The sequence below is a fragment of the Microcaecilia unicolor genome, chromosome 2 (genome assembly GCF_901765095.1).
Source record: "Microcaecilia unicolor chromosome 2, aMicUni1.1, whole genome shotgun sequence".
Classification (NCBI taxonomy): Eukaryota; Metazoa; Chordata; class Amphibia; order Gymnophiona; family Siphonopidae; genus Microcaecilia; species Microcaecilia unicolor.
In genome coordinates, this window is record NC_044032.1 from 529,746,105 (window position 1) to 529,818,193 (window position 72,089).

The following is a 72,089-nucleotide window of genomic DNA, read 5'->3' on the forward strand; positions in this document are numbered from 1 at the left end:
AGTATCACGTACCATGTAAAATGAGTTTATCTTGTTGGGCAGATCACATGGACCGTTCAGGTCTTTATCTGCCATCATTTACTATGTTACTATGCTTTCCTTGTGCCATCACCATCCAGCTGGATAGGCAGTGTCTTAAAAGGTGGAGGATAATGGATTTTTAAACATATTTATATTCCACATTATCCCATGCAAATTCGGGTTCAATGTTGCTTACATTTGAAAATACAGCGAGACAGAATAATATAATTCAGTTATATCATAGGAGCAAATAGATGAATATGTCTGAAACATTTAACAAACTTGAGATTAGCATATATACCCAACTAGGCATTTAAAAGTCTGTTCTTTAATGAAGCTGCATGTTCAAGAATCATAGCCATATGTATAAACATGCAAAAGTATACAACTTCTACATAGTACATCCAAAGCTTGATTTTTATTTTCTCATTTCCATCTTCTAAAATTCTACACAGCAGATGTACAGATCAGCAGGACCTAACACAGTGTACAACAAGTAGTCAGAAACAACACAGTTTATACCTAATTATTCAACCACCCTTAGGATTTACCTTTGGGTTTTAAAAGCAAAACCACATGCACATAAGGATTGGATAAATGAATTAAATCAAAGTTTAAAGCAAATGCTCTTAATATGTAATACTTGGTAGCATTAATGAAACAGTGATGAAATATTCACATAGCAAGCAACCTGAGCCAACTGATTTATTTTCTACTGAACATAATTAGCTTTGTATGAACTTGGTGGCTAGCAGTGTGCTGGACAATGTTGCCACATTCAGACCGACACTGGACAGAACTTCTGCGTGAAGGAAGTCCTTCCCTCATTATTCAATACCTCTCTATGAAATAGTAGTAATAAAAAAGACAACTGCATTTTTACAATATACCACTGCAACCCACAAAATAAAAGGAGCAACTTCCCACATGCCATCTTTTTCTTTTCATGTAGGCACAGGAAAAAAAAGATGTAAAATGCTCCCAGGTCTCAACCTAATTAATGTTTTGTTTTGTTTTTTTTTTAATTGTACTTATAACTAGTAAGTCTATTAAGCACCTGATTCTCATAACATGATGTTTTTTTGGTGGCCCTTTACTAGGTGAAAGCATCTGTGCATAAATATAAGTGGTCCCTATAACAGCCCCTCCAAATGACACAATGATTTACAATTTATAACTAATTTCTCAATACTTCCCCTGTGTACATCTGCATGCTTTGAAAATATAAGCAAGATCAAATAAAAATGTTACCAACGTTAAAGGAAGACAATGTGGATATAACAGCTCATAGGTTGCTTGCTTTGTTTTAGGTGAACGGGGATGACTGACAGCTGTGCGGAGAAGAGGGAAAGGGAAACCAACCTAATTGGTTTCAGCTTATTGATAGCTCCCTGCATCACTTTCCTTCAGCACTCCCTGCACCGCTACTCTTCTTCAATTTTCTGGGCCACCGGCAGTGTCAGTGAGGTAAACACACTGTCTTTGGCTGCCCCGGAAGCTCTCCCTCTGTTGCAGCGTCCTGCCTAGGCAGGACAGGAAATTTTAGCTGAAGGAAAGCGTCTGGGCCACTGAAGGCAGTGGGTTTACTTGACTGATGCTGCTGGTGGCCAGGAAACATGAAGGACAGTGGTACAGGGAGCACTGAAGGACAGCAGTGCAGGGAGCGGGAGGGCAGCCAGTAGTGCCTAAAACACAGGCACTTGACTAGCCATCAGGGTTGGAGTGGTCTGAAGCTGGAATAGGAGGTCCTGTGCCCCCAGGACCCTCTGAAGCTACACCACTGCTTGCCTTCTTTCAGGCTGCCTTCAATGATTTTGCTTGGGAATCTCCTCCATGCTAAATGCCTTGCTATCTGACATCATAGAGGCTTTCTCCCAGACAAATGGCTGTCTTCTTGTTTCTCTGCTCCCTCCCAGCTGACATAATAGGTGCAGACAGCCAATCAGTTTGGGAAAGCCCCTATGATGTTAGCTGGTGAGGGCAGAGAACCAATCAGACAGCCAATCGACTGGGGGAAAGCATCTATGATGTCAGCTGGGGGGGGGGGGGGGGCTTTCAGCCAGAATTGCCAGGTCCATGGTTTTCCTGCAGAATTAGGTATGTTTCCATGGCTCCCCAAAGGAATTTTTTTAAAAGTCACGGGCTACAACTTTTGGGGTGTTTTTCACTGGTGTTGCCCATGAGTTGGTCCATTTTCCTGTGCTCTGTCTGCTTGCCCTCAAATCTGACCAATAGGAAGGTGAGGGAGGAAGGATCCAGCCAACTTTAAATGCGTTGTCCCCCCCCCCCCTTGCCCAGAATGAGAGAGCGGGCTGATGGCTGAATGGCATTGGCGGCTCAGTGTGAAGGGAAGCAAGGAGTGGAGGACAGAGAGGCCTGAGCTGCTGAGAATGCACAGAGACTGCCCCCTGGATCGTTGAGTGCACTGTGAACTCCCTGCTCATTCTCCGATTCTGCTTTTCTTTTTTTTTGTGTGTGTATATTTGTAAAAAAGCTGCTTCTGCACCATATGCAGCCAAATACATGTGCATTCTTGCATGTCATTATACACAGTTTACAAAACAGTACATGTTCAGCAAATCCTTTGTAAAATACAATCGGGATTGAGTATATTCCAATCTGGATCTCCCCATTTTGATCCTGACATTCTATGTAAAATAGGCCTTCATGAGTCTTTATAAAATAGGTGCTTTTCTGCCCACTCAACCTGGACAATCTTTTACAAAATTATTCATGGTTTACCTACTTTGAAAGGCCACTGCTCTAACCACATTTGTAACGCCAATTCTTTTTCAGATCTTGACCTCATACTCATGGGTGCAGCATCCTTCCCAACTCCACCAAGGCACATCATAATGATGCACCGATGTGCTTCCACACTGAGCCGTGTGGGGTTGCAACCCTAAAAGTCACATGCATGACCATGTTTGAGGTCACAACACATAGTTGGGAAGCCCTGCAGTAGAATGTGTGTGTGTGTGCATGCATTTGTGTTGTATGTATATGGGGTGTGTATAGCAGGTGAATGACAGCATATGAGGAGTTATTGGGTGTGGGAGTACCTGTGAATGGGTAAGTGTGTGTGTGTATACTGTATATGAGTTGAGATGTGGTTATTAGATGTGTAAGCTGTAAGTAGTATGTATGGTGACTTTAGGTGGGGAAAGAATCAGATTTTATAGATTTAATTTTCAAAACTACATACATTGATTCACTCAGGTCCTGATGCTCAAAGGTAAACATGGGTGTCAGAGGCCATTAGATCTGGACTAGCGCCTGCAAATACTTGTGCTGAATGTTCAGAAGCCTGGAGTGCGGGAACGGACAAGCACACAGAAAAACAGTGCAAGTAGCATGCTAATGCATTTAAAAGCATTCAAATAGGGGTCACTGAGCATTCCCTTAGATGCCTGTAGAATAGCACACTCCATGAGGGCACCCGTATTGCTGCAAACTCCAATCCAGCTCAGAGCTGGCATAAGGATACAGGAGAAGGCCCCCCTGTCCTCCTCCCAGCTCTGGAATAGTGGTAAGAGTGCTCACCAGCAGGACAAGGAGACAGGCGATAGCAGTATGGCAGGACACTAGCATCCTGCTGGGGAGCTGCGAGTTCCCTCTGTGTCAGCGCCAGCCCTGGAAGCTCTCATCATTCCTCTCAAAGGCGCTTCTTAGCCAGAGAGAGGAAGTGGGAGGGAGCCAGTGAAAGACAAGTGGAAAAACTGACATCTGAAACCAACGTGCAGGAAAATCCAAAGGGTAGTCTCCTGTGAAAGACTCCCTTTTGTGGGGGGAAGAGGAAAGCAAACTTTCGGCATGGAGCCCCCAAAACACAGGTGGTTAGGCAACCGACAGCTCTTCCTCCTCCTTTCCTCCCCCCCCCCCCCCGGTGTTCTGGGTATGACCATAAGACCTGTGCTTCACACACATATCTTGAGCACATGCGCCAGACACTATCTTCTTGCCAAACTCTCTAATGCTCAGTGCTATAAGCGTGCCTACATTTGCATCTCATTAGTGTCGAGCATTAGGGAATTGTTCTTCTGTGCTGATCCAGCAGTATTTCTCCAGCACTGTTCAGCACAACACCAGAGTTTTGAGCATCTGCCTGTCAGGTTCTTCTGCTTATAAAAATAGAAGGTACAGTACATGGATCCTGTACATGTCATATACTTTGTAGACAGTTTTCAAAGGGAAAATGTTCCCTTTGTAAATTAGCTAAAAGGGCAGGGGTATTGAAGTATTCACATACTTTACAGCTAGGTGAACTACTGAAAACAACCCCTATGTTATTGCCTTGCCAGCCTATGGTACAAAAAACCTGTCTCTCAGATTATATGCCGATTTCAACTCTCTCAGACATAGAATCAAATACATAATAATCTTTTGACAGCAACTATCAGTGTCTTTTTAAAGACTGAATGCATGTATAAACATGTCCACGAATGCCTTTACACTTATGAAGGATTAAATTATAATGCTTGTCCTACTGCCACCAGACTGATTGATATGTGTGGGTGAGGCAAAGTTCTTGTTACGGCATGTACAAAAGTAAAAATCATTGTTGACGTTAAAATCAGCGGACTATTCCTAGCTTTTGGATTTACAGATCAGATACATACATGCAAGAGGAAGTTTAAAAAAGAAGAAAAGAAGTGACATTACCTAACTTCAACCATCTCTTAAAAACCCCAAAATATTTATTTATTTATTAGGATTTATTTACCACCTTTTTTAAGGAATTCGCTCAAGGCGGTGTACAGTAAGAATAGATCAAACATGAGCAATAGACAATTACAGCAGTAAAAAATATTCAAAAACAATACAAAGAATGACATGGTATACTATTTACAATGTCAACACAATACGTAATAGACCATTACAGGTGATAGCGAAGGGTAAAGCAAAGATGTAATATATAGAAAGGTAAGAAAGTAAGAAAAATTAGAAAGTAAGGTGATTGATTTAAAGAAAGTTGCACATGAGGCCAGAGAAATGGTTAAATGTTATATCAGCTAGGGTAGGAGTGGATAAACATGTCCTGCTGCAGGACATGTTGATACATGTAGGACATGTATCAATACTACTACTACTACTACTACTTAACATTTCTAGAGCGCTACTAGGGTTACGCAGCGCTGTACAATTTAACAAAGAGAGACAGTCCCTGCTCAAAGAGCTTACAATCTAATAGACAAGTGAACGGTCGGTCCGATAGGGGCAGTCTGGATTCACTGAACGGTAAGGGTTAGGTGCCGAACGCAGCATTGAAGAGGTGGGCTTTAAGCAAAGACTTGAAGACGGGCAGGGAGGGGGCTTGGCGTAAGGGTTCAGGAAGGTTGTTCCAAGCATAGGGTGAGGCGAGGCAGAATGAGCGGAGCCTGGAGTTGGCGGTGGTGGAGAAGGGTACTGAGAGGAGGGATTTATCCTGTGAACGGAGGTTACGGGCGGGAACGTAAGGGGAGATGAGGGTAGAGAGGTAGTGAGGGGCAGCAGACTGAGTGCATTTGTAGGTAAGAAGGAGAAGCTTGAATTGAATGTGGTATCTGATCGGAAGCCAGTGAAGTGACCTGAGGAGAGGGGTGATATGAGTATATCGGTTCTGGCGGAATATGAGACGTGCAGCAGAGTTCTGAACAGACTGAAGGGGGAATAGATGGCTAAGTGGGAGGCCGGTGAGGAGTAAGTTGCAGTAGTCCAGGCGAGAGGTAATGAGAGCGTGGACGAGAGTTCGGGTGGTGTGTTCAGAGAGGAAAGGGCGAATTTTGCTGATGTTAAAGAGGAAGAAGCGACAGGTCTTGGCTATCTGCTGGATATGCGCAGAGAAGGAGAGAGAGGAGTCAAAGATGACTCCGAGGTTGCGGGCAGATGAGACGGGGAGGATGAGGGTGTTATCAACTGAGATAGAAAGTGGAGGAAGAGGAGAAGTGGGTTTTGGTGGAAAGACGATAAGCTCGGTCTTGGGTGGCTGGTGGACGTGAGGATCGCCTGGTGACTTGCCTGCCTGGTGCGAAGGTGGCGGACCTCACGCGTCACCTAGATAGGATTTTATATAGTGCTGGGGAGGAGACGGCTGTCTTGGTACATGTGGGTACTAATGACATAGGAAAATGTGGGAGAGAGGTTCTGGAAGCAAAATTTAGGCTCTTAGGTAGAAAGCTGAAATCCAGATCCTCCAGGGTAGCATTTTCTGAAATGCTACCTGTGCCACGCGCAGGGCCCAAGAGACAGGCAGAGCTCCAGAGTCTCAATGCGTGGATGAGACGATGGTGCAGGGAGGAGGGCTTTAGATTTGTTAGGAACTGGGCAACATTCTGGGGAAGGGGGAGCCTATTCCGAAAGGATGGGCTCCATCTTAACCAGAGTGGGACCAGGCTGCTGGCATCGGCGTTTAAGAAGGAGATAGAGCAGCTTTTAAACTAGAAATGGGGGGAAGGCCGACAGTCGCTCAAAAGAGCATGGTTCGGGATAAGGTATCTTTCAAAGATATCACCATAACAGGGAAGATAGAGTATCCTGATAGTGAGGTTGCAAAAGAGATTGTAGTAGATCGGGTATCCTTAAATAACAATAAAAATCAGACAAAAGATTGCCAATTAATACTGTCAAGTACTAAGCATGATGTACTTAGGAACAACAAACATAGTTTGAAATGTCTATATGCGAATGCCAGGAGCCTAAGAAATAAGATGGGGGAGTTAGAATATATTGCACTAAATGAAAAATTAGATATAATAGGCATCTCTGAGACCTGGTGGAAGGAGGATAACCAGTGGGACACTGTCATACCGGGGTACAAATTATATCGTAGTGATAGGGTGAATCGGATTGGTGGAGGGGTAGCATTGTATATTAACGAGAGCCTTGAATCAAATAGATTGAAAATTCTGCAGGAAACAAAACACTCCTTGGAATCACTGTGGATTGAAATTCCATGTGCAAAGGGGAAAAGGATAGTGATAGGAGTGTACTACCGTCCGCCTGGCCAGGACGAACAGACGGATGCGGAAATGTTAAAGGAAATCAGGGACGCAAACAAACTGGGCAACACAATAATAATGGGGGATTTCAATTACCCGCATATAGACTGGGTTAATGTAACATCTGTACACGCAAGGGACATAAGATTTCTTGATGAAATCAAGGACAGCTTCATGGAACAGCTAGTTCAGGAGCCGACAAGAGAAGGAAAAATACTAGACTTAGTCCTTAGTGGTGCTCAGGATCTAGTGCAGGGGGTAACGGTACGAGGGCCGCTTGACAACAGTGATCATAATATGATCGGTTTTGATATTGGCATTGAAGGAAGTGAAACTAGGAAATCAAGTACGCTAGCGTTTAACTATAGAAAAGGTGATTACGACAAAATGAGAAAAATGGTGAAAAAAAGACTGAAAGGAGCAGCTCGCAGAGTAAAAAACTTGCGTCAGGCGTGGATGCTGTTTAAAAACACCATCCTGGAGGTTCAGGACAAATATATTCCACGTATTAGAAAAAAGGGAAAAAAGACTAAACGTCAGCCGGCGTGGCTAAACAGTAAGATAAAGGAAGTCATTAGAGCCAAAAAACAATCCTTCAGAAAGTGGAGAAGAGAACCAACTGAAAGTAACAGGATAGATCATAAGGAATGCCAAGCCAAATGCAAAGCGGAGATAAGGAGGGCAAAAAAGGACTTTGAGAAGAAATTAGCGTTGGAAGCAAAAATACATAGTAAAAATTTTTTTAGATACATTAAAAGCAGGAAACCGGCCAAAGAGTCGGTTGGGCCACTGGACGAAAATGGTGTTAAAGGGGCGATCAGGGAGGACAAAGCCGTAGCGGAGAAATTAAATGAATTCTTTGCTTCGGTCTTCACCGAGGAGGATTTGGGGGGGACACCGGTGCCGGAAAGAATATTTGAAGCGGGGGAGTCGGAGAAACTAAACGAATTCTCTGTAACCTTGGAGGATGTAATGGGTCAGTTCAGCAAGCTGAAGAGTACTAATCACCGGGACCTGATGGTATTCATCCCAGAGTATTAATAGAACTAAAAAATGAACTTGCGGAGCTACTGTTAGAAATATGCAATCTGTCCCTAAAATCGAGTGTAGTACCGGAAGACTGGAGGGTAGCCAATGTTACTCCGATTTTTAAGAAGGGTTCCAGAGGAGATCCGGGAAATTATAGACCGGTGAGTCTGACGTCGGTGCCGGGCAAGATGGTGGAGGCTATTATTAAGAATAAAATTGCAGAGCATATACAAAAACATGGACTGATGAGACAAAGTCAGCACGGATTTAGTGAAGGGAAGTCTTGCCTCACCAATCTAATGCATTTTTTTGAGGGGGTAAGCAAACATGTGGACAATGGGGAGCCGGTTGATATTGTATATCTGGATTTTCAGAAGGCGTTTGACAAAGTGCCGCACGAAAGACTCCTGAAGAAATTGCAGAGTCATGGAATCGGAGGTAGGGTATTATTATGGATTAAGAACTGGTTGAAAGATAGGAAGCAGAGAGTAGGATTGCGTGGACAGTATTCTCAGTGGAGGAGGGTAGTTAGTGGGGTCCCGCAGGGGTCTGTGCTGGGTCCGTTGCTTTTTAATGTATTTATAAATGACCTAGAGATGGGAATAACTAGTGAGGTAATTAAATTCGCCGATGACACAAAATTATTCAGGGTCGTCAAGTCGCAGGAGGAATGTGAACGATTACAGGAGGACCTTGCGAGACTGGGAGATTGGGCGTGCAAGTGGCAGATGAAGTTCAATGTTGACAAGTGCAAAGTGATGCATGTGGGTAAGAGGAACCCGAATTATAGCTACGTCTTGCAAGGTTCCGCATTAGGAGTTACGGATCAAGAAAGGGATCTGGGTGTCGTCGTCGATGATACGCTGAAACCTTCTGCTCAGTGTGCTGCTGCGGCTAGGAAAGCGAATAGAATGTTGGGTGTTATTAGGAAGGGTATGGAGTCCAGGTGTGCGGATGTTATAATGCCGTTGTATCGCTCCATGGTGCGACCGCACCTGGAGTATTGTGTTCAGTACTGGTCTCCGTATCTCAAAAAAGATATAGTAGAATTGGAAAAGGTACAGCGAAGGGCGACGAAAATGATAGTGGGGATGGGACGACTTTCCTATGAAGAGAGGCTGAGAAGGCTAGGGCTTTTAGCTTGGAGAAGAGACGGCTGAGGGGAGATATGATAGAAGTGTATAAAATAATGAGTGGAATGGATCGGGTGGATGTGAAGCGACTGTTCACGCTATCCAAAATACTAGGACTAGAGGGCATGAGTTGAAGCTACAGTGTGGTAAATTTAAAACGAATCGGAGAAAATTTTTCTTCACCCAACGTGTAATTAGACTCTGGAATTCGTTGCCGGAGAACGTGGTACGGGCGGTTAGCTTGACGGAGTTTAAAAAGGGGTTAGATAGATTCCTAAAGGACAAGTCCATAGACCGCTATTAAATGGACTTGGAAAAATTCCGCATTTTTAGGTATAACTTGTCTGGAATGTTTTTACGTTTGGGGAGCGTGCCAGGTGCCCTTGACCTGGATTGGCCACTGTCGGTGACAGGATGCTGGGCTAGATGGACCTTTGGTCTTTCCCAGTATGGCACTACTTATGTACTTATGTACTTATATACAAATATTGATACTTGAAAATGGAGGCAGTGAGTTCTCCCTGACAGGAACAATTTATCAAAGGTTATTTATGGCAAAACCTTTTCAGAAATGAGTTTCACATCTGAGCCCCTCCGTCCCTCTAAAAAAGATAAAGAAAAGATAGGGGACATAATTTCAATCAGAAGTAGTATTAGGAGCAAAGTTTGATCAGATGTCACTTCTATCAACACTGCAAAGATTTATACAGAGCAGAAGGAGAGGAAGTAGACAAGGTATAGAAAACAAACCAAAGAATGCTGGGTTTTCAGTAGCAAAATGTGAATGACACTAGCCCAACAACAGCAGCACTAGAAGCTCACAGGAGCACTGGATGAATCTGAGTAAGCTTTTCACAATAAATTAATCCAAAGTATTACCCAGAGACAGTGGTGTTCTTAAGTAGTACTTTTTTTTCTTTTTCTTTTTTTTGGCTGACTAAATCCTCCACAGAGAATGCATGTTTTTCAAGTTCTGCAGTGAGATGTCATTAAACATTCTTGCTGTTTTAAACCACTGCAACAAATCCTAACAGACAAGTCTCCTAATGTTTGAAGGGAGCACCTGAGGCAGAGAGAGAAAATTGATAGCAATCAGACAAATGTCTTCTTTTTCAGTTATTTTCTTTTAGCCCAATATTTAAAGAAGTTGTGTTGTGTGTTTGATGCTGGATGGTAAAAGCACAGCAAAGGATAGAAACAGAGACTAAACATAACTAGTTATGCATAGATTTTTCAAAACTATCCATATAAAATCATTAAATGGCCAGATTTTATATTCATAATAAGGAGCCACATTAGGGGAGGAGAGATGGCAATACCTGAAATTAGAATCCTCAACTCACTATGGAGAATGAAGGGAAGAAATAAATCTACACAAAAGCAAAACCCATATAATTCCCTTAGGGGTCCTTTTACTAAGCCGCATAAGCATCTACACGTGCCCAACACGCGCCAAAATGGAGTTACCGCCCGGCTACTTCGTGGCTCTTGCGGTACTTTCATTTTTGGTGTGCGTCCGATATGCGCATTCAAAAAATATTTTTTATTTTCAGCCGTGTGTATCAGCCATGCGCCAAGTGGCATTTGATACGTGTAGGTCATTACCACCCAGGTACTGCGTGAGACTAGGTCAATGGCTAGCGGTAAGGTCTCAGACCCAAAATGAACACGTGGCCATTTTGATGCACATCTATTTTTGGCAAAAAATTTTAAAAAGGCCTTTTTTACAGGTGCGCTGAAAAATGGATCGGCACGTGCCCAAAACCGACGCGTACACTACCACAAGCCATTTTTCAAATTGTCTTTGTAAAAGGACCCCTTAACATTTTTAAAATTATCTATTCATTAGATGGCCAAAAAATGAAAGGAAAAAGCCTCAAATGAGCTCCAGGCAATACAATCCCTTCAGAGCTGAAACTTTCATCACTGGCATAAAAAAACCTTCCATAACCTTCATCTTTAATGTTCATTCAATAATCAGTAAACATTTTACTTAGTAATACAGTATACTTATCTTTTTTTAAGTTTTGTGCTTAATCCATTGAAGAGCCAACACTTTTAAAGGGCCGTCAAAACGCTGGCCATCGTTGATTGTCGTCGTGGGATCAGAGACTACAAAGTGCAATGAAGACTGCTCTTTAAAAATGTTTTAAAGTGTTATCATTTGAGGCTTTTTCCTTCCATTTTTTGGTCATCTAATGAATAGACTGATACTTCAAAAAACATTTTTAAGGGAATTATATGGGTTTTGCTTCTGGATACCTGAAATTATCCATGTAGTTTATACTTGCTGAATAGAGCCGATGTTGTGAACCCTGAATATGTCTATTTAATTCTGGTATTTATACAAATATTGCACTGAATATAAGTCTTAAGTTGAGCACCAGCTCAGTATTGGCCCCTTTATTTCTTACCTTAGCATACTGTACTTTGTTGGCTTTTTATCTAGCCCTATGTTCTCTACTATGTTCTTGAGCCTTGTATCCCATTGCCTATTAGTTGGATCAGCTATGTTGTCATCATCATCAGCCACAGCATTAGAACCAACTGATTTACCCCATTCGTATTTGTCAAATTTATAACCCGCCTATCCACCATATCTAAGTGGGTTACAACGTACACTCATAAAAATAATATATAGACAAAACTAAAACAAACTATACAATAAAACAAACATCATCCCCAAAAATGACAACAGAACACAGCACCAACAAAATGCCTCAGCAATAAAAAAAAAAAAAAGACTTCAACTTCCCTTTATTCTCCTAAATAGAATGGATTTTTCTTAGTTACAGTAGAACTGTGAAAAGCAACCCAGTCTGTAGACTAGAAGCACTTAGGTGCATGATTGGCACTGATAATTGACAGTTTCATATGTAAGTACTAGGTGCTGTTCTATAAACAGTGCACCTAAATTGCTTAGAGTGCAACTGCCAGGGGGTGGGTACATGTGGGAAGAGCATGGGCAGGCCATGGGCTTCTCAACAAATGATGAGTGCACTTATAGAATACTATCAGTTGTGTCTGTTGCATGGTGCACTTGGGCACACCCACTTATGCCAGTGATAGCATTGTCATATGAAGGTGTGCCTACTTTTTTCACACTGATACAACTTTGCGCTAGTATTTTATAATGGCTTAGGCATGCCTAAGTACCATTATAGATATGATGCTAAGTGTGACCCTTTATAGTGCCTAAATTGAGGCATTAATTTATAGAATTGCTGCCTTAGTGTGTGCTGGTTTCAGCAGTTTGAACGGGACTATCATATTTATAATAAAAGCCACACTTGTGGAGTGGAGGATTGGCCTAATGGTTAGTTCAGTGGGTTTCAGACCTGGGAAATTAGGTTTAATTCCCACTGCAGCTCCTTGTGACCCTGGGCAAGTCACTTAACCACCCATTGCCCTGGACTGGAGGAATAGCCTAATGGTTAGTACAGTGGGTTGAGACCCTGGGGGAATTGGGTTTAATTTTCACTGCAGCTCCTTGTGACCCTGCACAAGTCACTTAACCATCCATTGCCCTAGGTACAAATAACTTTAGATTGTGAATCCATCAGGGACAGAAACGTACCTGCAAGAAATAGTATATGTACATTGCTTTGACTGTATCTACAGAAAGGCAGTTTATCAATTGTGGAATAAAACACATTTCTAGAACTCTTGGGCTTAAAGGTTTACTGAGGATCCTGTGAATTTCTGCTTCATTCAGTCTCTATGGGGGACAGTAAGAACATGAGCCTTTGTTCAGAATTATATCGTGGAGACAGTGGATCAGGCTGTGGGAACAGAATCCTTGTCGTTTTTGAGGGGAAAGCAGATGGGAGGGACAAGAAGAATAAGTGACAGGCATATAGCAAGATATACCTTTGCCAGTGTCTATCTCTGGAAGGAGAGGTGACTAACATAAGGATTAGATTGGGATGAGCTGTGAGTGCAGGTTCCCAACCCTGCTTAGGGTGGTGAATACTGTCTTCACAGCATTCTCAGTCCAAGCTAGTAAGAGCAGCAGAAGTCAAGCAAGAAAATCAAATCCAGACATTGTACATGGCAGACTCTCTGACTGACCTCTGAGAATGACTACAAGACAAATAAGATTATCTGTGTCTTGAGGAAGATGGCAGAAGTCAATTTGCTAAAGAATTGAGGGTCAAAGGAGCAACTGTGAGGGTCAAAAATGTACATCAGGTATGGAAGTTGTTCAAAAACACCATCCTAGAAGCCCAGGCCAAATATATTCCGCGTATTAAAAAAGGAGGACAGAAGACCAAACGACAGCTGGTGTGGTTAAAAGGAAGCTATTAGAGCTAAAAGAAAATCCTTCAGAAAATGGAAGAAGGAACAGACTGAAAATAATAATAAACAGCATAAGGAATGTCAAGTCAAATGCAAAGCGCTGATAAGGAAGGCTATGAGGGACTTCGAAAAAAAGAATTGCGATGGAGGTAAAAACACATAGAGGGGCATAATCGAACAAAAACGTCTATCTCCATGGGCGTTTATCTCCGAGAACGGGTCCGTGAAGGGGCGGACCGAACCGTATTTTTGAAAAAAATAGACGTCCATGTTTTATTAGACAATTTGTGAGCTGGGCGTTTTTGCTTTTCAGCGATAATGGAAAATGAAAGCGCCCAGTTCAAAAATGAATAAATCCAAGGCATTTGTTCGTGGGAGGGGCCAGGATTCGTAGTGCATTGGTCCCCCTCACATGCCAGGACACCAACCGGGCACCCTAGGGGGCACTTTTACAAAAACAAAAAAAAAGGTAAAAGAGCTCCCAGGTGCATAGCACCCTTCCCTTGTGTGTTGAGCCCCCCCAAATCACCCTCAAAACCCACTGCCCACAAGTCTACACCATTACTATAGCCCTAAGGGGTGAAGGGGGGCACCTACATGTGGGTACAGTGGGTTTGGGGGGGGGGGTTGGACAACTAAGCATTAAGCAGCACAATTCTAACAGGTAGGGGGGATGGGCCTGGGTCCACCTGCCTGAAGTCCAGTGCACCCCCTAACAACTGCTCCAGGGACCTGCATACTGCTGCCAGGGAGGTGGGTATGACATTTGAGGGTGAAAATAAAAAGTTGTGAAACATTTTTTTTGTGGTGGGAGGGGGTTAGTGACCACTGGGGGAGCCAGGGGAGGTCATCCCCAATTCCCTCTGGTGGTAATCTGGTCATTTAGGGCAGTTTTTGGGGCCTTATTCGTGAAAAAACAGGGTCCAGGAAAAGTGCCCTAAATTCTAGCTACAAATGCATACTTTTTTTCCATTATCGGCGAAAGGCGCCCATCTCTATTCGGGTGATAACCATGCCCCAGTCCCGCCTTCACCACGCCTCCGACACGCCCCCATCAACTTTGTACGCTTCCGCGATGAAGTGCAGTTGAAAACGTCCAAGTTCGGCTTTCGATTATACTGTGTTATTCGTTTTTGTGAGATAAACGTCCATCTCCCGATTTAGGTTGGAACTTGGGTGTTTTTCTCGTTCAATTTTAAGCAGGATAGTAAACTTTTTTTAGGTATATTAAAAGCAGGAAGCCAGCAAAAGAATTGGTTGGACCGCTAGATGACCAAGGAATAAAAGGGGTGATCAGGGAAGACAAAGCTGTAGGGGAGAGATTAAATGAATTCTTTGCTTTGGTCTTCACCGAGGAAGATTTGGGTGGGATACCGGTGCCAGAAATGGTATTCAAAGCTGCTGAGTCGGAGAAACTGAATGAATTCTCTGTAAACCTGGAGGATGTAATGGGGTAGTTCTATAAACTGAAGAGTAGCAAATCTCCTGGACCGGATGGTATTCATCCCAGAGTACTGATAGAACTGAAAAATGTGCTTGCGGAGTTATTGTTAGTAATATGAGATTTATCTTTAAAATCGAGCGATATACCGGAAGATTGGAGGGTGGCCAATGTAACACAGATTTTTAAAAAAGGTTCCAGAGGAGATCCGGGAAATTATAGACCGGTGAGTCTGACGTCGGTGCCAGGCAAAATGGAAGAGACTATTATTAAGAACAAAATTACAGAGCATATTCAAAAGCATGGATTAATGATACAAAGTCAACATGGATTTAGTGAAGGGAAATCTTGCCTCACCAATCTACTACATTTCTTTGAAGGATTGAACAAATATGTGGATAAAGGGGAGCTGGTTGATATTGTGTATCTGGATTTTCAGAAGGTGTTTGACAAAGTACCTCATGAAAGACTCCAGAGGAAATTGGAGAGTCATGGGATAGGAGGTAGTGTTCTATTGTGGATTAAAAATTGGTTAAAAGATAGAAAACAGAGAGTAGGGTTAAATGGTCAGTATTCTCAATGGAGAAAGGTAGTTGGTGGGGTTCCCCAGGGGTCTGTGCTGGGACCGCTGCTTTGTATCGCTCCATGATGCAACCGCACCTCAAATATTGTGTTCAAGTCTGGTCGCCGCATCTCAAAAAAGATATAGTGGAATTAGAAAAGGTGCAGATAAGGGCGATGAAAATGATAAAGGGATGGGGCGACTTCCCTATGAGGAAAGGCTAAAGTGGCTAGGGCTCTTTAGCTTGGAGAAAAGGCGGCTGAGGGGAGATATGATAGAAGTCTATAAAATAATGAGTGGAGTTGAATGGGTAGATATGAAGTGTCTGTTTATGCTTTCCAAAAATACTAGGGCTAGGGGGCATGTGATGAAGCTACAACGTAGTCAATTTAAAACGAATTGGAGAAACTTTTTCTTCACTCAACGTGTAATTAAACTCTTGAATTCATTGCCAGAGAATGTGGTAAAGGCAGTTAGCTTAGCGGAGTTTTAAAAAGTTTTGGACGGCTTCCTAATGGAAAAGTCCATAGACCATTATTAAAAGGACTTGGGAAAATCCACAATTTCTGGGATAAGCAGTATAAAATGTTTTGTACTTTTTTGGGATCTTGCTAGACAGACCTGGATTGGCCACTGTTGGAAACAGGATGCTGGGCTTGATGGACCTTTGGTCTTTCCCAGTATGGCAATACTTATGTACTTCCCCCCTAGAGGTCCAATAATTAAGACTATGATTGTGTTTTCTTTCTTTCTTTCTTTCTTTCTTTCTTTCTTTCTTTCTTTCTTTCTTTCTTTCTTTCTTTCTTTCTTTCTTTCTTTCTTTCTTTCTTTTCTAATGAGTGCTGCCAATGTGTAGGACTAGCTTAACCATACTAGGCAGTTGACTAAGGGGCCAGCTTCTGGTGGACAGCAAAGAGCAGATGCAGTCAAAGGAAAACAATAGATTCTGACAGCCACATGAAATCAAAGGACTATTAGTGCAAACTTTTAAGTTTCCAGGTTAAATCTTATTGGGTATTTGTTATACCATCCATCGAGGGATCATCTGAGCAGCTTGCAATGGTTAAAATAAGGAGTAAAAAAGATAGTAGGGAAACCAAAAGAGGAAAGATAGTTAGAGAGAAGAGGGGAGAAGGGAGAAAAAGAGAGAGGGTTGTGTCCTGCAGGCTTGTACTGGAGACACTCCTACAAAAGCACCTGTAAAGGATGGTAAAGATGTTATCAGCTAAAAGCATCACTAATCAAAAAGGTTTTCAATGCAAACTTGAATCTCTCTAAAGAGATTTCAAACAGAACATAAAGAGGCAATGCGATTCATAAACTAGGGCCAGCAACAGAAAAAAATGTGATGACCTAAAATGAAGGCTGGGCAGTTTTCAAACAGCCCAGTTACATTAGTAAATGTATTTTGGAAATTGCCCTCATTATGTACACATATTAGACAAAATTTAATATTTTAAATTATGATGTCCAACCATGCATTTTTACAGGTTTGCTCTGAAAGAGTTTTATGTTGATGTGATCATGATTGATGAGTTTAACTATTGAAATCTCTAGTTGAGGGGGAGGTGGTAAGGGGCCTGAGAATGTATGGAGGGAACACAAGGCTGAAGGTTTGCCTAGGGTGCTTAATAAACTTGTGATGGCCCTGCTAATGTGCCTACTTCTCTTCCTCTAAATCATGGGGATTTAGATGTTGGAAGAAGCAAAAAGTTTGCTGCCTTCATTAAAATGAGATTCTTGCTGTCATAATGGTCTTTGGAATTGGATGGCATATGTGAATGGAATCATCTTCTACCTCCTAGATTCAATTTTAATTTTTTTTGTTCCCGGAGCTTTAATATATTATACTATTTTTGCAGGTATTTTGTCATAGCCTGGTTGCTAATATACTACATTTGCTGTTATAGCCATTTTTAGTTTTATGGTATGCTATGCGTTGCTTTTATTCTGCAAATACTATAATTGGGTTATTGCTGATTACAAAGGTAAGGTCAAATAAATCAAAGAAAGTGATACATAACCAAAATTACAGAATTAGCAATCACATCAAATTGATTTTGTAAATAGAAATGTCTTGAGACCCTTTCTGTAGATAAAATAATTTGTCTAAACCGGAGCTGTAGAGGTAGTATGTTCCAGACGGAATTTGCTTGATAATAGAGAGATGAGTCAAACACCCTTTGTTTGATAATCCCTTTAACCGAAGGAAAACACAATAACTACTACTACTACTTATCATTTCTATAGCGCTACTAGACGTACGCAGCGTTGTACACTTGAACATGAAGAGACAGTCCCTGCTCGACAGAGCTTACAATCTAATTAGGACAGACAAACAGGACAAACAAGATATAAGGGAATGTTAAAGTGAGGATGATAAAATAAGGGTTCTGAACAAGTGAACAAGGGTTAGGAGGTAAAAGCAGCATAAAAAAGGTGGGCTTTTAGCTTAGATTTGAAGACGGTCAGAGATGGAGCTTGACGTACCTGCTCAGGAAGTCTATTTCAGGCATATGGTGCAGCAAGATAAAAGGAACAGAGTCTGGAGTTAGCAGTGGAGGAGAAGGGTGCAGATAAGAGAGATTTACCCAGTGAACAGAGTTCCCGGGGAGGAATGTAGGGAGAGATGAGAGTGGAGAGGTACTGAGGAGCTGCAGAGTGAATGCACTTATAGGTCAATAAGAGGAGTTTGAACTGTTTGCAGAAACGGATAGGAAGCCAGTGAAGTGACTTGATTTCGGGTTCTAGCTCTAGCTTGCATATGAAGAAAAGTAACCCAATCGGTTAGATAATGTGGAGTATCACCGTATATTATTTTAAACATCAGAGTGCAAAGCTTAAATTTTGATCTGGCAGATATGGGGAGCCAATGAAGATTCTGCAGCAACAATGAAGCAGAATCATATTTTCCAGATGAAAATATCAGTTGAGCAGCTGTATTCTGGACTAATTGTAAATGTTTAACTGCAGTTTTAGTGTTATAAATAGCAGAAATATTCCCATATAATGTTTATTGAAAAATAAATTGTTACTAGACTCTCAGAAGAGAATTTTCAAAGCCATTTGCCATTTACCTGGGTAAGTGGAATTAAACCAGATAAAATATCTAAGATGAAAACTGACCACATTTAGGCAGCTAAACATACCTGCTGTCATTCACAGCTTTCATACTTTCAGCTGGATTGTGAGAAGACATTCCCAGAGGAGTATTTAGGTCAGGAGAAGAGCAAAGTGCATATACATGCCATTGTCATAAAGTGTATGATATTTTCTCTCCTCTCATCCACCTTGCACAGAAGAACAGGTGTTAGGCACACAGCTCCTTTTAGTGCACAAATTTTATATTAATTTTCAAAGAGAGACTTTTAGTGCAGGAATTTTTTCACAAATCTTTAAAGAGAAACTTTATTCCAAACAGAAGACCTCTTTCCTTGTGGTCATTTTAAGAGACATGAGCATTAAAAATGAAAGCTCAGAGCATATCAAAATCTTTTAGGGGTCCTTTTACTAAGGTGTGCTGAAAAATGGCCTGCGGTAGTGTAGACTCGGGTTTTGGGTGTGTGCAGATCCACTTTTCAGCGCGCCTGTAAAAAAGGCCTTTTTTTTTTTTTTTGCAGAAAATGGATGTGGGGCAAAATCAAAATTGGCACGTGACCATTTTGGGTCTGAGACCTGACTGCCAGCCATTGACTTAGCAATAAGGTCTCACGAAGTAACCGGGTGGTAATGACTTATGCACGTCAAATGCCACTTGATGTGCGTAGCTGACGCGCCCCAGAAAATAAAAAATATGTTTTGGATGCGCATAGCGGACATGTGCCAAAAATGAAATTACAGCAAGGCTCATACAGAAATGATGCACATTTGGCTCATTTAGGTGCTTACATGGCTTAGTAAAAGGTCCCCTTAGAGAAGCATGTTAAAGAGTAAAGGGTCATGCATCTGATATACCGCCTTTTGATGGTAGAACCAAAATGGAAGAAATCCAAAAAGGAGAACCAGGAGGAAGGTATGGCTAAAGCAACTGGAAGTGGATACAGGTAAGGCACCAGTGAAGGAATAGAGTGTGGAACAGGAGGGCGAGAGTAATGTAAGATAGTCTAAGCAGCAATGTGAAAAGCAGAATGACCAAGAGATGGAAGGGTTGGTGGTTGAGTACCTAGCCTATAAATATTTTGATTCTGTTTTAAAAATATGTATAAATTAATGAACAAAAAACATCCCATTATTTTACAAATATAAGATTTGTTTGAAATTTACCCCTCAAGGGTGTGCAAGGAAAGAATTTTCCTTTCTTTTTTGGTTCATTTTTATTTTGGGGCCTTTTGAACTTTTTTGGTTTGTTTCAGAAATCATATGCAAAATGTATAATACATACATGCTTTTATAATGAAAAACATGTATGAATCAGCCTTGTGCACATTCATTCAGAGGTTTTATTTGTGCCAATTTAGTATGTCTTCCTTATATACATAGAACTTTGCAGTCCAAAGCAGGAAACCAAATGCAAATCGCTACTGAACTTGGACAATTGTTACCAAAGTAATGTTAGCAGAACCTTTTAATTAGCATTAATTAAGATGATTCCCAAAAGAGAAAGCAAATATAATTGAAAATCATAGCAAGAACGTTGGAGAAGAATCAGCAACACCTCTTAACAGCCAAATTACTAAGAATAACAACATATTTTGGTTGTGTTTTTTTTTTTTTAATTTCATGGACAAAAATTTGAAAGACATAAATGTATTGCTAGGGTGAACATTATAGTGTTTCTCATGGTCTTCCTTTTGCTGCAAGGGGTATTATTGTAGATATCATTAGAGGGGTTGATATCAAAAAGCAATGCAACTGGCCAGAAACAGCTCCTGGTTAGTTAAATAGCTTATGTAGGGCAATCCACAGCTATTCTCAACCAGTGAGTACTGCTGAATATCACCACAGCTGCTAAAGTGAAAACCAGTTATTTTGTGAATGGTGTGAGGTCAGAGTAAACTCGTGCAGTTAAGTGCTGATAATCAGCACTGAGGGGCCCTTTTACTAAGCTGCGGTAAAAGGGGGCCTGCTCTGGCATCAGCATGTGTTCTTTGACATGTGCTGAGGACCCCCTTATACTGCAGCAGGTAAAAGGATGTCTTTTTTCTGAGGACAAGAAATAGCTGTATGGCCATTTAAGGAGGGAGCACTTATTGCCACCCATTGAGGTGTTGGTAGGGACTCCCACGCTAACCTGGGGGTAACCGGGTAGCACACGGTGCTGCCCGATTACCGCTGGGTAAGCACTGGCACTACAAAAATAGAAACTATTTTTGTAATGCTGGAAATGATGCACACAGGGGCTGGGAACTACTGCTGGGCTCCTGCTGTAGCCCTGCTTTAGTTCCTTAATAGTAATTGGTAAGCCTGCATTGGGCTTACTGACGCTTAGTAAAAGGGCCCTTTAATCACCTAAGTTAAGCAGCCAAATTGAACTGCATAAAAATCAGTCCTGTTTTTAGCAGGGTCACTTAAGCAGTTAAGTGCTGAATATTGCACTTAACCGCATAAGAGACAGCTAGCCGCATAAACCTAGATATTCAATGCCAGTGCCTGGATATGACGTGACATTGAATATTTGTAAATAATGTTAGCGGCAGCTAAAAAAATGCTTATTCCCACCAGCCTATTCATACTCTTTGTGATCCTTATTGATGAATGTACAACAGCTTGGTGTGTATACTAACGCCATTTAGCCAGTGATAAACATATGTTTTTCTAGCTATAAAATCAATCAAACCAAAACTGAAGTTCTTCCCCTAAATGTCCATGCCCACTCCGACTCAATCCATCCTTTTGGTTTAGTCTGGTCCCCTTGTAACATAAAATATCTTAGAATAGATCTATATTCTAATATTTCAGACTCAGTTAAGCACAATGTTGAACTAATACTCGCTTTTCTAAAATCTTTATCCTCCTCATGACATCTCCTCCATTTGTCTTAGGAGGTCTTTTACTAAGCTTAGCTCGAGTTATCTGTAGCAGGACCCATAGGAATAAAATGGGCCTGCTGTAGATAACCCGAGCTAAGCTTTAGTAGAAGATCCCCATAGTGGGGTAGAATTGAAACAAAATGATCTCACCTAAAATCAATTATATCCTGAATATGATTCCTGTACTATTTCATAGATCCTTTGATAAACAAGTTGAGAAAACATTATTTTATTTTTTATGGAAGGCCAAGCCTTTTAGAATCTCCATGTCAAAATTAAAGGCACACAAGAATAGGTTTGGTGTTATGTTTCCAGATTTTCTGATGTATCATAAAGTGTTTATGATTAAGTTACATTTATATCCCACATTTTCCCACCTACTTGTAGGCTCAGTGTGCCTTACATAGTACCGGTGTAAACATATACAAATGATGTTGTGGTAAGATAAAGTTCATGTGGCACAGCCACACTAGGGAATCGTATAGCGGAAGAGTTGTGTTATGTCCATTACGTTCTTTAGTTTTGTTGTGTTGCAAAGATCAGGCATTTATGTTGGATCGGTAGGGTATGCCTTTTTAAACAGGTTCATTTTTAGTGTTTTCCGGAAGTTTAGGTGGTCATTCGTAGTTTTCAAGGATTCTGGTAATGTGTTCCACAGTTGTGTGCTTATGTAGGAAAAACTGGATGCGTAAGTTGATTTGTATTTCAGTCCTTTGCAGCTTGGGTAGTGCAGATTTAGGCACGTTCGTGTTGATTCGGATGTGTGAACCAGAGTGCAGATTTTGAAAGCAATGCGTTCTTTGATTGGGAGCCAGTGTAGTTTTTCGCGAAGGGGTTTTGCACTTTCAAATCGCATTTTTCCGAAGATAAGCCTAGCTGCCGTGTTTTGAGCGGTCAGAAGTTTCTTTATGGTTTGCTCTTTGCATCCCGCATAAATTCCATTGCAGTAGTCTGCATGGCTTAGTACCATTGATTGTATCAGGTTACTATGCAGCACCGCTGTCATTAGTTTCCCTCAATCAGTGACTATACCCCTCTTTGGTTACACCTGGAACAAGATTGTGCTTACCCGATTCCTCTACACTCAGTGCCATTTATGATATTGCCTGACTCAAAATATGTTAATCTGATCATTCTCAACACTCACTTGCATCTACTTGAACTGGACAATATCATAGAACCTCCTCTGAAAAACTCAATTTATACCTCATTGTGGTATAATCCTAAACTTACAATAAATAATCTTCCTGTTTACTGGAAAGACTAGATTGTCAAAGGAATATTGTCTTTAGCAGATGTTTGCGATACTTCAACAAAACAATTCTTCCACTTGAGCATTTACAGAAGACTTTTTACTTTACCAGTTACACAATCGTATAGATGGCTACAATTGAAACACTGTATCCAAAAGTCAAACATCTTATCTAAATTAAATTTCATATTCACAAATATTGGATGCCAAATTGCGACTTTATTGAGTAAAGGTCACATAGCATCATCTTTCTACAAACCTTTACTCTCCTATAGATATAAGAGAGGTACATTTTTGTAAAGTCTCTAGGAATTGGACACAAATTTCAAACTGGATGAACCTCTACAGGAAATCTTATGGTCCATAGTCCTGAAACCTTTCTGTGCAGCAAATTTTCTACAGTTAATGTTTGGATTCCTTGAAAGATGCACTTAGCTGGTTTGGCTCCACAAAACACTTGTTGACACTGTCAAGCTTATTTTCGAAAGGGAAGGGCACCCATCTTTTGACACAAATCGGGAGATGGGCGTCCTTCTCCCAGGGTCGCCCAAATCAGCATAATCGAAAGCCGATTTTGGGCGTCCTCAGCTGCTTTCCGTCGCAGGGATGACCAAAGTTCATGGGGGCGTGTCAGAAGCATAGCGAAGGCGGGACTGGGGCATGCTTAACACATGGGCGTCCTCGGCTGATAATGGAAAAAAGAAGGGTGTCCATGATGAGCACTTGGCCGACTTTACTTGGTCCATTTTTTCTTGCGACCAAGCCTCAAAAAGGTGCCTGAACCAACCAGATGACCACCGGAGGGAATTGGGAATGACCTCTCCTTACTCCCCCAGTGGTCACTAACCCCCTCCCACCCCAAAAACAATTTTAAAAATATTTTTGCCAGCCTCTATGCCAGCCTCAAATGTTATACCCAGCTCCCTGACAGCAGTATGCAGGTCCCTGGAGCAGTTTTAGTGGATGCAGTGCACTTCAGACAGGTGGACCCAGGCCCATCACCCCTGCCTGTTACACTTGTGGTGGTAAATGTGAGCCCTTCAAAACCCACCCAAAACCCACTGTACCCACATGTAGGTGCCCCTCTTCACCCATTAGGGCTATGGTAGTGGTGTACAGTTGTGGGTAGTGGGTTTTGGGGGGCTCAGCACCCAAGGTAAGGGAGCTGTGCACCTGACAGCAATTTCTAAAGTCCGCTGCAGTGCCCCCTAGGGTGCCCGGTTGGTGTCCTGGCATGTCAGGGGGACCAGTGCACTGAATGCTGACTCCTCCCATGACCAAATGGCTTGGATTTGGTTGTTTCTGAGATGGGCGTCCTCGGTTTCCATTATCGCTGAAAACCGGGGACGACCATCTCTAAGGATGACCATCTCTAAGGTCGACCTAAATGTTGAGATTTGGGCATCCCCGACCGTATTATTGAAATGAAAGATGGACGCCCATCTTGTTTCGATTATAGGAGTTTCCCTGCCCCTTCGCCGGGACGTCCTGTGAGAATGTCCTCAGGAAAACTTGGACACCCCATTCGATTATGCCCTCTGTGCCTCCCAAGTAGGCACTCTCACACACTATTTGAATGTAGATTAGTATTTTTGGTCTATCCTTTCCAAAATTTCCAAATTCAACATCCCCATCCCATTGCTAATTGTCATATTTAAATCTTGCTCAATTTCACATATACTAGAAGATAATCATAAATGTCCTGTTGATATACTAATTACTATGGCACAAAAGTCTATTCTTACAAATTGGAAAGATTTTTCTATATTAAACATTCACTTGTGGTGTGGTGGCAGACTGTCTTATGTCATCACAAACTTGAACTAGCATCTGCTGAGCTTACATGTACCATTTCTAAAAAAACATTTAATATAGTCTTTGTTAGAAGAATATCTACATTTACAGCAACACGTCTAACGTTCCTTCATGATACCACAATTCTTAGCTCTTTATGTAAACAAACTGCTCCATATTCTCATGTATTTCTATTTATTAAGATATTTTAAATGGTCAATCCCATTGTTGTTTAGAAGTGATTGTTATACTTGTTCTTATTGTACATTTCTACATTTTGCATTTCACTTTTGTTATAATTCAAGTTTGCACTTTTATAAGCAATTAAGTATCATGGGAAAAAAGGCTAACTTCTAAGTGGACATGACTGAAATGTCTCCAGTGCCCTATAGAAAGGTGTATCTCAGGATTTTCAACCATTCACATCCCATTATTCGGATGGCACCCAAAAAGAAGTCCCCAAGCAGGAAGTGCAATTTCAGTGATGGTGAGTTTGAGCTCCATGTTAAGGAGATCACGATACACCATGCTAATCATGGTACACCATGCCAATCTCACATTGCTGAGCTATATGTGCATATACACAGGAAAAAGAATGGATTACCATATGCAACAATGTGGTCTATCATACATACAGATCTATAGAGAACATCAAAAGAAAATTGAGGCAGTTGAAGATGTTTGTGAGGTGCAAGGCTGGGGCCAAACTGCCAGGTGTAGACACTGTGAACCTCATCCCAATGGAGCACATTGTGCACAGGATCCTTCTTCAGGAAGGCATCAATGGCCAGGAAAGCAAGGACAGTTCAGTGCAGGCTGCAGAGTTAGGTACATTTGAGCAAACCAAGCTGTGATGGTTGTTCTCTCTGAGTCACCCTTTCTTCTGTTAGTAGAGACAGTGTGGGGTGTCTCACTGAAATCACTCCCATGTATAGTATGGGTTTTCAGGTAGCTGGAGGAGTGGGTAAGAAGGCACACAGCCATATCCCAACAATTCAACAGGTAGTGCTGGTTAATGGGCAGGTCAGGGACCACTCAGCTTGCTGGGTGGAGGACCCTTGTATCTATCATGTTTAGGTGTAGAACGAGTAGAAGTAAATCAATTTTTACTTGTTCCAAAAGTGTAAAGACTAGGGGACTCTCAAGGAAGTTAGGTGGAAATACAGTGCACTCCATTTAAGTGCAAGTCGGATAAGCACATGCTCTGTTTAACTGCATGCTGTACTTCGGTCCCGTTTTTAGCGCCATCAATTTCTATGGGGACAAACTTCAGTTTAGCGCACCACTGATAAGTGCAAGATTCGCTTATATGCATGATTTAAGACCGCTCCTCTGCAGGAAATACTCAGCATAAGCGCAAATACAGAATATGGAAGCCGATTGGCGCGTGAAAAAGGGGTGGTAAATTTGAAATCTCGTTGGTTAACTGCCACAGGCAGAAGAAGCGAAAGAATGTTGTTAGACTGTACACTGGAGTTGTCGCCGTCGCACAACTGTAAGACTTTAACACTGGCTGAACGAATAGAAGTTCTTAAAAAATTAGAAAACAAACAAAGTCAAGCATCTATTGCTAAAGAATATTGTGTCAATCCCAGTCAAATTTCATGTATCTTGACCAGCTTCTGGAAGTAGATTATAGTCTACTGCTGTACTGTAAGTCAATCACTGTTTGAGTGTGTGTTCATTAACTAAAAGCCATTTACACATTTGCTATGATTAAATATTTCTTTAGAAAAGGTAGCAACCTTGGAACATGTGAAATTCTAACCCTTGAGGCCAGACTAGAGCCTGTCTTGGATTTGGTTAACCTTGAAGACAAAAACTAGTGCAGACTGAGACTGTGGGGCACTGTTAGGGACTGGGCTACAGGAAGATTATTATTGAATTCCATGAGACTTTTATTCTTAGTTTATCATGCCTGGAAAGATAACATGCTTTAACATTCTTTTGAATAAATAAACCAGCCAATATGCAAAGCAATGTAAGCGGGCAGGAGCCTCTCCTGTCTGTTTAAATCGCTTCCCACCACCTAAGTAGTGATATTCAGCGGCACATAACTGGACACTACCAGTGAAAATCACCACAGACCACCCAACAAGAAAATGGGCAGGTCAGGGTAGCATGGGGAGGGGGGGGGGGGGGATTAGGGAACATTAGAGAGGATCTGGGGGGTTATGTGGATGCAGACAATGTTCAGTATCAGTACCATCATAGCTAAGGAGGTTAATTTAGGACAGCTCAAAGGCTGTCATAAATTAACCGACTTAGCAATGAGGGCCCTGACACTGAATAATCATCCAGGATCTGCATAATTGTTTTCTAACTTGAAAGCCCTCCGATCACATTCCCAGTGTCCCAAATAGATGGGAATCCTGTTTCTCAGAATACAATCATCATGCATTTCTGAAATGGGGAATACACACTGATTTTTAAAGACAGCCCTAATCTTTCCCCAAAACATGTCTAGATCATGCTTCTTTTCAAATATATATATATATATATATATATATATATATATATATATATATATATATATATATATATATATATATATATATCCTGGCTTTGTAACATCAAGATTTAGGTGTTTATGCAAAATAAATGTCAAACGCCACATTGAGCCTGCCATGAGTGGGAAAGCATGGGGTACAAATGTAACAAAAAAAATGCTAATTTATGCTTGTCTAAAATCATAATTGTGCTTCTAAAATAAGGACATCAGTTTGTTCCACTTCATCAATGTCAATCTCCTGTAATGCAGAAATGCCCATCTTTAAATATTTAAGGGTACTCAGCACTATTTTTATTTTTATTTTGATTGGAAAGAACTTTCTATCTTCCAAAAAATCAATTTAAGATTACATATAATGCATTGTTGGGAACTCTATAACCATCTATAAATATATCCTTGTCATTCACTCTGTACACTGATATACCAATAAGAACTAGCTTTTAATAATAAAAAGCATTTATTGGTTAACATGCAAAAAGTCTCAGCTTTTTCATAATGAATGTCAAAGTTTTTCTTTTAATCTTCTTAGCCACATGTGCACAACTCTTAGTAGGAACCCTGTCATGTATTGGTTTCTGATGAGCTGCAACCAAATTTTTGTAGCTTTTTTATATTGTCTTTGCGCTATAGTTCTAAATACAAGCAATCACTGTAAACTATCACCAGAAAGTTAAACAAACAAAAATGAACAAAATAAATGTATGATAACATTTTAAAAAGGCAACAAATTATTTAGACAGATTTACAAGTTTCTTTTTTAACCAACCCTATGTATTCCTTTAAGTCTGGGTGGTTTTAAGGTTAAGATTGCTCTACTAATAAATCCACTGTCCTCTGTTGTTGAAGGCTACAAAAATGCCATTTTAAAACATATTTAATGTATTTGTCTATATAGCAATTAGCATACAACTAGAAATATGAAAAGCTAAGTTTCCTGTGTTAGCAGAAGCTTAACAGCCTAAAATGTCTAGAGAAGTGTGAACATGTTTGCATATTGTACATGGATGGAATTCAATTAGTTTACTATGCTGATAAATTACATTAGCTTCCCAGTTATCAACACTCTAATAAGGAAAGCTAAACATATTTTTCTTCACTATTAATTTAAACTTTTATTATTTTAGACTGTGTTAGAATGTCATTAATTCAAGAAACAGTCATACAGGTCACAGTCTGTGCGAATCCTTGAGTTTGAAACTTGTGGGCAGCAGCTCTGTCAACACTTCAAGCTTAGCCATGGTAATATCTGCTGATCTCTCATAAATATTCATAAGCCAGTCACCTTTTGTAAACATTCACGCATCACTCACCTTACTCAATATAGCCATACCTCATGTTTCCAACAAGTGGAGGGAGATCAAGAAGTGTAACTTATAGTGATTAAAGGCTACACAGTGGAATTTAAATATCAATGAGAAACGGATCTAAAGGGGAAATTGGTAGCTCAGAAGAAATGAAAGCAAAATATATGCTTCCAGAAGCTTTGAAAGAGACTAAAACCGAATGAAGCAATACAAATCATAACATGCCACAGATCCTGACACAGTGCCTAACCCCTTCTTTAATGAATTTAAAAAATGTAGCTTATTCTGATTAGGGTTTTAGATTGTCCAATTGTCATTTAAGTACATTTCTGGTAACTCCCATAGGTTGTGCTGAAAAAGAGTAGCCTTTGTCAAAATTTAATAGAAGGCATCTCAAAATAGCACATACATGATTTATTAACATATTTTAATTTTAACATACTAATACATGATCATCTAAGAGCGTATTCAAATCTAGACTAAAAGCCTACCTTTTTGAGGTTGCTTATAACTCTTAACCCCTATTCACTTGTTCAGTACCCATATCTATTTTAATCATTCCCACAATAAATAACTCCCTACTCCCTTTTTTGTCCTGTTTGTCTTGATTAGATTGTAAGTTCTGTCAAACAGGGACTGTATCTTACGTGTTTAGTGTACTGCACTATGTGCATCTAGTAGTGCTATAAAATGAGGAGGAAGAGGAGGAGTAGAAGTAGTTTTAGTAAACAAAATTCAATTCCTAATTTTCCTGGAAGAATTTATACATTCCAGTGAAAGCCATTACCTCCAAATGGAGAAAAGTTGGAGCAGTGGTGAATATTCACTGGAGTGGCCTGCCTGCCAATATTAATTTGAGAGTACAGAGACAATTTATCTAGGAAGTCACAAAACTTTGCAAAGAACATCCAAAGAACTGCAGGCCTCTCTATCCTCAGCTAAGGTCCGTGTTCATGACTCCACAACATGAAAGAGACTGGTCAAAAAATGGGATTCATAGGAGAGTAGCAAGGTGGAAATCGCTGCTGTCCAAGAGTAGCATCAATGCTTCTCACATTTGCAAAAAACACACACTGATGAATCCCAAGACTTTTGGTATAATGTTCTATATAGACAAATGAGTCACAAAATACAAACACAAATCTACATCTGAATGGCTGAGGAGAAACAAAATTAACGTTTTGGATTGGTCTCGTAAAGTCCTAATTTGAACCCAATAGAAATGCTGTGACAGAACCTGGAACGAGAAGTTCATGCACAAAAACATACAAATGTGTCTGAATTAAAGCAGTTCTGCAACGAAAATTGGGTAATATTCCTTAACAGCAATGTGAAAGACTGATATCAAATTATAGGAAGGGTTTGGATACCATTATTGCTCCTGAAAGTGGTACAACCAGTAATTAAGTTTAGGGGATAGTTACTTTTTCACATGGGTGATATGGGTGTTTGATAACTTTGTTCCTTAAATAAATGAAGTAATTAAAACAAAACAAAACAAAACAGTGTTATGTGTTTACTCAGGTTCCTTTTGTCTAATATTACATTTTGTTTAAAGACCAGAAAATATTCAGTGTGACATATATGCAATAATAGAGGAAATCAGGAGGGGGTAGAATACTTTTTTCATATCACTGTATATGATTGAACTCTTTGTTCCATGTAATGTCCTTTGTTTAATCCTTTCTAGCTCATGTCCCACTCATTGAATTAACTGCACAAAATGAGTATTACTCTCTATTTCATTCCACACTAGATTTCCTGTTCCAACGGTATACCCTTAGGGGTCTATTCACTCTGTTGTGACAAACTAAGGTTGTGTGAAGACATCAAAATCTTTGTCCTTGGAATGCTTAGTCAGAGATTTAGATACCTTAAGGATAACACAACAGAGTGGGATGTATACAGCTGGCTGACCACAGTGAAAGAGGCATCATGTTGAGGAGACAGGACCTGGTGCTCGGACATAGAGGGGCATAATTGAACGAAAACGTCTATCTCCATGGGCGTTTATCTCCGAGAACGGGTCCGTGAAGGGGCGGACCGAACCGTATTTTCGAAAAAAATAGACGTCCATGTTTTATTCGACAATTTGTGAGCTGGGCATTTTTGTTTTTCAGCGATAATGGAAAATGAAAGCACCCAGCTCAAAAATGAATAAATCCAAGGCATTTGTTTGTGGGAGGGGCCAGGATTCGTAGTGCACTGTCCCCCCTCACATGCCAGGACATCAACCGGGCACCCTAGGGGGCACTTTTACAAAAACAAAAAAAAAGGTAAAAGAGCTCCCAGGTGCATAGCACCCTTCCCTTGTGTGTTGAGCCCACCAAATCCCCCTCAAAACCCACTGCCCACAAGTCTACACCATTACTATAGCCCTAAGGGGTGAAGGGGGGCACCTACATGTGGGTACAGTGGGTTTGGGGGGTTGGATGACTAATAAGCATTAAGCAGCACAATTGTAACAGGTAGGGGAGGGATGGGCCTGGGTCCACCTGCCTGAAGTCCACTGCACCCCCTAATAACTGCTCCAGTGACCTACATACTGCTGCCAGGGAGGTGGGTATGACATTTGAGGGTGAAAATAAACAGTTGTGAAACGGCATATTTTGTGGTGGGAGGGGGTTTGTGACCACTGGGGGAGTCAGGGGAGGTCATCCCCGATTCCCTCCAGTGGTTATCTGGTCATTTAGGGCACTTTTTGGGGCCTTATTCGTGGAAAAACAGGGTCCAGGAAAAGTGCCCTAAAATCTCGCTAAAAACGCATATTTTTTTCCATTATCGGCGAAAGGCACCCATCTCTGATCGGCCGATAACCACGCCCCAGTTCTACCTTCACCATGCCTTCCACACGCCCCCGTCAACTTTGTACGCTTCCGCGATGGAGTGCAGTTGACAACGTCCAAGTTCGGCTTTCGATTATACCGCATTATTCGTTTTTGGGAGATAAACGCCTATCTCCCGATTTAGGTCGCAATATAGGCGTTTTTGTCTTTCAATTATAAGCTGGATAGTGAGCTGGCTAGAAGGCCCTTCCTAGTGTCTGGCCACCCATTTGTCCTTGGTCTTCTTCCTAAGATCTTTCATTTGTTCCAGAAGTCCTCAATGTCTCAGTTATAGTGGAAGATGTCATTAAGGGGCCATTTTACTAATCTGCGGTAAAAAATGTCCATAGTATGCCCTTGCACGAGTATTTCCTGCATGCTAAGGCTGTTGTACTGCAGCAAGTAAAATGGCTAATTTTCTATTATTTAAATAAATTGCCAAAGATACTACAACTACTTACTACTACTTAACATTTATAAAGCACTACCAGGGTTACACAGCGCTGTATAATTTAACACAGAGGACAGTCCCTGCTCGAAGGAGCTTACAATCTAAAGGACAAAAAAGTGCAGTCAATCAAATTGGGGCAGTCTAGATTTCCTGAATAGATGAATAATGGATAGGTGCTGAAAGCGACATTGAAGAGGTGGGCTTTGAGCAAGGATTTGAAGATGGGCAGGGAGGGGGCTTGGCGGATGGGCTCAGGGAGTTTATTCCAAGCATAGGGTGAGGCGAGGCAGAAAGGGCGGAGCCTGGAGTTGGCGGTGGTGGAGAAGGGTACTGAGAGGAGGGATTTGTCCTGTGAGCGGAGGTTACGGGTAGGAGCGTAAGGGGAGATGAGGGTAGAGAGGTAATGAGGGGCTGCAGATTGAGTGCATTTGTAGGTTAATAAGAGAAGCTTGAATTGTATGTGGTACCTGATCAGAAGCCAGTGAAGTGACTTGAGGAGAGGGGTGATATGAGCATATCAGTCTAGGTGGAAGATAAGACGCACAGCAGAGTTCTGAACGGATTGAAGGGGGGATAGATGGTTAAGTGGGAGGCCAGTGAGGAGTAGGTTGCAGTAGTCAAGGCGAGAGGTAATGAGAGAGTGGATGAGAGTACGGGTGGTGTGCTCAGAGAAGAAAGGGCGAATTTTGCTGATGTTATAGAGAAAGAAGCGACAGGTCTTGGCTGTCTGCTGGATATGCGCAGAGAAGGAGAGGGAGGAGTCGAAGATGACTCCGAGGTTGCGGGCAGATGAGACAGGGAGGATGAGGGTGTTATCGACTGAAATAGAGAGTGGAGGGAGAGGAGAAGTGGAAAGACAATGAGTTCGGTCATGGCCATGTTCAGTTTCAGGTGGCGGTTGGACATCCAGGCAGCAATGTCGGATAAGCAGGCCGATACTTTGGCCTGGGTTTCCGCAGTGATGTCAGGTGTGGAGAGATAAAGTTGGGTGTCATCAGCATAAAGATGATATTGGAAACCATGAGATGAGATCAGCGAGCCCAGGGAAGAGGTGTAGATTGAGAAAAGAAGGGGTCCAAGGACAGATCCCTGAGGAACACCAACAGAGAGCGGGATGTAGGTAGAGGAAGATCCATGAGAATGTACTCTGAAGGTACGGTGGGAGAGATAAGAGGAGAACTAGGAGAGGACAGAGCCCTGGAATCCAAATGAGGATAGTGCGGCAAGGAGTAGATTATGATTGACAGTGTCAAAAGCGGCGGATAGGTCGAGGAGGATGAGGATGGAGTAGTGACCTTTGGATTTTGCAAGGAACTAAATGTGGAAGGATAAACGCTCTACTACAGTGTTTCCCAAGTTGGTCCTGGAGTACCTCCTTGCCAGTCAAGTTTTCAGTGATAGCCACAAAGAATATGCATAAGTTTGATTTGCACACACTGCCTTCATTGTATACAAATCTCTTTCATGCATATTCATTGTGGAAGTCCTGAAAACCTGACTGGTAAGGGAGTACTCCAGGACTGATTTGGGGAAACACTGCTCAACCACACTATTGTGTCTTTATAATTTTTTATTTATATAATTTAATACTAGTGGCAACATTTATGTATGCTAATCAATAAACGGAACCCATTTCCCAAAAAAACAGAACTGCTTGTTAATCACCAAATGTAGAAGGCTAAACACTCTACCACACTATTGAGGCTCATTTTAAAAGCACACAGACTTATCGGGAGGTGGGGCTGGTGGTTGGGAGGCGGGGATAGTGCTGGGCAGACTTATACGGTCTGTGCCAGAGCCGGTGGTGGGAGGCAGGGATAGTGCTGGGCAGACTTATACGGTCTGTGCCAGAGCCGGTGGTGGGAGGCAGGGATAGTGCTGAGCAGACTTATACGGTCTGTGCCAGAGCCAGTGGTGGGAGGCGGGGCTGGTGGTTGAGAGGCAGGGATAGTGCTGGGCAGACTTATACGGTCTGTGCCAGAGCCGGTGGTGGGAGGCAGGGATAGTGCTGGGCAGACTTACACGGTCTGTGCCAGAGCCGGTGGTGGGAGGCAGGGATAGTGCTGAGCAGACTTATACGGTCTGTGCCAGAGCCAGTGGTGGGAGGCGGGGCTGGTGGTTGGGAGGCAGGGATAGTGCTGGGCAGACTTATACGGTCTGTGCCAGAGCCGGTGGTGGGAGGCAGGGATAGTGCTGGGCCAGAGCCAGTGGTGGGAGGCGGGGCTGGTGGTTGAGGGGCGGGAATAGTGCTGGGCAGACTTATACGGTCTGTGCCAGAGCCGGTGGTTGGGATGCGGGGCTGGTGGTTGGGAGGTGGGGATAGTGCTGGGCAGACTTATACGGTCTGGGCCCTGAAGAACACAGGTACAAATCAAAGTAGGGTATACACAAAATTAGCACATATGAGTTATCTTATTGGGCAGACTGGATGGACCGTGCAGGTCTTTTTCTGCCGTCATCTACTATGTTACTATGTTACACAGACTTACAAAGCTACATATATTACTATGGAACTTTGTAAGTCTATGTGCTTTCAAAATGAGCACCATGGAGGTGTATTTTCAAAGCACTTATGGCCCTGTTAACTAAACAGCGTTATAGGTGCGTTAACATTTTTAATGTGCGTTAACCATGTATGCGCGTTAACCATATACGTGCCTACAATATCCCTATAGGTGCCTACATGGTTAGCGCGTGCACTAAGTGTACGCAAGCTAAAAACCTAATTCACCTTAGTAAAGAGGGCACTTAGACTTACAAAGCTTCATAGTAACCAATGGAACTTTGTAAGTCTAAGTGCTTTGAAAATGAGCCCCATACATCTTTTTATTTCTTATGTATATATAATTTAGTACTTTTATATATCCTATATATATATTTGCTTTTATTTATATACAAAGGACAAGGCCTCAGCAGTCAAAGGTTTTGAGCTGTAGCATTCACTTGCTGCTTTTCAACAACAGCACCTTCTGACTAGGACCAATTATTGGCCAAAAAAGCCTCCAAAATTTTTCAAAACAGTCTATTGCATATAGTTGCAATTACCATTCCCAGTCCAGCATCTCCGTGCCTGCTCTTCTCCCTCCCTCCTTCCCTCCCGCAGTAGCTCTACCTTATGTAGCCAGGCAGTGGTGTGCTGGAGCCGGCTTTTTGATATTTTTTAAAGAATGTTGGGAGATGGTTGAAAATTTAAGAACTGGCTTCCAAAATTTGGGTTTAGGTCCCTTCTCGGCATCGTTGTCCTCTTCCTCCCTGTGACTTGTTCCTGTGGTGTAGATCAGGGGTGTAGCCAGACCTCGGCGGGAGGGGGGGCCAGAGCCCGAGGTAGGGGGCACTGTTTAGCTGCCTCTGCCTGCCGCTGACCCCCCCTCGCTGCCGCCGACCCCCCACCACTTTGGCCCCCCCCCCCGCCGCCGCAACAGCAACCCCCATCACTTTGGACCACCGCCACAACTGCAAACCCCCCTGCCGCCGCCCGATTGCCTCTTGCCCCGCTGCCGCATCAGGTACCTTGTTTGCTGGCAGGGGTCCCCAATCCCCTCCAGCCAAAGAGTCTTCTTCAGTGCCGGTCGACTCCAGCGCCTTCGTTGTGGGATCATCTGTTTCTGACACCTTACGTCCTGCACAGGGCTACATGCACGGTGCAGGACGTAAGGCATCAGAAACAGATGATCCCACAACGAAGGTGCTGGAGTCGACCGGCGCTGAAGAAAACTCTTCGGCTGGCGGGGATTGGGGACCCCGCCAACAAACAAGGTACCTGATGCGGCAGCGGGGCGGGCGGCGATGGCGGGGGGGGGGGGCAAATGTAGAGGGGGGCCAGGGCGTAATCTGTGGGGGCCCATGCCCCTGTGGCCCCATGCAGCTACGCCCCTGGTGTAGATATAGAATCCGGGAATTTATGTGCATTATGGCTACATACATCTAGGTGGCTACTTACAGATTTACTCACATACCTCCTAATTGTATAAATGTCGTCAAAACTTATCTGTGCACACAATTGAATTGAATAACAAGCCAATTCGTTCCAATAAATGGCTTTTTAACAAGCAATGATTGTTAAAAATTTATGTACATGCGTAAATTTAGATGTGTGATCCATGCCTAAATAATACGCACATCCCAGAGCGTTTTGGGGTGGAGCATGGGCATGGATTTCAGTTGTGTGTGCAATTATAGAATAAGGGATGGTGCAAATGGACGTGCCTAAATTTAAGCATGAGCCCCTCCATTTAAGCGCTATTCTATAAACCACACCCAGCTTTAGGCGCAGCTTATAGAATATCACTTAAGCATTGTTTTCTGTGCCTGACAGAGTTTTGGGAAGCCAACAGTAAATTACCTATATCTTCAATCATTTTGATGGTCATTTCCCTTTTAATGCCCTCCTACCACTGACACAAGGACTCCTGTCATTCTGCCAGTGGCAGCTCTTTTTTCCAATGCAGGCTGGCTCTGGACTCTTCCCCTGCCAATACTGTGTAACAGCAGCTGGCAGTAAAAGGATCAGCAGAGGCAGGGTAATTGAACATGTGCCCCCCTTCTTCCCTTGTACTTTTGCTGAAACAGGAAACAAAGAGAGGGCAGGATTCAGGAGTCAGCATGTTGCCAGCCTGTTATTGTATTCCAGCCAAGACAAGAAGGGAGATTTAAGTAGCTCATCATCTCTTTGTCATAGAATGCTTCAGCTGGTTACTTTTCAAACTGAATTTGAAAAGAAATCTATCTGGAAACTATATTTCTTTAAGAAACAAGCCTTGTTTTACGGTCAACGATTAACAATATTCCCATATGTGGTCAGACAAACTCAATATCATAGGAAGCAGTTTCTTCAGCTTAAGCCTAAAGCTTTCCCTGCGGGGGCTACAATTTTTCTTAGATTTCCTTGTGTCTGGTCACATATAGAAATAATAAATATATCTTCTTAGATCCTGCTCATTTGGAATCTTTTCTTATAGATAAACCTGTTCTTCAGTAATTTTCACTAGCAGTTTTGTTTAGTAATTTTCAGTAGTTGGGGGATATATAGATAATAATTACATTTTTGTCTGTTGCTATCTTTATTGATTTGTTAATTGTTTTTGTTTCATAGGTCCACATGACGTGAGGGTGAGTTCCATAATGCTGCCTGCAACTAAACTGACTTTCTTGTAATGATTGTTTCTATTGTGTTCTCATATGTGAGTTTTTCTTTGTATGTTTAAATGCATCAATAAAGGAATGTAATAAATAAATAAATAAAAATGCTTCAGCTTCCACATTGCTACCCACTAGAAGCCACACAAAGTGATCTGAAGACCAACTTTGGCAATTCAGGTGCTAAAGCATAGATCAATTTTGTTGCCTCCTTCTCCATCCCTCTCACATTTCCAACAAGCTTTTACAGTTACACAGAAATTCATATTCAGCCAACAGCTCACAATGAAGTTATCTGAATAATCCTGACATCCCTGATTCTAGAGCAGAGAGAAGCCTAATGTTCAGAGCTGTGTGACGACAACCAGGGAAGACAGGGTTGAAATGTCACTGATGCTACTTGTGAATTTTAAAGAAGTCACTTAGGGGTCCTTTTACTAAAGTGAACGGAAAAAAGATGTGGGGTTTTTTTTGTCGAAAATGGACGTGCAGCAATATAAAAATCAGCGCGTTTCCATTTTAGGCCTGAGACCTTACTGCCACCCATTAACTTAGTGGTAAGGTCTCATGCGTTAACCGGGAGGTTGACTTAGCCAGATATCTTTGTCCAGGAGGCACAGAATATCAACCCTGCCCAAATAAAGGAACGCCACACCATTGAAGCACCATCCCATGCCACTTTTTTTTTTTACCAAGGGGTCCTTTTACAAAGGTGTGGTAACGTTTTTAGTGTGCACTAAAAATAAGCATGCACTAAATGCTAGAGACACCCATATATTCCTATGGGTGTCTCTATCATTTAGCACGTGCTAAAAACGCTGTTGCACCTTTGCAAAAGATCCCCCTCCCCCCCAATGAGTTGTCTGAATAAAGTTTAGCTGGGAATTGGTATTGGTGTGTGTCTGTGTTGGGGGAGGGGTGATATTTAAATCTTAGGCTTGGCTTTCTAACGCCAAGAGTTAGCTGATCAAACTGTTTGAATATCACCACCATAATGCTTTCTGTATGCTATACATTTCATAGGGTTTTAACAGCATTGTGATGTGTCAGAAAAGAGAATCAAAATGTAATATTTCTGGCTTAAGCCAACTTGCCTGCCTTTCTTTTTCCTTGTTTGACCCAAAATATTATTGTTTTACTATTCGCTCTTAAAAAAAAAAATCCTGCACTGAAGTGTTTTTGGATTGATGATTAACTGAGATGGGGTAATGATGGATAGCTGAGCTATTGCTGTGAGAGCTACTCTACAATCATATAGTGCAGCCATGTGTCATTCTATTTACCAGTACCATGAAAGTATTTCCAGTAAGTGGAGGGTTTTAAATGGTTTTAAGCTGAGGCTATTAGAATAGTCTGATCTAATATCCTCTACACAGCACACTCATTTTCAACATTTAAAGATAAAGACCACCATTAACAATTGCTCTTGGTGCATAGATTCTTTTGGTTTAATTGCTAATAATTGCTAGCTGGCAAGCACTCCCTTCCCCCAGTCCTGCCATGTTCCAGTGATTTCCAGAGATCTTTAAGAATCACATATTGAAATTATTATTGGTGAGCAGAAATCTGAAAGAGAGACATTCATACAGTACAAAGAGAGAGTAATTTTTTTGTTTATATTTACATATATATTATGCATCAAATCAAATATATATTTGCTAAAGGGGCCTAGCAGTGTTATCTGTTTAAAATAGGAATTAATGTACACTATCAATTAACCTAGGCTTGCAGTGTGCAAATTTCTAGATTGCACGAATTCCTATGTTAAACAGCTAATATGAAAAGACTGTTTTGGGGCATGAATTGGGTATATCTTCCAGCACTGGTCAATTCAGGTCACACGTACCTGGAAGAATCCCAAATAATTTCAAGATTCCATGCTACCAAACTCAGGAACAGCAGTGATTTACCATGTTGATCTGAATAGCAAACTATGGACTTTTCCTCCAGAAATGTAACCTTTTTTTTAAAAACCTGGATACGATAACCGCTGTTACCACATCCTCTGGCAATGCGTTCTAAAGCTTAACTATTTGTTGAGTGAAAAAATGTCCTCCTAAAATATTTCCTCCTATTTGTTTTAAAAATATTTCCATGTAACTTCATTGTGTATCCCCTAGTTTTAGTACTTTTTGAATAAACAAACAATTGCTGGTGTAAATAGATAAGTCTTGATTTCAGATTTGAACTGTTTTAATGATGTGTTACTGTGGAGGGATAATGACAGGTTATTGCAAATGTAGGGTGCCGAAAAGAAGAAAGCACAGTTTCTGGTCGATTCTAAATGTGAAAATTTTGGGCTCGGAAGAATCAAACGATGATCGTTTATTGAAGGCAGAACCTGTGCTAAAGAGTATGAAATCATCAGGGAGGAAAGATAATCAGAAGAGCTGATCTGAAGAGCCTTTAAAGTTAAAATAGCTATCTTGTAAATGATGCGCTGATGAACTTAAGTAACGGTGTGGTATGGTCATAACAGTGGGCACAACAAGTACACAAATTGAAGTGTTTTGCAAGGCTTGCAGTTTCTTGATTGTTGATTGAGGTAAGCTAGCGTAGGTGATGTTACAATAGTCCAGGCGAGATGTAAAAAAGGATAATATGAGGGCATGCAAATGGTGTTGGTCAAAAAAGTGCCGAATAGTTTACCAATCTCAATAGTTCTTAATCTCCGAAAATTTAGAAAACTAATTTTGGCTAAGGATAAAATGTGTGGTAAAAGTAGAAAAAGAAGAGTCCAGAATGACTCCGAGGTATTGAAAATTTGAAACAGGAATGATGAAAGTTCCAAACAGGTGTATAGGGACTGACGGTAGTGTTATTGCTCCGGAAAACCTGATGCCACAGTTTTATCTTTGTGAAGCACCAATTGATGTTTCTGTAGCTAAAGGGCAACTGAGTTCAGACAGACTTGTAGGGGTCAAAGAGAGAGGATGATAAAGGAGACATTGGAAAAAGTAGAAGAATATCATCTGCATATATGTGAACTGAAATGCCAAAAGATTGAATCAGGGAGGCAAGGGGACTGAGAAAAAATGGATCCTTGGGGAATTCCACAATCCAGTTTCTGCCTTGAAGATTGTGTCAGAGATCTGTACTTGAAAAGGATAGTCAGAGAGAAATGAAGTGAATCATGATAGTACTGTACCAGAAAGGCCAAGATCAGCCAGATGGGAAAGTAACATGGAATGATTGACAAGATCGAAAGCTGCTGACAGGTCAAGAGAGAGATTGCTATAATAATTTGATGACATTAGAAATGGGAATGGAGTTCACTGAGGAGGGCCGCCATAATTGTTTTGGTGCTTAAAGTATCATCTAAAACCAGATTGACTAGGGTGAAGAGCTAGTGTTTTGTCAACAAAAGAAGTAAGTTGATCAAAAACTATTTTCTCCAGTATTTTTCACATATAGCAAAGATTTGATACTGGGTGATAATTACTACAATTTAAAGGATGAAGAGTAGTTTTTTTTTTTTTTTTTAGGGTAGGTCTGACTATTGCAAGTTTCCAACTATCGGGAAACTGCCTGGTTGAAAAACTCAACTTAATGAGGGAGAGGAAGTGTAGGTAAAAGTTCCAGCTTGGCTAGCTTGAGCCATGATGAGGGGATGGTATCATGGAGGCTTTGGGTGGTTTTCATCAATGCCATTGTTTATGAATAGGAGTGACTGAATTTGAAAATGGTCCATGTCCAAATACCAGTAGATTTTGAATACACATGGGCACATGAAGAAGATGCCAAATTATTTAATAATGAGTTGTAAATAGGTAAAGAGGTTGATTGGAAGGGTTTCAGTGAAGAAGACAGCAAGGGCATCCGCCGAGGGAAGAGAGCAACTGGGCTGGATTATTTAGCTGTCTGAAAATCTAGTACAGATCCTTGGAAAAATTGGAGGATTTTGAAAGAGTTTTTATAACAAATGCTTTTGTCTCTAGTTTGAGAAGGTGATTGTACTCACGATGAAGACAACATTTTTGGAAGTCAACAGATGAACTGGACTTTTTCCATAAACATTCAGCCCTGTGATATTGTTGTTTAACAAAATAAAGACTGGGGGAATACCAAGCATGATGTTTGGAAAGTGAATGAGAAGAGAAAATTCTGGAGGCAATTGTATCCAGGCCATGTTGTAGGACAGAATGCCAGACATCAGTTTATTTGTTGAGAGATCATGAAGAAAAATCTGGTGGAACTGCAAAAAGTGCAGAAGGAATAGTGATTGGGTCAATCTTAGCTAGAACAAAGGAGAATGGGAATCAAAAATGATTCCCAAATAACAAACAGAGTCCATGGCTTGAAGAGTGCTACCAAAAGTAATGAGGGGGTTCCTAGGGGTTATTCTGCAAATAACTGCTTAACTTATATAGAACATATGTAGAAGGGGTGGTATACAGAGGGCATATCACAGGTTGGATATAGGGGAGACTCCTAATTACATGTGTAATTTATAAATTAATGTAAATTATACATGTCTCTGGAAGCACTTTGGTATATGCAACTTAGAAAAAAAAACAAAATAATCAGAAATGGCACACCACAAACAGTTTCTTTGTAGGCCAACAATTATAGAGAGCTCCAGGTACAAAATGTGAGCTCACATGAACTCACATTCACATCATTAACTGTTGTTACATCAGAGAGCTTATCAAATATTCTTTTAGTAGCCTGAAAAACTGACAACAGAGAAGGAAAAAAAAACATACTTTTAGTAATTAAATTTAACCACATATTTGCATGTAACGGCTCGTTGCAACAAGAGATATTGCCTGCTCTTTATTTGTGATTCCTGAGCAACATCTGAATACACTGAAATTTGCAAATTAAGAAAAAGCTTGAGCAGCCAATCTCGATTAAAAAAATAAGGTATAGCAAGCAAACAAACTAGAACTGAAGCGATAGTCATGATCCCTATGTTCAGATATTCTTGAGCAACTTCCTGAGCAGGAGATGTTTGAAGATGTTTTTTTCTTAACTGGTAAATAGTACACTTACATGGTGGAAAGTTCTCTTGACGTATACCTTCATTTTATTTATGGTGCTCAAAATTGTGTGCACAAATTTGGGCAAACACCCAATTTGTGTGTGTGTGATTTTAATTGACAAATGTATCAATTAGTGCCAATAATTGGACACAAATAATTATGAATGCTAATTGGCATTAGTTTGCATATACATTTTTAGGCGCCAGGATCCACATGTAAAGTTTATGCATGGAGTCAAAAAGGGGGCATGGCCATGGAAGGGGCATGAGTAGATCACAAGTATTCCTGGAATTTGTACACAGTTTTACCAAATAAGGGAGATCCATGCCTAATTTAGGCATGATCATTTATACCAGGTTTTAGTTGGTGTAAATCCTTGTGCCCAAATGCAGATCTCAGTGCCAAATGCTGTTCTATAAATCATGCCCAACTCTGAGCACAGTTGATAGAATAGTGTGTAATGCTAATTTTTGATTGGCGCATACATTTGGGTGCCATTTATATAACTGAATCCATAATGCCGGAAATATGTGGTAAAACTTACGCAGACGGCTTCTCCTACACAAGCGCACAACTATGGAATGGGCTCCCAAAAGCTGTGAAAACAATCCAACTTCAGGAAATCACTAAAACCCAACCTCTTCAAAAAGGCCTATCCCAACGACCCCATGTAACCCTCTTTACTTACCAACACAGCATGACTATGATCGAACAGGACAACACACAATCTTCATCCATTCCGACCCTCCACTTATACCTCATACGATCACTATACAACTTTGTATTTGTAATCCACCGACTGGGCAAATGCCTCTGACGGTACTATGTAAGCCACATTGAGCCTGCAAATAGGTGGGAAAATGTGGGGTACAAATGCAACAAATAAATAAAATAAAACAGTTGGCAGAAAGGGACAATTCAACAAACACAAATTCCCAACCCTCACAATATTTTACAGATTTTCAAACTTTCCTCTTTGTCAAATCAGTTATCACAGTTGATTGTACAGATTTTTTGGTCGGAGGATTGCTGCTAATAACCGTATTTACCTCAGAACATAGTTAGTATTACAAATCAGGTTGTGTAATTTACCTAGTAACCAGTAAGAATCAGAGTGTATAGTTAGTGACAATATATTTTGCAGTTCGTTTATCAGCAAGTTATTTTTGTATTTAGCTAAGCTTTGCTACAGAGTTTTCTATTTTGTATATCTTATATCTATAATAAATTCTAATATATATCAGCTGGCTTTAGTTTGTTTCTCTCTTTTGGAAGTATTGGCTTGGTGCCAATCCAGGTTCTATTCATCCCTAGACAGAGATCAGAGTATTTTGCTTGTGAATAATTCTGTAATTGGGACCTGGGCGCAAATGAGACTGGTGGGAGGTGCTTTCCTATAAGTATCATTTGTGTTTACCTACAGTACCTTTTATCCCCACCTCTTTAATTCCCTTACCTCTTAATTGTTCTGTCTGTCCTATTTAGATTGTAAGCTCTTTGAGCAGGGACTGTCTTTTTCTTGTTTGGTGTACAGCACTGCGTATGCCTTGTAGTGCTATAGAAGTGATAAGTAGTAGTAGTAGTAGTAGAATATGTAGAATAAAAATTCATTAAACAAAACAAAAAGGAAAAGGTTGTAATTGTATACTGCACCCGTATTTTATAAACATGTTTATGTTTATTAAAACTTTATGAATCACCTTTTTCAATAAGTAAATCAAAGTGATGTACACTAAAAAAATTTAAACCATCAATATTAAAAGAATGCCATTTTATAATAAAGAGAGCAATTCCTGACTTAACAATAAATAACATTGCATCTGATTACTGAGCACAGTTTTGCTTCCAGGATAACCCCCAGAATCTAAGCATAAGGCACAGGAACACAAATACATTTTTAGAACATTCTTAAAGTTTTTTAGTTTGTCTTGGGCCAAAATATTTCATAAAATGGTGCCATAACATAGAAGGCACTCCTTCCAGTGACTTCCCAATAAGTCTGGTGAGAACTGGAAATAACCAATCTAAAGTCATTCAGAGAACACAAATTGGGATATAAGGGATAGTAAGTGAAGCCAAATATCCCTGTAGGCCTGTATGGATCACCTTAAAAACTAGCATAAGGATTTTGTACTGAATCCTGAAGTGAATGGGCATACATCACAGTTTTTGCCTCCAGGCATGTTTATGTAAGATCACATATACTTATATGTGTACCAATCATAGGTATTCCCTTGGGGCATAAGTACATAAGTAGTGCCATACTGGGAAAGACCAAAGGTCCATCTAGCCCAGCATCCTGTCACCGACAGTGGCCAATCCAGGTCAAGGGCACCTGGCACGCTCCCCAAACGTAAAAACATTCCAGACAAGTTATACCTAAAAATGCGGAATTTTTCCAAGTCCATTTAATAGCGGTCTATGGACTTGTCCTTTAGGAATCTATCTAACCCCTTTTTAAACTCCGTCAAGCTAACCGCCCGTACCACGTTCTCCGGCAACGAATTCCAGAGTCTAATTACACGTTGGGTGAAGAAAAATTTTCTCCGATTCGTTTTAAATTTACCACACTGTAGCTTCAACTCATGCCCTCTAGTCCTATTATTTTTGGATAGCGTGAACAGTCGCTTCACATCCACCCGATCCATTCCACTAATTATTTTATACACTTCTATCATATCTCCCCTCAGCCGTCTCTTCTCCAAGCTGAAAAGCCCTAGCCTTCTCAGCCTCTCTTCATAGGAAAGTCATCCCATCCCCACTATCATTTTCGTCGCCCTTCGCTGTACCTTTTCCAATTCTACTATATCTTTTTTGAGATACGGAGACCAGTACTGAACACAATACTCCAGGTGCGGTCGCACCATGGAGCGATACAACGGCATTATAACATCCGCACACCTGGACTCCATACCCTTCCTAATAACACCCAACATTCTATTTGCTTTCCTAGCCGCAGAAGCACACTGAGCAGAAGGTTTCAGCGTATCATCGACGACGACACCCAGATCCCTTTCTTGATCCGTAACTCCTAACGCGGAACCTTGCAAGACGTAGCTATAATTCGGGTTCCTCTTACCCACATGCATCACTTAGAGTTTTAATATAGCCAAATATGTTATATAATGTGTGTAGTACACTCATATTAATTTGTACTCTATTGGGGATAGTTCTGGGAGCCTATTTCATAAAGGTACATAGGCACGTTGCCTTTAGAAAACAAAACAATCTTAGCAGAGCAGAAATGGGATTTTCAATTAAACTTGATTGTTCCACGGGGCCTCAATGAAGAATTGGAGTGGATGATGCTAGTATGAGCATCATAGATGTCTGGGGGGTGTGACTGAAAACAGCTGTTTTGATGTCAAATACGGGAGGAGACACTGCTGTCATTTTCTAGATGATAAGGATATATTGCTTGCTTTTATGAAAGTTTCTTTTGTTTTCAAGTATGTGATAGTGTGGTTAAGATTTTGTAGAGATTTTGAAGAGATAGATTCTTAATATAGATGATTGTGCAGGTGCCCTGACCATGATGCAGTTGGTCAAAACATGATATCATGTCAAGAGGGGTTAATTCATATGTTTCAAAGTTAAGTGCTTGTTTGAGATTTTTTTGGAAAATGTTGAAAATTATTATTGAGAAATGTGCTGAATATAAAGTTTTATTGGACCGATGAGGAATTTGTCTATTTAAAATGTTATTTTAGCCCACCGTCTGAGGATCATGTCTTAGCTTAATATATTTAGCAATTGTTATGTGTTCTAGACTATGTATGTGAATATTGTTATCTGCCTTGGATAAAGGCAGACTATAAATGTAGTAAATAAATAAATAAATAAATAAATAAATACATAAAATAAGTAAATCCATCAACCTTTCAAATGAAATAGAGAGGTCTGCTGAGAGTGTTTGGTTTTTGTGATACCCTTCTTCAAGTTGTTTAAAATGACCACAAGTTATTGAGCTTTTATAAACAGGCATCTTTTTGAACTTTGACATTGGTACCCTATTAGAAAGTTAATCTCTCTTTTCCAGCATGGCTTCTTTTTCAATGGTTGCTAGGAATGGTATTCAGCATCTTTAGTTTGATTGAAATTAGTATAAAAAATATTCATCTAGTCTATTATCTCCCTTTCCCTCCCTCAAGAAAACAAAAGACCAGTGACATAATATTAAGAAATGAAACATGATTGAGAATTATGCAGCTGAAATAATGAACAGGAGTTATTATTCACTGTAACAGAACTTGGTAACTTAAGCCACTTCTAATGCACAAGTTCTAGGGTAATATTTTATTAGAATATTCAAGTTCAATGCACCTATGTTTCCATTTTGGAGCATGTGAAAAAGGACAAGAATAACGTGGTGGGATTTGAACCAACAATCCATTAAATGGATGATTTATAATAGTTCAATATGTCCAGTTATTCAGGGCAACATCCATCTCTGTAAAAGAAACAAAGCCGAAAATCTCCAGAGATGTTTCTGAATTGTCCAAGTAGAAAACAAAGAGAGAAAGCAAAATCTATTGAAAAACTACCCAGATCATTCTTCTTCTTGCCAACACTAACCTGTTAGCTTTAAAAAGAAAATAACTCAACTATGTTATTTTATTAATTTAAAAATGACTTTCAAACAAATAGGAATTCAAACATTACTTATACTGAAATACTGCAGCATGACTCATGCATTCCACCTTGGATCAGTTACCTAGGTGGGTAGTTACTAAGGTATGTTAAAGTAACAACATTTCTTATTTGCTCCTTAATGCATGTTAAAATGACAATAATGTGTGTTCTATTACTGTAATACATGTTAGTTTAGGTTACCACAGAAAACATCATAATAAGAAGCAAATCAGTCAAAACACCTCTTATTAAATACCATTACCGAGCAATTTCTTTGGGTAGCGCCTTCAAAAGACAACTGCCAACATCTTAAAGGGGCTGTAACTAAACTTTGTTTCACACTCCTCCCAAAGATACCTCCAGTGGACCCCCCCCCTAAACACACCCCAGTAGACATCCCCATCCCATAGTACTCCATCCCCCTGTAGGCCTGCCTACCTTTTCCAATCCCTGGTGGTCTAAGAGATTCTGGGGTAGGAGAAATCTCTAGTCACTGACCAGTAGTCACTAGCATTAATACTGCAAGATTATCACTAAGGGATCACTGGCACTATTTTGAACCCAGCACCAGAAGGAGCAGGAGTGACTAGGAAGTCCAGGAACCCCGATACACCAGAGATTTTGAAAGATAGGTCCAGGGGGTCTATATGAGGATGGTGTCTTGGTGGGGGGGTCTATGGGGAGTAGGATCATATAGAAGGAATGTGTTCAAGGGGCTTTACAGGGGAGAGACTTTGGGGGCTCTTCAGAGGTATGTAATCTTGGGAAGGGGCCCACAGGTGTATCTTCAGGGGAGAGACCTTTCTGGGAGGGATCTATTCAGAGAAGAAGCAAGATTCAGCTCTGACCCCTTTAAGAACACTCCCTGTGTGCATCAGGCCAGAGGTTAGCAGTCTGATGCTCCCATGGAGGATGAACAATATAGACTACAAGGTTGATCACAAGTTTCAGTTTTCAAGTACTGTGGGAGTACAAGGGTATCCAAGGTGTGAGAAAAGGCCAAATTTTACCACACTTTAGTGACTACCATATTAGTTTCCAAATATATGGTTAGGACCAGAAAGCTAAACTGTTTGCTAAATCAATCCCAGACTAATCACATTTCTTCTTAAAACACTGTGCTGTACAACCGTTGTATTATTGGAAACCCTATGGACAAATAGAATATATCATATTTCTGTTCCAATTTCTTGAATTAATCTGATATCTGCTTAGTTGGATCCCTGTCCTAATTATTATATTTTTTGAAAGATTCATAAATTTAGCACATTCTTTTTGTGTGAGTCTTTACTTGTATGACATTGTTTTTCTCAATGAATTTCCTTTAGGGTCAGGAAAATTAAACAATGACCAAAACATACACAATTTAAAATCTCTATAATCTATATGACTTGAAAACTTAGATTATTTGTTTTGCCCTACTTTTGGCCAAAACTTTGATCAGATACTAAAGATGAGAAGGTTCAACTCAATTTTTTAGTTATATTTAGATGAGAGGTTTCAAATCAGTTGGGTTAACAGGGTATCCCTAATGAATATGTATGAGGTAATTTGCATGCATTGTATGTAACTGTCTCTTTCATATCCATTAGAAATATTCTGTAAATCAGACTGGTTTGAAGCTCTCGAGATCTGGAGTTTTAAACCTGTTTACAAGTTGCGTTATTCTTCCACCCCCACCCCACCCCACCCCAAACTGATATGTAGGTGGATGCTTATTGATGAAAATCCCACATTAAAATGTATTTTAAAATTAATTGTCCTGTTTGTCAGGATTTTGGAGACTGCTGTCTTATATAAGGTAGAAAGAAATACAATTACATACTTTCATTTTGAAAATGGATTTCTCTCCTTGAAACGGTACCAGTTTCCTAACTCAAAGTAGGTAATTACACACTCCATTAAACAAGTAATTAACAGATTACAACTTTGAAAAAAAAAATTGGAAATAGGCAATTCAGATGCTGGATGTGAAGCATACTGTTATAATTAGCACAATGCTTTTGAAAAGAATTAATAAATATAATAAAATGAAAGAAAATTACAAGCTTTTTTCAATAAAATTCATATGTAATATGGAATATTTCATAAGCAATCCAATAACTTATTTTAAGTAGAAGAATAATGTTTTAAAGTTATGTTAAATTATACCCATTTATTAATCCTTTTTTTCCATAAAACCTTCGGGGATCCTTTTACTAAAGTGTGTTAGATTTTGCAGTTACAGCACCTTGACATAATAAATTAACATGCGGTACGTGCAACTTTAATGCAGCAAATATTGAGGAGTGTACCCTGCATGTCTTTGCATTTCTCTCTTTAAAATGTCCGTTACTGCATGGTACCCTGGCCACAATTAGTATGGATGTACTTAGGGGACCTTTTACCAGGCTGCAGGAAAAAGGGCCCTATGGTAGTGGCGGGGGACATTTTTCCCACACGTCAGGGCCTGTTTTACCACCGCCGTTAACATGACTCCCAAAAAATGGCCACACAGAAAGATAACTCTTAACACATGGCCATGCAGCAGGGAGCACTTATTGCCATCCATTGAGGTGGCAGTAAGGGCTCCCATGGTAACCTGATGATAACCGGGCAGCACAAGGTGATGCCCGATTACTGCTGTCCTAGAAAAAAAATTTCTGGAGCACTGCAAATGGCACACGCTCGATCCGGAACTACTGCTGGCGGCCGCATTGGGCCGGTGGTACTTAGCATGCGGTAAACCTGCATTGAGCTTACCGCTGCTTTGTAAAAGACCCCCTTACTTCCTCCTATTTAGGAGGCACTAAGTGGACCTTGGCTCTCTCTCTACCAATGCCCCACCTATTTACTATCCCATAACACCAAATACCCATAATTCATGAGTTAGCGTGGGGTAACCGCTAAAAACAATGCAAAACTAGATACCACCTTTGTGTAGTAAAAGTTAATGTGCACTGTGAGTTAAATGCCTAATGCATATTACTAAAAGAATCCATAAATGTTACCTCTCCTATTTTTTTTTTTTTAATAGGAAAGTCTGATTTTAAAAATGCAGTAAATGTCAGCTTTATGGATCAATGGGTATGCTTTGTATGGAACAAATGGATTTGATTCTAGCTCTCAGCAAGTGCTCCCTAGATCTGTCAGGGGCTGGGATGGTTTTGAGGCAACTTTCAAAGTCCCCAGGGGCAGAGCATATTAACCATAACTGAATGGAAAAACCCACTGACTGGAAATAGCATGCTGTATACTGACTTTCAGTGGGAATCATAAAGGGGCTCATTTTCAATGCATTTAGACTTGCAAAGTTCCATAGGTTACCATGGAACTATGTAAGTCTAAGTGCTTTGAAATACACCTCCACATCTGTGAGTCAGAGGCTATCATTGCATTGGCTCTGCCAAGGATGGATATCTTGGGTAGTTGTTAATTAAAGGCTTCTAGTATAATTGTCCAATAGAGGCCATCTCTTATTGAGCTGGAACCTCAAAATTGCAAGAAGAAACTGCAGAGTACAAAATAATATTGAAAAGTACTGTAAATGCTTTCATTGGGATTAGATTTTGCCATTACTGTTATAACTGTCTTGAGGTCAATCATTTTTCAAAAGGTTTTTGAGTTGAAAGAGTTCTGGCTTAATTCATCTGAATTTTTTTTTGACATCTGAGAGCAACTCTCCTCTCTCACCCCTCACCCTCCAAGTGGTAGCTACTATTTCTCATGTCTAAAGCTCTAGTAAGGGCCAGATACATTGTACTAAGGAACTCTTCCAATGGCACAATGGAGTTTATTTAATAAACATCAACACAGTGGTGAGAGCTTTGTGTGCTGTTATGTGATTAGAACTTAACATACATGCTAAAATGTTTTTTCAATATATTGTTGTGTGCATGCTAAAATTGGTGTGTACCAAAATATAAATGAGGAAATATCATATATAAATGAGGCCTGAACATATATATATATATATATATATATATATATATATATATAGCAAATAGGGCAGTATGATTTTTTCAAATGTTTCTTAATGTCATATAACATTTGTCCCAGACCAAGTGTCAAATTTGTAGTGGGCTCAGGGGCGTAGCCACGGGCGGGCCTGGGTCCACCCAATTTGGGGTCAGGCCCACCCAGCAGCAGTGTTCCTGCACAGCGATTCCAGTCGCAGGCTCGGCACACAGCGATTCCCACACGCTGTCTGCCACTCAACAATCTCCTTGCAGCTACTAAGCGCTAACCCGGAAGCCTCTCCTCTGCCGCATCTTGACTGGGCAGAAACCGGAAGTCATGGCAGAGGAGTGGCTTCCGGGTTAGTGCTTAGTAGCTGCAAGGAGATTGTTGAGCGGCAGCCGGCAGGCAGCCTGTGGGAATCGCTGCGAGCTGAGCCTGCGACCGGAATCGCTGCGAGCTATAGGAACACTGCTGCTGGGCGGCCCTGCAAGGAGGGTTAGGGAAGATGGGGTGAAAGTTGCAGCATAGGGGAAGGGATGATGGGGAAAAGATGTTGCATGGGGGTGGGAACATGGGGGACAGCAGCTGCATAGGGGGACAGAAGATGGAAGGAAAGATGCTGCACAGGGGGGAGGGAACATGGAAAGATGAGGCATGGTGGGTGGGGGAGATGCTGCACGGGGAAGAAGGGAGAGATGCAGCAAAGGGGTGGAGGGGTGAGGAAGGGAGAAGTCTCAGCTGCATATGAGGTGGAGGGGAGGGAGACATGCTGCATAGAGATGGGATAGGTGGTGAGAGGGGGAGAAATGTTGAACATAGGGGTGGAGAGGAGGGACAATTGTTAGACATGATGGTAGAGGGGGGAAGGGAGAGATGCTGCATGGGAAGGGGAGAGAGATGTTGGACCAGAACACAAAGGAGAGGGAGAGAGAGATGGTGGGCAGTGGGAATGAGAGGGGGAGATAGACATGTGGGTGGATGAGAGGGAGGGAGAGATACACAGTAGGTGGTGAGGGGGGGAATGCTGGGCCATGGGGGAGAGGACAGGAATGAAGAGAGAAGGGACAGGAAAATATAAGGCTACCAGGGTGGGGTGGGGAGGGGATCAGATGCTGGTTAGAAGGGTGGAGGGAGGAAGACGATGGGAATGGTGAACCCTGTGGGAGAGGCCAAGAGGGGAAGGAGGGGGTGGCAAGGAAATGAATGAGAGATAGTGATTACAGAGGGTAGAAATATGGTAATAGGGAGTAGATTAAAGAAAAGAGAAAGTAGGGATGGGGAGGAGCAAGATGGGGAATGGGAGAGCTAGTGGGTGAAAGAAGAAGATGGAAATTTGATAGGTAGTTGAAAAGTGAAAAGGAGATGAAGAAGGTGAGAGAGAGGCAGAAAAGAGCTAAAAATGAATGATCAATATGTCAGAGGCAGGAATAGTGAGGGAACAGACAGGAGAGAGGAGAAAAGACAAATGGACTGCAGCCGATTGAAGAAGAATTAGCAGACGACAGAGAGGAAAGCAGAAAAGAGAAATTGGAACCAGCAAGATGGAAAAATAAAATGTCCAGACAACAAAGGTAGAAACAAAGCATTTTATTTTGAATGTTTTAAATAGAATATGTTAGCTTTTGGAAATGTGCAGCAAATGTCTTTGTATTGTGTTCTGTAGAAAAGGAAATGCATCTCTGTTTTATGTCTCCAGTGTTGCAGTAATGCTATGTTTAACTTCTTGGGGTTCTCTTTCAATTTTGGTCTAAATATTTTTATTTCTAATTTGTGATCCCTTGTTCTGTATTTGGTGAGGGTCTGTTGGTGTGATAGGCAGGTGGGAAATTTGAGGGAAGGCAAAGAGGAGAGGGAATCGGGGAGGGGAGCCCTCCTTTATTTTCTGACCTGGGCCCAAGCAGGTCTAACACCAGTCCTAACCCTTGCTGTATAGCTGGTGAGGATTCCCAGGCATCCCCAGCTAAGGACCTCCTCCAAAGGCGGCCAGAACTCCCTTGTACCAAGCTCTGGCAACAGCATCCTTGAGCCATCGAGGATGTGTGGGGTGCTGGCATCAGTGGCTTAGGGTCATTGCTGCTACCTGCCAAGCTTGGTAAAAGAGAGTTCTGGCCACCTTCAGAGAAAGTCTTCAGCTGGCTGAGCTTGAGGATCCTCATTAGCTAAAGTATTTATATTTTGAGGTGGAGGTAGGGTGGAGCAGAGAAAATTTTGTGCCCACCCACTTTGGGCTCAGGCCCACCCAAAGCTGGCTATCTGGCTACACCACTGAGTGGGCTCAAAGTCAGGAAATCCTCTTTGTTAGCCAGCAGAAAATAAAATGACAGTTTAGTGTTGGGATTTACTTTTCTCCCCTTCCAGCAAAATGTGTGTGGGACCAATGAGGTTTGATGTTACTGTTTATGAATGATTTGGATTATTTACAGCATGTGCTTCAAAATTAGATCCAATTCACAATACCTTCATTGTTAAACAAAACACAGTGTGAATCCCGTTTGCACACTTACAATCACTGCACGCATGCTCATATATTGAAAATGAGAGGAAAAGACCTCATACTACTGTGGCTCTACTTGGTTAGTTTTAACCGGAAAAATACTGTTAGCACACAGTTAAAGAAGATGCAGAATTTATTAACAGATGGAGCATGATTTTGAACAAATGTTCCCTGGATTTGATGCTTTTGGTTATCGAGAAAAGCAAAAAAAAAACCTTAGAAATAGAAAAAGCGTCTCTTGATGAAGAGATTAAGAAATTAAAGAGTAGTTGTGATCTCGTTGAGTTCGAGAGACAACACGATAAATTAAAGGATAAATTATGCCAATTTCGTGAAACTATACGGAAGAGCAAGTTAAAGAAATTTGATTGGGATGCAAGGGACTACACTGAGAACAGAGTCTACCAGTGGATGTGGAAGGACAATACCACAGGAGCATCCACGGAATCTAATCAGACAAACATGGTGGATAGAGCGGACAGTGATAGTTCATCCTCTGGCAGTGATGTCAGGGATTTTTTAGAAGAGTGCCCTTATCGAGGAAGGGGGCGAGGCCAACGAAGAAAGAGAAGAGGCATGAACCAAGCCCCCTCGCGCCCACGGACCAGATCACAGCGTCAGTGGTAGTAAACCTTTCCTGCAGACCCCTAAGTTCGGGAGACAGGACCCTGTTATCTAGGGGCATGTCCTTTGTTCCCTCCACAAGAATTGATTTATTCCAATTCCAGATTGACCTAGAGCACTTCATCTGCCAACTTCAATTGTGCATTTATTTTTCTATGAAGGACTCATTGGGAGACCGTTCTAGAATACCAATACGGTCCACTTGGACCCCCCAGATCCCGCTTGATCCGATTGTAAGGATCTTTAATGAAGTACTATTATGGGAGGTCAGATCGTTCGCACTCACACAGAAATGGACAAGAGACAACTTGACCCAAGATGAGTGGAAATCCTTAATGCAACTACGTGTGGACGATAGCACTACCATTAAGAAAGTGGTTAAAGGGGGCGCGGTGGTAGTACAAGATAGAAGCAGGTACATCGCGGAAGTGAAATCCCAGTTATCCGATGCGAATGCCTATGTTCGTCTACAAGTAGATCCCACAAAAGAATTACATGAAGAAATTAAGATTGTGACGGGTGAAGCGGTGGAACAAGGTTTTTTGACCACAAAAGAGTGGCGGTTTTTGAACAACAAATATCCGAGAACACCTGTTTTATACACTCTTCCAAAGGTACATAAGAGCTTGACAGCACCACCAGGTCGTCCCATTTTGTCCTCTCGGGGATCTCTCCTTTCTCAAACCTTTAGTGGCAGGATCTCCTTCATATGTAAAAGACACCACACATTTTTTGAAGATTTTGTCTGATTTGAGTGGGAGGAACATCAACATATATTATTAGTCACATTGGACATTAAGTCCTTGTATACTTCCATCCCCCAAGCTGAAGCATTAGATGTAGTGAGGGACGCCTTGGATTTGAGACCTCGGCCTGTGGAAGTGTCCACAGGGTTCTTGCTGGAATTAACTAAGTTGGCTTTAACACGGAACCTTTTTGGCAAATATCAGGAATAGCAATAGACGCCACCTTTGCTCCTTCCATAGCCAACTTATACATGACGGACTTCGAACGAAAGTGGCTAACGGACTCTCCATTCAAGACACATATAAAGTTGTGGAAACGGTACATAGATGATGTTTTCTTATTGTAGAATGGAGACCAGATGATTTTGTCCAGATTCATGGAATGGTTGAATGCCAGGAACACCATCCTTGTATTTACCCATGAAGTGTCTGAGGAGCAGATTCCTTTTTTGGATGTATGGATCCTTAAACAAGATAGGGGCTTCAAAACCAGAGTGTTCAAGAAACCAACTGATAGGAATACTTTGTTACAATTTCAAAGCAATCATCCAGTTGCTTTAAAATAGAGTTTACCCTTTTCACAATTTTTGAGACACAGAAGGATCTGCAGTAACATCAAGGACTATAAAACCCAAGCTGGGGACCTGTTGACAGCATTAGACACTTGGGGATATCCAGCAAAGCTTTTGAGAAGCTCGTACACAAGAGTTAGATTTAACAATTGGGACCTCTTGTTAAACAGTAAGCATCAATCTGTACCTATGGACCCATGTGAAACATTTGTAGTACGGTATGCAACGGGAGGGGAAGTGTTCGAGAATCATAGATTGTGTATAGCTTTTTCACGAGGCCGCAATCTGAAAGAAATTGTAAGTCCGGCAGACCTGTTGGACCATGGTGTGAAGGAGGCAGGTGGCCATTTTAGATGTGGCTCCTGCAGGTATTGTGACATGTCCATTGAATGCACTGAGTTTATTAACCCAGGGGACAGATGTACCTACAAGCAGCGATGTCAAACAACATGTATGTCTAAATATGTGGTATATGTATTACAATGTTCTTGCCTAAAGTGGTATGTGGGAAAGACCCAGCAGAAATTTTTGGTAAGACTAACCAGATGATTTTTGAAAGAGATCGCCGCCCATCTTCCGACACAAATCGGGAGATAGGCGGTGATCTCCTAAATCCTCCCAAATCGGCATAATCGAAAGCCGATTTTGGGCGGCTTCAACTGCGTTCCGCCGCGGGGCCGGCAAAAGTTGAAAGGGGACATGTCGGCATGGTAGCGAAGGCGGGATGGGGGCAGGACAGGGGCATGCGTTGAGATGGCCGGCTTCGCCCGATAATGGAAAAAAGAAAGCCGGCCGTCAGGAGAATTTGGTCCGTTTTATTTGAACCCTTTTTTTTTAGATCCAAGTCCCAAAAAAGTGCCCCAACTGACCAGATGACCACCGGAGGGAAGCGGGAATCACCTCCCCTTACTCCCCCAGTGGTCACCACCCCCCTCCCACACAAAATAAAAATCAGAGATTTTTTGCCAGCCTGTATGCCAGCCTCAAATGTCATACCCAGCTCCCTGACAGCAATATGCAAGTCCCTGGAGCAGTTTGTAGTGGGTGCAGTGCACTTGAGGCAGGTGGACCCAGGCCCATCCCCCCTACCTGATACACTTGTGCTGGTAAATGAAAGCTCTCCAAAAAACCCCAAAACCCACTTTACCCATATGTAGGTGCCCCCCTTCACCCCTTAGGGCTATGGTAATAGTGTAGAGTTGTGGGCAGTGGGTTTTGGGGGGACTTTGGGGGGGCTCAGCACACAAGGGAAGGGTGCTATGCACCTGGAAGCTATTTTTGTTTTTTTTTTATTAATTTTTTTAAGTGCCCCCTAGGGTGCCTGGTTGGTGACCTGGCATGTCAGGGGGGCCAGTGAACTAGAAATGCTGGCTCCTCCCACGCCCAAATGCCTTACATTTTGCCGGATTTGAGATGGCCAGTTCTGGTTTCCATTATGGCTGAAAATCGGAGTCAGCCATCTCATCTAACCCCGAAGCGATTTGGCCGAAGATGGCCGCCCATCCATTTGGCCAGCACTGTTCGATTATGCCCCTCCATGTGAGCATAAATCATGCATATCCAACAATATGTTTTGATTCCTTCAAAGGGTGGATAATTGACAGTGTCCCCCGCCTGCAAGCGTGGAGGGGACCGTGGTAAAGCTTTATTACAATGCGAACAGCGCTGGATCCATAGATTGGATACCTTGGAACCCAAAGGATTGAACTCGAGGATCCATTGGACTGCTTTTTTCACGTGATTCAGTTTTTGACAGATACCACATTTTCTTTCTTTATTGACAGAAGACCGCAGCGTTTTTAGTACACTGGACTTTACGAGCAGTTCCATGATCAGATGTCACATATGGGATGGCCAGCCCTAGTTTGGGGTTTTCTGCATTGGGATTGTTATTTTCCTTTTGATTTTGTTTTGATTTTGACTTTGATCGACTTCGTTTACTTTGATTTTGCTTTTAAACTTTGGCGGTGTTCAGTGTCGGATGACGTCATGACGCAGTGACCTGCACTTTCTAGATTGATGGAGCTTTAAATAGCTGAGGCACCATTTTGCTAGCTGGCTTTGCAGGACTTTTGAATTTGCAGCTCCCAGGGTATAGGAAGACTTTTGGATTCATGCACCGAACGACTGTGTTCCAGGTTTTTGAGTGCTTATTGTGGTTTTTACTGTTCCAGTTCGGACGGTGAGGACCCTTGAAAAAGCAGCGGTGAAATGGGTCCATCGAGACCTCACTCTTTGAAAATATTCATGGAGCAGCAGAGCACATATTGAATGCTGTCAAATCAAGATAAGTGGTTTTTTATTTTGATTATTTCACCACGTTGTTAAAAGAGTTAATGAAAGGTTTTTTTTTTTTGCCTATGTTTACTTTTTTAACTGTGTGTAACAGTATTTTTCCGGTTAAAAGTAACTGAGTAGAGCCACAATAGTATGAGGTCTTTTCCTCTCATTTTCAATATATGAGCATGCATGCAGTGGTTGTAAGTGTGCAAATGGGATTCACACTGTTATTTACAGCATGAACATAAGAACATAACATAACAGTTGCCATACTGGGTCATACAAAGGTTCTATCCAGCCCACTATCATGTTTCCAACTGACTAGGCAAAGTCCCAAAAAGTAGCAAGATTTCATACTACTTAACCTCAGGGATAAACAATGGATTACCCCAGGTCCACCTTAATAACAGTATATGGACTTTTCCTCCATGAATATGTCTAAACCTTCCTTAACCCATATGCATTAACTGCTTTTACCACTTGCACTGGCAATTAGTTCCAGAGCTTAACTATTCATTGAGTGAAAAAGAGTTTCCTGACATTACTTCTAAGTGGGAAAATACATCTTTCTATTTTAATACCTTTCAAGTATTTAAACATCTGCATTATATCTCCCCTATACCTCCTTTCCTCTAGGATATACATATTTATGTCTTCCAGTCTTTTCGTCCCATACCATTTTGTCACCTTTCTCTGAACCACTTCAAATCTTTCTATATTCTTAGCAAGATATTGCCTGCAAAACTGAATACAGTACTCCAAGTGGTGCCTCACCAATGACTTGTACAGGGGCATCAACACCTCCTTTCTTCTGCTAGTCATGCCTGTCTTTATGCAGCCTAGCATCCTTCTGGCTATAGCTACGCTACCCAGTGGCATTCCTAGGGGCGCTGACACCCGGGGCGGATCGCCGATGTGCCCCGCCCCCCGGGTGCAGCGCCCCCCCCGGAACAGCGCGCCCCCCCTGGCGAAATAACCCCCTGGGTGCAGCGCGACCCCCCGGGTGCACGCCGCTGGGGGGGGTGCCGCGCGCCTGTCGGCTCTTCGTTTCCATGCTCCCTCTGTCCCGGAACAGGAAGTAACCTGTTCCGGGGCAGAGGGAGCATGAAAACGAAGAGCCGACAGGCGCGCGGCACCCCCCCAGCGGCGTTCACCCGGGGCGGACCGCCCCCACCCCCTCCTTGGTACGCCACTGACGCTACCACCTTGTCACACTATTTTGTCTCCTTCAGCTCCTCAGACACTATCATCCCAAGGTCCCTCTCCCTGTCTGTGCACATCAACCTTTCACCTCCTAGCATTTATGGCTCCCTTGGATTTCTATTGCCCAAGAGCATAACTCTGCATTTCTTTGCATTAAATGTTAACTTTCAAACATTAGACCATTCTAACTTTTGCAGATTCCTTTTTATGTTGTCCACTGTCTCCATGGTGTCCAATCTATTGCAAATCTTGCTATCACCCATAAAAAGGCAAACCTTACCTTCTAACCATTCAGCAATGTGCCAGCACAGATCCTTTGATGAGTTTCTAGTGCAATTCACCACTTTGACTCCTTTCTTCAGTCTGTTGGATTTATTCAAGTGCCTTCTATAAGAAGTCATATCAAGACTTTGCTGAAATCCAAGTAACTTACATCTAGTGCTTGTTCTTGATCCAAATCTCTGGTCACCCAGTAAGAGAATTCTATCAATCAGATTCATTTGGCATGATTTACTTTTTCTGAAATCATGTTGCCTTAAATCTTGTAACCCATTGGATTCCAGGAAATTCACTATCCTTTCCTGCAGCAGTGCTTCCATTACCTTTCCAGTGACTGAAGTGAGACTTACCAGCCTATAGTTTTCCACTTCTTTGTCACCACCTTTGTGAAAGACCACATTCACTCTTCTCCAATCCCATGGAACCCATCCTGTCTGCAAAGATTTATTTATTTATTTATTATTTATCATTTTCATATTTTACAAGCATGTACTACTTGATAGGAAAACCAGTTAGGAAATATTTCATTACTCTTAACAATACAAAAGAAAGAAAAAATTTTCAACTTATATTAGACCACCAAACGTGGGGGGTTTATAACGGATATAAACTCAGGAGAGAGATTCATTCAATAGCAGATTATTTAAATCCCCTGATTTTAACAAATCCCAACATCAAATCTTAAAGCAATACATATCAGTTTGGATTCAACAAGTTTATAATATTTTCTTCTGAGAAATAAAATGTTTTAAATGTTCAGGAGAAAAAAAAGTATATTTGACCCCCAAATATTTAACGTTGCATCTACATGGATAATTCAAATTAAATGAGGCTCCCAAAGACAAAGTTTCAGAACGAAGTGCTAAGAAGTCCTTTCTCTTAAGTTGAGTTTGTTTAGTAACGTCTGGGAACACCCAGATTTTTCCCCCATAAAATGGGGTTTGTAGGTTCTTCAAAGCTATCTTCCTAACAGATTCCAAATCTTGGTGAAATATAAATGATACTAATAACGTTTGCCACTCAATTACATCAGACAGAGAGGATTCCAAGAGTTCTGATACATTTAAATCTGGTTGCTCCACAACTTTTAGATCCTTCTTTGTAGGGAGAAAATAAATTTTGTTCACAGGAGGTATATTTTCAGGGGTAAATTTTAAATTTTCCACTAAATATCTTTTAAAAGTCTCTAAAGGAGAATATATGGAAGTCCGTGGAAAATTTACTTTGACATTATTCTATTCTATTCTTGACATTTATATCCCACTTCTATCATTGCAGAATTTAAGCAGCTTACAAAATATAAGATATACAAAATTAAAAAATACTTAACACTTGCACTATTTGTAAGCACCAGATCCAGTGTTGCTCCTTCCCTTATGGATTCCATCACCATTTCTCTGAGCAGAGCACTTTGAAAGGCATCCATAATCTGTCTATCATTATCTCCTCTCCAGTGACGTACCAAGGGGGGGTGGGGGCGGTCCGCCCCAGGTGCACGCCTGGCTCTGAGTTCGCTATCTTCGCTCGTTCGCTGCAGCTCCCTCTGCCCCGGAACAGGTTACTTCCTGTTCCAGGGCAGAGGGAGCTGCAGCGAATGAGCGAAGTTAGCAAACTTTTCTGAGCCAACAGGTGCGTGCCGTGGCACCCCCCAGCGGCGTGCACCCAGGGGGGTCATTTCGCCAGGGGGGGAGGTGTCATTTCGCCGGTGGGGGGGGGGGGTGCGCTGCACCCGGGGGGGGGGGGGCGCATCGGCGATCCGCCCCGGGTGCCATCCTGGCTAGGAACGCCACTGCTCCTCTCAACCATCACTTCTCCAAACTAAAGAGCCCTAACCTCTTATAAGAGTCACTCCATGTTTGCTCCACTACTTTGCCTAATTTGGTAGATTGACTCCTAGTGGTAAGCACATAAGTATATACTTGGAGAGATCGAAGGTCTGTCAAGCGCAGTATACTGTTTCCAACAGTGTCAATACAAGTTACAAGTACCAGGAAAGAACCCAAAAGAGTAAACCAGTTTCTCTGAGGACAAGTAGGAGAATGATTTTTACATCTGTGTAACATCATCTGACAGAGATCCGGTAAGGACTCTACCCAGCATTCTGTGTCGTTACAAGGCTTTTATTCTAAAAATCAAATTCCAAAGACCAATTAAAATTCCTAAGTGCAGGGACCACACTTCAATTCATATACTAGCTATATCGTCCCAAGCACTATATATGTATGACTGAGTGCATATTTAACACTAAATATTAGATATTAAATATATTCTGTAATCACTTTATTGTTTTGATTTTTTGGGGTTTACTTTTTTTTGTTGTACTTGGCTTGAGGACTTTCATAGAATATCCATGTTGATTAAATAATTCCCTAACTTTTTTGCCTGACTCATGATCCTCTGTGCAGATTCTATGAAACCTTAAGAATTGAGAAAAAGGAGACTGTTTTTTTTAAGGATTTCAGATGGCAGCTCTGATATTGTAGAAGTTTATTTTGATCTATTGGATTTTTATAGACTCTTGTTGAAAACTGACCTTGTAATTGTCCTACATCCACATCCAAAAAATGTACTTCAGGATTGTATGTGTTTAACCATCTATATATTATGGCTATACTTGCTCATCTGAAGATATCCCTAGATCAAGTAAGCAAGTTACAGTCAATTTGCTTTAAAGATTAACAGGAGGAAAAGGACTTCAGTGGCATGGGTCATGTCTAAAATTAAATTTGGACTAATGGCCCGCTCTGCTTCATCATTAGTCATAAAAATCCTCCAGTGTTTAATAACTCATAATTTTCTAATTTTAATTTTTAATTCTTAAGAAAAGACTGCTCAATTCAAAGACTTCCAGGTACTTATCTGAGGCAATTCTAACCTGCTCTACAGCACAGCTGTTTCACTCTTGCTTCATCAGGAGTATGTTCATTTATGCTGCACTTTCAGTACCCTAGAACATATATCGTGCAAATTGTTAAATGTCATGCTAGTTTGACTGCATACTTATGGTCTTTATATTCCTATAGCTCAAAAGAATACAAATTTCTTGTCCCTGTCCTGGAAACTGTTCAATCCTACGAGTATAGATTTTCTATAAAATGGTGTCCATGATTTAAATGGACGCGTAAAGATTTCACCCAATCAAATTAGACTTCCCATTGATTGGTCTTTATCCTGAGCTGATTCACTCATTGTGTCTAACCCGAAAATAATTAAATTATTGGAGCTCTTGTTTTCTATGAAGAGACAGCTTTATTATGGATGGATTCAAAAATATTTGTTAACCTTATATAATAAATTTTATCTTAATATCTCATTGTGATCTCATATATTTCAATTGCTAGAAAAAAAACCCTTTCCATTCTGTGGTTTCATTTAACCCTCGAGGAGAAAGGGTGTTCAATTTATTTATCCAAAACTGTTCTTTCTGAAGTAGTCTCTTTCCCCTGTCACCTCCTCTTATGGATTCCTGTATTTGGTCTATCAATAGAAATCAAACAAAATAAAACATGGAAAAGAAAATAAGATGATACCTTTTTTATTGGACATAACTTAATACATTTCTTGATTAGCTTTCGAAGGTTGCCCTTCCGATCTGACGAAGAAGGGCAACCTTCGAAAGCTAATCAAGAAATGTATTAAGTTATGTCCAATAAAAAAGTTATCATCTTATTTTCTTTTCCATGTTTTATTTTGTTTGATTTCTATTGATAACCTTAAGAGTTGACTAACACGGCTACCACACTCCTCTACTTAAGATGGAAGATACCGCATACAGCCGCATGAAAAAGCAAATGAACAAAGTAATTGGTCTAAAACTCCACATGTGAAATCTTCTAGATGATGTCCTTTTTGAGACAATGCATTACTAAGGGTGCCTCCTGTTTTTGATGGGTTATGAATCCAGAACAAAACCCTACGCGATCATTTGAATTGTGTCTTGTTGTTACAGACCTCCAGGTAATTGGAACGAGGGCCAGACTAACTTCATGGACTTCATTTCAAACACATGTGTAACCAACTCCAATGTACTAGTATTAGGAGACTTCAACTTTCACTTAGAAGACCCAAACTCAATCAACGCATGAGAATGTAAGGAATTCCTCCACCTATGGGATCTCAAATGGCCCTAAATGCAAGCACCCCACGTCAAAGGGCACACACTTGATCTTATCTCACACAAACTTTCAACAGACCAGAACCTAATAATAACAGATATTAAACGGACAGAAACACCTTGGACTGATCACTACAAATTAAATTTATCCCTACAAGGGCGGAACAAGGGATTACAACAAATACAAGAACACACATCCTACAGCACAAGAGGTCAAATAGACATGAACACATTCTGGCAATGGATATACAACAATGAATGGACAGCACAAATAGACTCCATATATTACCTCGTGGAATGGGATAAAAGATGTAAATGCATACTAGATGAAATAGCACCCTTAGAAACAAGAACTTCACCTAAGCATAACTCTATACCATGGTTCAATGATGAACTGAAAAAGCTAAAAACACAAACCAGGAATCTCAAACGAGCATGGAGAAAAACAAAAGACGAACACACACTCAACACATGGAAACAATCACAAAGAAAATACAAATACGCAATAAGACAGACCAAAAGATCATACTATAAAACTAAAAGAAGGACAGAATACAAAGACACGAAGAACTTATACCAACTCGTGAACAAACTTCTAGACACCAACTTGGTCACTACATCAAATATGGCGAAGCTCCAGGGTACATGACAGACTTGGTCGACCTACCAACTAGAAAGACATCTGAATCAACATGAACATACCTAAATCTGCACTACCCAAGCTGCAATGGACTCAAATACAAATCAACTTACACGTCCAGTTTTTCCTACATAAGCACACAACTGTGGAATGCATTACCAAAAGTCAGTCATGAATAAATTGGCAATCAAGGGTGTGAATCTGGCTCTCATCACTATACCCGATGTTTATAGAAAAAAAGGTCTCATCAAACAAGAAAAAATTCTCACTTAATGCTAATTTTGCAAGTTTATATAAAAATGTGGAAGAAACCTACATAGGTCTAGTCCTCTTTTCTAATGCTGTGCTTATGACTTTCAGTGATTGGTCTAGCATGATGGAAGTATATAATGATTTAATGTCTAAAGTAACCATCAAAAAACGTGGGCACGTCAGAAGTGAAGCAAAGGTGGGACTGGGGCATGCCTAACACATGGGCATCCTCGACTAATAATGGAAAAAAGAAGGGCGTCCCTGATGAGCACTTGGGTGACTTTACTTGGTCCATTTTATTTTACTACCAAGCCTCAAAAAGGTGCCCAAACTGACCAGATGACCACCGGAGGGAATTGAGGATGACCTCCCCTTACTCCCCCAGTGGTCACCAACCCCCTCTCACCCTAAAAAAAATGTCATACCCAGCTCCATCACAGCAGTATGCAGGTCCCTGGTGCAGTTTTAGTGGGTGCAGTGCACTTCAGGCAGGCGGACCCAGGCCCATCCCCCCTACCTGTTACACTTGTGGTGGTAAATGTGAGCCCTTCCAAACCCACCAGAAACCCACTGCACCCACATGTAGGTGCCCCTTCACCCCTTAGGGCTATGATAGTGGTGTACAATTGTGGGAAGTGGGTTTTGGGGGGTTCTGGGGGGCTCAGAACACTGTCCTGCTTATAATCGAACGAGAAAAACGCCCAAGTTCCGACCTAAATCGGGAGATGGGCGTTTATCTCACAAAAACGAATAACGCGGTATAATCAAAAGCCGAATTTGGGACGCTTTCAACTGCACTCCGTCGCGGATGCGGACAAAGTGGACGGGGGCGTGTCGAAGGCGTGTCGAAGGCGGAACTGGGGCGTGGTTATCACCCGAACAGAGATGGGCGCCCTTCGCCGATAATGGATGCGTTTGTAGCTAGAATTTAGGGCACTTTTCCTGGACCCTGTTTTTTCACGAATAAGGCCCCAAAAAGTGCCCTAAATGACCAGATTACCCCCAGAGGGAATCGGGGATGACCTCCCCTGACTCCCCCAGTGGTCACTAACCCCCTCCCACCACAAAAAAATGATGTTTCACAACTTTTTATTTTCACCCTCAAATGTCATACCCTCCTCCCAGGCAGCAGTATGCAGGTCCCTGGAGCAGTTGTTAGGGGGTGCAGTGGACGTCAGGCAGGTGGACCCAGGCCCATCCCCCCTACCTGTTACAATTGTGCTGCTTAATGCTTATTAGTCGTCCAACCCCCCCAAACCCACTGTACCCACATGTAGGTGCCCCTCTTCACCCCTTAGGGCTATAGTAATGGTGTAGACTTGTGGGCAGTGGGTTTTGAGGGGGATTTGGGGGGCTCAACACACAATGGAAGGGTGCTATGCACCTGGGAGCTCTTTTACCTGTTTATTTGTTTTTGTAAAAGTGCCCCCTAGGGTGCCCGGTTGGTGTCCTGGCATGTGAGGGGGACCAGTGCACTACGAATCCTGGCCCCTCCCATGAACAAATGCCTTGGATTTATTCGTTTTTGAGCTGGGCACTTTCCCTTTCCATTATCGCTGAAAAGCAAAAATGCCCAGCTCACACATTGGCGAATACAACATGGGCGTCTATTTTTTATCGATAATACGGTTCGGTCCGCCCCTTCACGGACCCGTTCTCGGAGATTAACGCCCATGGAGATAGGCGTTTCTGTTCCATTATGCCCCTCAATGTAAGGGAGCTATGCACCTGGGAGAAATTTATGAAGTCCACTGCAGTGCCCCCTAGGGTGCCCGGTTGGTGTCCTGGTATGTCAGGGAGACCAGTGCAGTACGAATGCTGGCTCCTCCCACAACCAAATGGCTTGGATTTGTTTTTTCTGAGATGGGTGTCCTCGGTTTCCATTATGGCCGAAAATCAGAGATGACCATCTCTAAGGATGACCATCTCTAAGGTCGACCTAAATTTTGTGATTTCGGCATCCCTAACTGTATTATCAAAACGAAAGATGGACGCCCATCTTGTTTCGATAATTCGGGTTGTCCCGCCCCTTCGCCGGGACGTCCAGCGAGGACGTCCTCCGGAAAACTTGGGCATCCCTTTCGATTATGCCCCTCTATATCTTTTTTGAGATGTGGTGACCAGAATTGCATGCAGTATTCAAGGTGTGGTTGCACCATGGAGCGATACAAAGGCATTATAACATTTTAAAGTTGAACTTGCTGTGGATACTAAAGGTTTTAAAATATGATCTACAAAACTAGATAATGGTTCTAGTACAGAGCCCTTTGATGAAAGAATGGGTCATCCTGGAGTTGTTTCCAAATGTTTACGACTTTTCAGAAGAATGTAAAATACTAGGGTTAGAGGGGACTTAGGTTTCAAAAAACATAATTCCCTTGCAGTTAAAAATCCTTCACAAAAACCTCTTGGGTAAGAGTTGTTACCACCACCTGAAATCTATCAGTTGGATCTTCAGCTAATTTCTTGTACACCTCTGTATCGGAAAGCTAAGATACCATTTCAGTCACAATTATCTTTATTTTGTACCATGACTGCTCCTCCTTTGTCTGTTCTCTTCATAAACAAGTCATCATTTGATCTCAGTCTTTTCAGGGAAATTATTTCTTCTGTAGTTAAATTATCTTTGAAATCATGTTCATCTGTGAAGGCAGCCTTTACCTCTCTAATCAAAACTGTTTTAAATGTCTTAACAATAGGATCTAGTGGGATGCCCTTTTTTTTTTCCATTATCACTCGAGGATGCCCATGTGTTAGGCATGCCCCAGTCCCAATTTTGCTGCGCCTCCGACCCGCCCCCGTGAACTTTGGTCATCCCCAAAATTAGCCTGAAAGTTTCTAAAAACCTTTCACTGCTATCGCTTCTGCTCAAAGAACTTTCACTTGATGTTAAATCTGACAGTGTTTCTAACCTCGTCAATTTCAACACTGACCTTTCTTGGTCTTTAAACATCTACGAATATACCCGTTGAGTTGGGTAATCTTTCTTATCTCTCTCAAACTTCTTGATATTCTGCCATATCGTGCCCTGAAAATTACTTAATGTTTGTTTAAGTTCCTCATGTTCTTTTTTAAAGTCAGTTAATGCGCTCTTATCTGTAATTGTCTTTAAATCCTCATTCACAGCTTGTTTCTTGATCTCTAATAGTTTTCTGCTTCTTTATATAATGAACAACATCATATTCTACTGGTTGATGAATTCCTTGTTGTCTTTAAAAATCTGAGGGCTTTAGAGATTTGCATACCACTGGAAATATATTCGGACTTGCAATATTCTATTAGGCATGCACTGTTTAACTCTAATTTAATATTAGCCTTAAATCTTGTTGTTAAAGCATACCATTCATCACGATCGAAGCCTATCACATTTGTAATGAGTCAGTATTGCTGCCTAAAAGGCCTGTGACTATCTCTGCTGTAAAACTAAAGTCATTTTTCTATAAATTGGACATTATTCACCTCACACTGCAAGAACCACTTAAATAAAGCTAATAGTGCTGGTTGGTGGTTTCTTGCCAAAGAGCTCAGTTAGAGACCTCAGTCTTGAAAGGGTGCCAAGGAGGAAGAGCTACTAACAGCGAGGAAGTCCTATCCTTTCTGACATCACCCATGTACTGTTAATTGCTATTTAATCTAGTTTCCCTGTGGCACAGGCACATGTTCAAGGGTATGCAAGACTAATTGGGGATGTCTCTTTGGTGCTTTTTTCAGTACCATTTTGGAAGTCCAGGGGCCAAAATGTCTGCCCACATTGTGGGAAAAAGGAAAATAATGAATGGATTGCAAATTTGGAGAGCAGTATTATAAACATGGTGGTGCAGAGTTAGCATTTTCTCAGTTTGGGCTTTCAGAAACTTCAGTTTTACCATATTATTGTCTGGTGCATCATTGAGCTCCATTTTAAGGTCTCTATTTCTACCTCCTGGAACTAGTAGGATTTGGGTGATACTGAGGCACCTGGAGGAAGCTTTCTTGGGAATGTTTCAGAGCCCTCTTTCTCTGTTACTCCTCAGGACAAGTGTGCTGTTCCTGTCCTACAGCTATTTTTGTGCTGTTGGGTTTGAGTACAGCTAAAGTTTGTTTGGATGCTTCAGCTTCTGCTAATCTGTCTTTTTCAGACATTTGGCAGACTGTTCCTAGGACTTATTCTGTGTTGCAGGGGATGTTGGAGTAAATGATTGTTGTTCTCAAGAATCTGTAGCTGTATGTCAAGATTATGAAATTAGATGAGGCCAGCTTGAAGGTAAACTATCTAAAGTGGAACAGTCTTACAGACAACTGAAGCGATGGCTATCAAAGACAATTTGTATTTGCAAGGCCATTTAGAAAATATGATGAGAACAATAAATTTAAAATGTTTAAATACCCACAAGTCGCCTTTTATCTATAATTATTTTGCTCAAAAAAGTACCTTCAAGGGGTCTTGTTAGTGCTAGAAGTAGATTCTATTGAACTACAATATACCAAATTTTTCCTAGAGCTCTTAGTGAGCTCAAGGAAATTCAGGTAGTAATGAACTCTTTCACTTTTTCAGATCAAGTACTTGCTAAGTCTGCTCTTGTCTCTAGCTGTGGAAGAAGTAAGTATTTTAAAAGATAATTTTTCTATGAAAGATTCTTTGTTTCATAGCTAGAATGTTACTTTGATGAGTGTAGGGTCACTCAGGAACACAAAATATTGTTTCTTCAACTTATGCCTCAGGTTTTAGTCCTGGGGGCAACATTCATTTTAGGTTTTCCTTATAAGTGTCTGGTAACATATCAAAATATTAAATATACTTTTTGTGACCCTTCCCACCTGGGAAACATTTTACTGAATAAGTAGGAATGCACAAAATTCTGAGTCAGGCTGTTCCTTATTTTTGAGTGTTTCATATTATTGAACTACTATAATTTCTCTACCATGTGGTCTCTAAAGATATTTTACTTTGCTTTTACTATGTTATGCTATTTTCTTTCATTTTCCTATATCTACTTTATGTAAAATTATGGAGTTTTAATTACCATAATAGTAACTGGATAAATCCAGTCGTGTACTTACTGTATTTGCCACATGGAATGGAGCAGCCCTCCTTCGAGCAAGGGGGGGGGATGCACCAAGCAGTTGTGCAGCTGCTGGCTCTGCTGGTCCCGTGCCCCCTCTGACATCAACTTCCTGTTCTGGGGCAGGGGACCAGCCGAGAAAAAATCTGCGTGAATGCTCTTCTCACCCCCTTGCTGCTTGCACCCAGGGAGGACCGCTCCCACCGCCCCATCCTCGGTATACTACAGGATAAATCTCTCATCAGGGCAGGATAAAGAGGTAGAGTTTTTAGATTATTATTATATTTTTGATATTGCATCTTTCTGCGGTACAATCAAAGCATTTCACTTATTACATACAGATACTCTCTCTGTCCCTAGTGGGCTCACAGCCTAAGAAGGACTTTACTATGTGTTACCTGAATGGCACAATATTGGGAATGCTCCCAGAAGTAAATTCAGATGATTTTTCAGTGACCGCTCATTAATTTTGGCCATGAACATCTTGGCAATTTTAGAATTTTACTTTAGTAAACAGACTGAAATATTTATTCCATGAAGAACAAATGAAGAAGGATAGTGTCCCAGAAGAAACTCTTTAATATTGATCTACAGGAAAACTGTATAATAAAGACAAAACAGGCACCACTGTCTGATTGACGGTAATGATGATGCACTGCAAGAAAAATCTTTGAAGTTACTTAAAAATTCAGTATCGATCCTTTCTTCATTTCATGTTATGACTAACTTGTCAACCTTTTTACGGTGTATATTATATTCTTTATAGTTTGTATTTCAAGCACCTCCATCAGTTTAAATACTCCACTTATTTTTCTACTGAAGATTGTCCCATCGATTCACTCCTTTTTCTGCTATGCATTTCATATAGGCATGTGTACTGTAGTATCTTCTGACACTTATCTAGTTACCTTCGGTATCATTATCACTAAGTTCTTGCACCCACAATCCATGCAAAGCGATACATCATCTAATTCAAACTGATTTTTATTTTCTTTGATTAATTTCTTATGTACCAACTGCAAGCCTGAAAGCTACTGAAGAAAAGTACATTCAGGAACAGTCAGTATTTTGCTGTCCTTGTAAAGATCATATTTATATTTTGTTATCCACATGTTCACATAAGAACATAAGAATAGCTATACTGAGTCAGACCAATAGTCCATCTAGACCATGATCCTTCTTACAACAGTGGCCAATCTAGGTCACAAGTATCTGTCAGAAACTCAATCAGTAGCAACATCCCATACTACCAAACCCGGGGCAAATGGTGGCATTCCCCATGTCCATCTCAATAACAGACTATGGACATATCCACCAGGAATTTGTCCAAACCCTTTTTAAAAACAGATACACAAACCACTGTTATCACATCCTCCAGCAGTGAGTTCCAAAGCTTAACTATTCTTTGAGTAAAAAAATATTTCCTCCTATTTGTTTTAAAAGTATTTCCATGTAATTTCATTGAGTGTCCCCTGGTCTTTATACTTTTTGGAAGAGTGAACAATCAATTAACTTTTACCCATTCTACAACACACAAGATTTTGTAGACCTCAGTCATATCCCCCTAAGCCATATCTTTTCCAAGTTGAAGAGCCCTAACCTGTTTAGTCTTTCCTCATATTGGAGGAGTTCCATCCTCTTTATCGTTTTGGTCACTCTTCTTTGAACCTTCTCTAATTCTGCTATAACTTTTTTGAAATATGGTGACCAGAATTTAACGCAATACTCAAGGTGAGATCACACCACAGGGGTGATACAGAGGTATTATAATATTCTTGGTCTTATTTTGCATCCCTTTCTTAATAATTCCTAGCATTCTGTTTGCTTTTTTTGGCTACTGCCACATATTGGGAAGAAGATTTCAGCGTATTGTCTACAGTCAAAAGACAAGTGTAGAGTCCGTCTGATAGGGCATACTATATTTCACGAAAGGTTAGGTGCCGAAAGCAGCCTTGAAGAGGTGAGTTTTAAGCAGAGATTTGAAGATGGGTAGGGAGGGGGCTTGGCGTAGGTGTTGAGGAAGATTGTTCCAAGCATAGGGTGAGGCAAGGCAGAATGAGTGGAGCCAATTTCCTAAGGTCTTCTTGCAATTTTTCACAATCTGCATGTGTTTTGACAACTTTGAATAGTTTTGTGTCATCTGCAAATTTAATTACCTCACTCATTATTCTGTTTTCCAGGTCATTTATAAATACGTTAAATAGCACCAGTCCCAGTACAGATCCCTGTAGCACTCCTCTATTCACCCTCCTCCACTGAGAAAAATGTCTTTAGATTGTTTAGATTGTCTTTAGATTGTACACCTGTCTTTTAGATTGTAGGCTTTAGATTGTACACGTGTCTTCTAGATTGTAAGCTCCTTGAGCAGGGACTGTCCTTCCATGTTAAATTGTACAGCGCTGCGTAACCCTAGTAGCGCTTTAGAAATGTTAAGTAGTAGTAGTAAAACCAATTCCAGTATAGGTAGATCTCTTACATCTTCTCTAAAGACAGAAGGAAATAATTAATTCAATCTCTCTGCTATGGTCTTGTCTTCCCTCTGTGCTCCTTTTGCTCCTTCTAACAGTCCCATGGATTCCCTTGCAGGTTTTCTGCTTCTGATGTACCTAAAAAGGTGTTACTATGAGTTTTTGTCTCCACGGAAAGTTTTTCTTCATATTATCTTTTAGCCTTCTTTATCAATGCTTGGCATCTAGCTTGACACTGCTTATGTTGTTTCTTATTTTCTTTATTCAGATTCTTTTCCATTCTTTGAAAGATGCTCTTTTGGTTCTAATAGCCTATTTCACTTCACCTTTTAACCATGCTGGCTGTCGTTTGTTCTTCTTTCCATCTTAATATGTGGAATACATCTGGTCTAGGCTTCAATTACGGTATTTTTAAACAATGTCCATGCCTAATTTAGAGTCATAACCATTGTGGCTGACCCTTTCAGCTTCTTTTAAACCATTTTCCTCATTTTGTCATAGTTACCCTTTCGAAAATTAAATGCTGCTACAGTAGATTTCTTTAGTAACTTCACTCCAGATTTAAGCTCATATTTGATCATCTTATGATCACTGTTTTCTAGCAATCCAATATCGTTACCTCTCATACCATATCCTGCATCCCACTAAGGACTAGTACATAAGTATTGACACACTGTGACAGACCAAAACATAAAGCCCAGCATCCTGTTTCCAACAGTGGCCAATCCAGATCACAAATACCTGGCAAGATCCCCAAAAAGTTCAATATATTTATGCTGCTTATCCCAGAAATAAGCAGTGGATTTTCCCCCAAGTCAATTTAATAATGGTCTATGGATTTTCCTTTAGGAAGCCGGCCAGACTTTTTTAAACCCCGCTAAGCTAACCACCTTTACCACATTCTCTGGCAAAAATTCCAGAGTTTAATTACACATTGAGTGAAGAAAAACTTTCTCCAATTCGTATTAAATTTACTGCTTTGTGGCTTCATTTTTGGAAAAAGTAAACAAATGATTCACCTCTACTCGTTCCACTCCACTCATTATTTTATAGACCTCTATCATATTTCCCCTCAGCCGTCTTTTCTCTAAGCTAAAGAGCCCTAGATGCTTCA